The following is a 68274-nucleotide window of genomic DNA, read 5'->3' as shown; positions in this document are numbered from 1 at the left end:
CCGAAGCACAGTCTGAAGTACAGTCTGAAGCACAGTCTGAAACACAGTCTGAAGCACAGTCTGAAGCACAGTCTGAAACACAGTCTGAAGGACAGTCTGAAGGACAGTCTGAAGCACAGTCTGAAGTACAGTCTGAAGTACAGTCTGAAAAACAGTCTGAAACACAGTCTGAAGTACAGTCTGAAGGACAGTCTGAAGGACAGTCTGAAACACAGTCTGAAACACAGTCTGAAACACAGTCTGAAGGACAGTCTGAAACACAGTCTGAAACACAGTCTGAAGCACAGTCTGAAGCACAGTCTGAAGCACAGTCTGAAGCACAGTCTGAAGGACAGTCTGAAACACAGTCTGAAGCACAGTCTGAAACACAGTCTGAAGTACAGTCTGAAACACAGTCCGAAGCACAGTCCGAAGCACAGTCTGAAGCACAGTTTGAAGGACAGTCTGAAGCACAGTCTGAAACACAGTCTGAAGCACAGTCTGAAACACAGTCCGAAGCACAGTCTGAAGCACAGTTTGAAGGACAGTCTGAAGCACAGTCTGAAGGACAGTCTGAAGCACAGTCTGAAGGACAGTCTGAAGCACAGTCTGAAGCACAGTCTGAAGTACAGTCTGAAGGACAGTCTGAAGGACAGTCTGAAGCACAGTCTGAAGGACAGTCTGAAGGACAGTCTGAAGGACAGTCTGAAGCACAGTCTGAAGGACAGTCTGAAGCACAGTCTGAAGTACAGTCTGAAACACAGTCTGAAGGACAGTCTGAAGCACAGTCTGAAGTACAGTCTGAAACACAGTCTGAAGGACAGTCTGAAGGACAGTCTGAAGTACAGTCTGAAGTACAGTCTGAAGTACAGTCTGAAGTACAGTCTGAAACACAGTCTGAAGGACAGTCTGAAGTACAGTCTGAAGGACAGTCTGAAGCACAGTCTGAAGTACAGTCTGAAGTACAGTCTGAAGTACAGTCTGAAGGACAGTCTGAAGGACAGTCTGAAAGACAGTCTGAAACACAGTCTGAAACACAGTCTGAAGGACAGTCTGAAACACAGTCTGAAGCACAGTCTGAAACACAGTCTGAAACAGTCTGAAACACAGTCTGAAACACAGTCTGAAACACAGTCTGAAGGACAGTCTGAAGCACAGTCTGAAGCACAGTCTGAAGCACAGTCTGAAGCACAGTCTGAAACACAGTCTGAAGGACAGTCTGAAGGACAGTCTGAAACACAGTCTGAAACACAGTCTGAAACACAGTCTGAAGGACAGTCTGAAGCACAGTCTGAAACACAGTCTGAAACACAGTCTGAAACACAGTCTGAAGGACAGTCTGAAGGACAGTCTGAAACACAGTCTGAAGCACAGTCTGAAGTACAGTCTGAAGGACAGTCGGAAGGACAGTCTGAAACACAGTCTGAAACACAGTCTGAAGCACAGTCTGAAGCACAGTCTGAAACACAGTCTGAAACACAGTCTGAAACACAGTCTGAAACACAGTCTGAAGCACAGTCTGAAGCACAGTCTGAAACACAGTCTGAAACACAGTCTGAAACACAGTCTGAAGCACAGTCTGAAGCACAGTCTGAAGTACAGTCTGAAGCACAGTCTGAAACACAGTCTGAAGGACAGTCTGAAGCACAGTCTGAAGCACAGTCTGAAGCACAGTCTGAAACACAGTCTGAAACACAGTCTGAAACACAGTCTGAAGTACAGTCTGAAGTACAGTCTGAAACACAGTCTGAAACACAGTCTGAAGGACAGTCTGAAGCACAGTCTGAAGCACAGTCTGAAGCACAGTCTGAAGTACAGTCTGAAGCACAGTCTGAAACACAGTCTGAAACACAGTCTGAAACACAGTCTGAAGCACAGTCTGAAGCACAGTCTGAAGCACAGTCTGAAGCACAGTCTGAAACACAGTCTGAAGCACAGTCTGAAGCACAGTCTGAAGCACAGTCTGAAGCACAGTCTGAAGGACAGTCTGAAGCACAGTCTGAAACACAGTCTGAAGGACAGTCTGAAGGACAGTCTGAAACACAGTCTGAAACACAGTCTGAAACACAGTCTGAAACACAGTCTGAAGTACAGTCTGAAGTACAGTCTGAAACACAGTCTGAAACACAGTCTGAAGCACAGTCTGAAACACAGTCTGAAGCACAGTCTGAAACACAGTCTGAAGCACAGTCTGAAGGACAGTCTGAAGGACAGTCTGAAACACAGTCTGAAGCACAGTCTGAAGGACAGTCTGAAGGACAGTCTGAAGGACAGTCTGAAGGACAGTCTGAAACACAGCCTGAAGGACAGTCTGAAACACAGCCTGAAGGACAGTCTGAAGCACAGTCTGAAGGACAGTCTGAAACACAGTCTGAAGGACAGTCTGAAACACAGTCTGAAGGACAGTCTGAAGGACAGTCTGAAACACAGTCTGAAGTACAGTCTGAAACACAGTCTGAAGGACAGTCTGAAGGACAGTCTGAAACACAGTCTGAAGCACAGTCTGAAACACAGTCTGAAGGACAGTCTGAAGTACAGTCTGAAACACAGTCTGAAGGACAGTCTGAAACACAGTCTGAAGTACAGTCTGAAACACAGTCTGAAGGACAGTCTGAAGTACAGTCTGAAACACAGTCTGAAGCACAGTCTGAAACACAGTCTGAAGGACAGTCTGAAGTACAGTCTGAAACACAGTCTGAAGGACAGTCTGAAACACAGTCTGAAGGACAGTCTGAAGGACAGTCTGAAGCACAGTCTGAAGTACAGTCTGAAGTACAGTCTGAAAAACAGTCTGAAACACAGTCTGAAGTACAGTCTGAAGGACAGTCTGAAGGACAGTCTGAAACACAGTCTGAAGGACAGTCTGAAGGACAGTCTGAAGCACAGTCTGAAGGACAGTCTGAAACACAGTCTGAAGCACAGTCTGAAGCACAGTCTGAAACACAGTCGTGGGGAAAGAGATTTGACTTATTATTAAACTATATTTATATTTCTTATGAATTTAAACTGAAACGTTTGAGTTGCAAAAACAAAAAATCTGTTTCTTCCACAAAAGTGACAAAAAACCTGAGATTTTCTGATGTTTGAATAATAATTCAAATCTATGTTTAACGCTAATGAAATATATGTTGTTGTTATAGATTAAATATGTGGCAATAATTTACATTGTGATTGTTTTGAGTTTGATTTGTTGCTTTTTAATGGTTTATTTTTATTTCCGGAAATATGTTTTAAAAATGATAGTGACATGTTTTTATGTGTCTGATTAAAAAAACAATTCTAGATGTTTCTGTTCTCTGAGAGTAAAGCTGAGGAGGCTAGGGAAGGAGGCTAGGGAAGGAGGCTAGGGAAGGAGGCTAGAGAATGAGGTTAGAGAAGGAAGCTAGGGAAGGGGCCTAGGGAAGGCGGCTAGGGAAGGAGGCTAGAGAAGGAGGTTAGAGAAGGAAGCTAGGGAAGGGGCCTAGGGAAGGCGGCTAGGGAAGGAGGCTAGGGAAGGGGCTAGAGAAGGAGGCTAGGGAAGGAGGCTAGGGAAGGGGCCTAGGGAAGGCGGCTAGAGAAGGAGGTTAGAGAAGGCGGCTAGGGAAGGAGGCTAGGGAAGGGGCTAGAGAAGGAGGTTAGAGAAGGAGGCTAGGGAAGGAGGCTAGAGGCTAGGGAAGGAGGCTAGAGGCTAGGGAAGGAGGCTAGGATGCATGTTCACATTTTCCTCAAATATAAACTGTGTCTAATATTATCTCCATCTGAAGGAAACTTATACAAACTGTAATTCTACAGCTATAAACTACATTTCCCATGATGCATTTCACCCAGACTGACATCACCAGGTTTCAGTTTCTAAAGCAGGACTAAAGCAGGTCTAAACTAGGACTAAAGCAGGTCTAAACCAGGACTAAAGCAGGACTAAAGCAGGACTAAACCAGGACTAAAGCAGGACTAAAGCAGGACTAAAGCAGGACTAAAGCAGGACTAAACCAGGACTAAACCAGGACTAAAGGACTAAAGCAGGACTAAAGCAGGACTAAAGCAGGACTAAACCTGACTGACCTTTAGATTCAGACTGAACATGGCCACACCCTTTTCACCTGTGTTCTAAGCCCCGCCCTCCCCCGTTTCCATGGTGAACTGAATGTCTCTGATGTTTTAATAAAGCTCATGATCGACAAACTCAGACTCACTGTTTGTTAATGAGGCTTGGACTGTCCAGACCCCGGGGCCAGGGGCCAGGGGGCAGGGGCCGGGGCAGGGGGCAGGGGGCAGGGGCAGGGGGCAGGCGCCGGGGCAGGGGGCAGGGGGCAGGGGGCAGGGCCAGGGGGCAGGGGCCGGGGCAGGGGGCAGGGGGCAGGGGCCGGGGCAGGGGGCAGGGGGCAGGGGGCAGGGGCAGGGGGCAGGGGCCGGGGCAGGGGGCAGGGGGCAGGGGCCGGGGGCAGGGGCAGGGGGCAGGGGCCGGGGCAGGGGGCAGGGGCCGGGGCAGGGGCCGTGAACATTATTTGGAAGATATGCTTGGACCTGATCAGACCGTTTGTAGGGCCTGAAGTGGCCCGCAGGCCTGAAGTTGTATAGTCATAGACCTGGTCCTGGTCCTGGTCCTGGTCCTGGTCCTGGTCCTGGTCCTGGTCCTGGTCCTGGTCCTGGTCCTGGTCCCAGAGGACACTCCTCTCTGGGTGAAGGATCGTCATTTGTCCCACACAGTTTTCTGTAAACAACAAACTACAGGACAAAACACTCTCCTCTCCTCCTCCTCTATCCATCCTCCTCCTCTCCTCCTCTCCTCCTCTCCTCCTCCTCTATCCATCCTCCTCCTCTCCTCCTCTCCTCCTCCTCTATCCATCCTCCTCCTCTCCTCCTCTCCTCCTCCTCTATCCATCCTCCTCTCCTCCTCTCCTCCTCTCCTCCTCCTCTATCCATCCTCCTCCTCTCCTCCTCTCCTCCTCCTCTATCCATCCTCCTCCTCTCCTCCTCTCCTCCTCCTCTATCCATCCTCCTCCTCTCCTCCTCTCCTCCTCTCCTCCTCCTCTATCCATCCTCCTCCTCTCCTCCTCTCCTCCTCCTCTATCCATCCTCCTCCTCTCCTCCTCTCCTCCTCTATCCATCCTCCTCCTCTCCTCCTCTCCTCCTCTCCTCCTCCTCTATCCATCCTCCTCCTCTCCTCCTCTCCTCCTCTATCCATCCTCCTCCTCTCCTCCCTCCTCTCCTTCAGAGAGGCTTCTGCCCTGTGACGTTTCAGCCGGAGCTCAGAGAGGAGTGTCCTCTGGGACCAGGACCAGGACCAGGACCAGGACCAGGACCAGGACCAGGACCAGGACCAGCACCAGGACCAGGACCAGCACCAGGACCAGGACCAGGACCAGGACCAGCACCAGGACCAGGACCAGGACCAGGACCAGGACCAGGACCAGGACCAGAGCCAGGACCAAGACCAGGACCAGGACCAGGACCAGGACCAGGACCAGCACCAGCACCAGGACCAGCACCAGGACCAGGACCAGGACCAGGACCAGCACCAGGACCAGGACCAGGACCAGGACCAGGACCAGGACCAGGACCAGGACCAGCACCAGCACCAGGACCAGGACCAGCACCAGGACCAGGACCAGGACCAGGTGGTCGATTCAAACATGACTCTGCGGCGCCCTCTGGTGGTGGATTCAGTTTGAATTCAGGATCAAAGAATCTGTGAAATATTGAAAAGCTGAAGTTTGAATTCTATTTTGTGAAATGAGAAAAACATGAAAATGTGATTTAAAAATAGAAAAAAAAATGGAGGTTTTTCGGTCACATTCTGTGTAGAATCTTTCTTTTTATTTCTATTTATTGATTTGCACGAAATAAATGAATTAAAAAATGAAAATAAAATAATAATAATAATAATGATAATTAAAGCCGCAAGCGGCAATGATCGGCCCTCGCCACACCGCCGCCACGCCGCAAGAGGAGGGGGCGTGGCTAACGCGCCCCAATTGTCCTTTTATTACATCTGAATCTGTGACGCTGTCACATCTTCTCACTTTGTTTTACATCAAAAAGACATTTTATTTTGAATTCTTGGCAAAATGTGCGGCTCTGCCGCACAGACACCGTGACTCTTAGAATAAAAATGTGGATAACTTTTGATGGTCCTGAAGATGAGTCTCACCACATTTCAGGTTAATAGGGCTAAAGCCCTGGGAGCGCAAAGAGTTTAACAACTGATTCTAATTTGACACAATTTGGACTTTATCTGCGCAAACGGCAGAAATGTTAAATTTGGGAGATTTCTGAAATTCTTGCTACAGTTTGTGGCTTCACTGCTCAGAGACCGTTACAGGGTCAATGTCATTTAATAACTTTTGATGTCCCACTCCTCAGTAGCATTTTCACACAATTTCAGCTTTTTAAGGCCGACGCCCTGAGGGGGAGGAGTTTGTAAAAGTACAACATTTGGAAAAACTCCGAGCCATTTTTGAACCAATATGGCCGACATTTGGTTGGGCGGACGGCGTTGCCGTAGTAATATTTTTTACTTCTCTTGTCACCATCTACCTCTGCGCCAAATTTCATGATTCTACGATCAGATTTTTTTTGGGTCATTTCCCATCTCTCAATGCATTCTGGGAACATTTGGGGCTGACGAGCACATTCTTTTATTTTAGAAAAGGGAAATAGCCAAAATGTAGAGGCACGATTTTTAGAGGTGTGAACATTTTTGTGACTTTTCGTCAATGTCACTGGGTGAAAACTAGGGGGCGTGTCCCGAGAAGAAGAAGAAAGAAGAAGAAGAAGAAGAAGAAGAAGAAGAAGAAGAAGAAGAAGAAGAAGAAGGAGAAGGAGAAGAAGAAGAAGAAGAAGAAGAAGAAGAAGGAGAAGAAGGAGAAGAAGAAGAAGAAGAAGTCCACTTGGTGTCTTTAGTCCACTTGGTGTCTTTAGTCCACTTGGTGTCTTTAGTCCACTTGGTGTCTTTAGGCCACTTCCTGTCTTTAGTCCACTTCATGTCTTTAGTCCACTTCGTGTCTTTAGTCCACCCCGTGTGTTTAGTCCACTTCATGTCTTTAGTCCACTTCGTGTCTTTAGTCCACTTGGTGTCTTTAGTCCACTTCGTGTCTTTAGTCCACCCCGTGTGTTTAGTCCACTTCATGTCTTTAGTCCACTTCGTGTCTTTAGTCCACTTGGTGTCTTTAGTCCACTTGGTGTCTTTAGTCCACTTCCTGTCTTTAGTCCACTTCATGTCTTTAGTCCACTTCGTGTCTTTAGTCCACCCCGTGTGTTTAGTCCACTTCATGTCTTTAGTCCACTTGGTGTCTTTAGTCCACTTGGTGTCTTTAGTCCACCCCGTGTGTTTAGTCCACTTCATGTCTTTAGTCCACTTCGTGTCTTTAGTCCACTTCGTGTCTTTAGTCCACTTCCTGTCTTTAGTCCACTTCGTGTCTTTAGTCCACTTCATGTGTTTAGTCCACTTCGTGTCTTTAGTCCACTTCGTGTCTTTAGTCCACTTCATGTCTTTAGTCCACCCCATGTCTTTAGTCCACTTCATGTCTTTAATCCACTTCGTGTCTTTAGTCCACTTCGTGTCTTTAGTCCACTTGGTGTCTTTAGTCCACTTGGTGTCTTTAGTCCACTTGGTGTCTTTAGTCCACTTCGTGTCTTTAGTCCACTTCATGTCTTTAGTCCACTTCATGTCTTTAGTCCACTTGGTGTCTTTAGTCCACTTGGTGTCTTTAGTCCACTTCATGTCTTTAGTCCACTTCATGTCTTTAGTCCACTTCGTGTCTTTAGTCCACTTGGTGTCTTTAGTCCACTTGGTGTCTTTAGTCCACTTGGTGTCTTTAGTCCACCCCGTGTGTTTAGTCCACTTCATGTCTTTAGTCCACTTCGTGTCTTTAGTCCACTTCGTGTCTTTAGTCCACTTCCTGTCTTTAGTCCACTTCATGTCTTTAGTCCACTTCATGTGTTTAGTCCACTTTGTGTCTTTAGTCCACTTCGTGTCTTTAGTCCACCCCATGTCTTTAGTCCACTTCATGTCTTTAGTCCACTTCATGTCTTTAATCCACTTCATGTCTTTAGTCCACTTCATGTCTTTAGTCCACTTCATGTCTTTAGTCCACTTCATGTCTTTAGTCCACTTGGTGTCTTTAGTCCACTTGGTGTCTTTAGTCCACTTGGTGTCTTTAGTCCACTTTGTGTCTTTAGTCCACTTTGTGTCTTTAGTCCACTTGGTGTCTTTAGTCCACTTCGTGTCTTTAGTCCACTTCCTGTCTTTAGTCCACTTCATGTCTTTAGTCCACTTCATGTGTTTAGTCCACTTTGTGTCTTTAGTCCACTTTGTGTCTTTAGTCCACCCCATGTCTTTAGTCCACTTCATGTCTTTAGTCCACTTGGTGTCTTTAGTCCACTTGGTGTCTTTAGTCCACTTGGTGTCTTTAGTCCACTTTGTGTCTTTAGTCCACTTTGTGTCTTTAGTCCACTTTGTGTCTTTAGTCCACTTGGTGTCTTTAGTCCACTTCGTGTCTTTAGTCCACTTCATGTCTTTAGTCCACTTCATGTCTTTAGTCCACTTGGTGTCTTTAGTCCACTTGGTGTCTTTAGTCCACTTGGTGTCTTTAGTCCACCTCGTGTCTTTAGTCCACTTGGTGTCTTTAGTCCACTTGGTGTCTTTAGTCCACTTGGTGTCTTTAGTCCACCTCATGTCTTTAGTCGACTTGGTGTCTTTAGTCCACTTGGTGTCTTTAGTCCACTTGGTGTCTTTAGTCCACTTCATGTCTTTAGTCCACTTCGTGTCTTTAGTCCACTTCGTGTCTTTAGTCCACTTCGTGTCTTTAGTCCATTTCGTGTCTTTAGTCCACTTGGTGTCTTTAGTCCACTTGGTGTCTTTAGTCCACTTGGTGTCTTTAGTCCACTTCGTGTCTTTAGTCCACTTCATGTCTTTAGTCCACTTCATGTCTTTAGTCCACTTGGTGTCTTTAGTCGACTTTGTGTCTTTAGTCGACTTCGTGTCTTTAGTCCACTTGGTGTCTTTAGTCCACTTGGTGTCTTTAGTCCACTTCATGTCTTTAGTCCACTTCATGTCTTTAGTCCACTTCATGTCTTTAGTCCACTTCATGTCTTTAGTCCACTTGGTGTCTTTAGTCCACTTGGTGTCTTTAGTTCACTTTATGTCTTTAGTCCACTTCATGTCTTTAGTCCACTTGGTGTCTTTAGTTCACTTCATGTCTTTAGTCCACTTGGTGTCTTTAGTCCACTTGATGTCTTTAGTCCACTTGGTGTCTTTAGTCCACTTCATGTCTTTAGTCCACTTCGTGTCTTTAGTCCACTTCATGTCTTTAGTCCACTTGGTGTCTTTGGTCCACTTGGTGTCTTTAGTTCACTTCATGTCTTTAGTCCACTTCATGTCTTTAGTCCACTTGGTGTCTTTAGTTCACTTCATGTCTTTAGTCCACTTCATGTCTTTAGTCCACTTGGTGTCTTTAGTCTACTTTGTGTCTTTAGTCCACTTGGTGTCTTTAGTCCACTTGGTGTCTTTAGTCCACTTCATGTCTTTAGTCCACTTGGTGTCTTTAGTCCACTTGGTGTCTTTAGTCAACTTGGTGTCTTTAGTCCACTTTGTGTCTTTAGTCCATTTCATGTCTTTAGTCCACTTCATGTCTTTAGTCCACTTGGTGTCTTTAGTCCACTTGGTGTCTTTAGTCCACTTGGTGTCTTTAGTCCACTTCGTGTCTTTAGTCCACTTCGTGTCTTTAGTCCACTTGGTGTCTTTAGTCCACTTGGTATCTTTAGTCCACTTCATGTCTTTAGTCCACTTCATGTCTTTAGTCCACTTGGTGTCTTTAGTCCACTTGGTGTCTTTAGTCCACTAGGTGTCTTTAGTCCACTTGGTGTCTTTAGTCCACTTCGTGTCTTTAGTCCACTTCATGTCTTTAGTCCACTTGGTGTCTTTAGTCCACTTGGTGTCTTTAGTCCACTTGGTGTCTTTAGTCCACTTCGTGTCTTTAGTCCACTTCATGTCTTTAGTCCACTTCATGTTTTTAGTCCACTTGGTGTCTTTAGTCCACTTGGTGTCTTTAGTCCACTTTGTGTCTTTAGTCCACTTTGTGTCTTTAGTCCACTTGGTGTCTTTAGTCCACTTTGTGTCTTTAGTCCACTTTGTGTCTTTAGTCCACTTGGTGTCTTTAGTCCACTTGGTGTCTTTAGTCCACTTCATGTCTTTAGTCCACTTCGTGTCTTTAGTCCACTTTGTGTCTTTAGTCCACTTCGTGTCTTTTGTCCACTTCGTGTCTTTAGTCCACTTGGTGTCTTTAGTGCACTTGGTGTCTTTAGTCCAATTTGTGTCTTTAGTCCACTTCATGTCTTCAGTCCACTTCATGTCTTTAGTCCACTTTGTGTCTTTAGTCCACTTTGTGTCTTTAGTACACTTGGTGTCTTTAGTCCACTTGGTGTCTTTAGTCCACTTCGTGTCTTTAGTCCACTTTGTGTCTTTAGTCCACTTCGTGTCTTTAGTCCACTTTGTGTCTTTAGTCCACTTCGTGTCTTTTGTCCACTTGGTGTCTTTAGTCCACTTGGTGTCTTTAGTCCACTTGGTGTCTTTAGTCCAATTTGTGTCTTTAGTCCACTTCATGTCTTCAGTCCACTTCATGTCTTTAGTCCACTTCATGTCTTTAGTCCACTTGGTGTCTTTAGTCCACTTGGTGTCTTTAGTCCACTTCATGTCTTTAGTCCACTTCATGTCTTTAGTCCACTTCATGTATTTAGTCCACTTCGTGTCTTTAGTCCACTTTGTGTCTTTTGTCCACTTTGTGTCTTTAGTCCACTTGGTGTCTTTAGTCCACGTGGTGTCTTTAGTCCAATTTGTGTCTTTAGTCCACTTCATGTCTTTAGTCCACTTGGTGACTTTAGTCCACTTGGTGTCTTTAGTCCACTTCATGTCTTTAGTCCACTTCTTGTCTTTAGTCCACTTGGTGTCTTTAGTCCACTTGGTGTCTTTAGTCCACTTGGTGTCTTTAGTTCACTTCATGTCTTTTGTCCACTTCATGTCTTTAGTCCACTTCGTGTCTTTAGTCCACTTCATGTCTTTAGTCCACTTCATGTCTTTAGTCCACTTGGTGTCTTTAGTCCACTTCATGTCTTTAGTCCACTTGGTGTCTTTAGTCCACTTGGTGTCTTTAGTCCACTTCATGTCTTTAGTCCACTTGGTGTCTTTAGTCCACTTGGTGTCTTTAATCCACTTCATGCCTTTAGTCCACTTCATGTCTTTAGTCCACTTGGTGTCTTTAGTCCACTTGGTGTCTTTAGTCGACTTCGTGTCTTTAGTCCACTTGGTGTCTTTAGTCCACTTCATGTCTTTAGTCCACTTCATGTCTTTAGTCCACTTCATGTCTTTAGTCCACTTGGTGTCTTTAGTCCACTTGGTGTCTTTAGTCCACTTCATGTCTTTAGTCCACTTGGTGTCTTTAGTCCACTTCATGTCTTTAGTCCACTTCGTGTCTTTAGTCCACTTCATGTCTTTAGTCCACTTGGTGTCTTTGGTCCACTTGGTGTCTTTAGTTCACTTCATGTCTTTAGTCCACTTCATGTCTTTAGTCCACTTGGTGTCTTTAGTCCACTTGGTGTCTTTAGTTCACTTCATGTCTTTAGTCCACTTCATGTCTTTAGTCCACTTGGTGTCTTTAGTTCACTTCATGTCTTTAGTCCACTTGGTGTCTTTAGTCCACTTGATGTCTTTAGTCCACTTCGTGTCTTTAGTCCACTTCATGTCTTTAGTCCATTTCATGTCTTTAGTCCACTTCATGTCTTTAGTCCACTTGGTGTCTTTAGTCCACTTGGTGTCTTTAGTCCACTTTGTGTCTTTAGTCCACTTCGTGTCTTTAGTCCACTTGGTGTCTTTAGTCCACTTTGTGTCTTTAGTCCACTTCATGTCTTTAGTCCACTTGGTGTCTTTAGTCCACTTGGTGTCTTTAGTCCACTTCATGTCTTTAGTCCACTTGGTGACTTTAGTCCACTTGGTGTCTTTAGTCCACTTCATGTCTTTAGTCCACTTGGTGACTTTAGTCCACTTGGTGTCTTTAGTCCACTTCATGTCTTTAGTCCACTTGGTGTCTTTAGTCCACTTGGTGTCTTTAGTCCACTTGGTGTCTTTAGTCCACTTGGTGTCTTTAGTCCACTTCATGTCTTTTGTCCACTTCATGTCTTTAGTCCATTTCATGTCTTTAGTCCACTTCATGTCTTTAGTCCACTTGGTGTCTTTAGTCCACTTGGTGTCTTTAGTCCACTTTGTGTCTTTAGTCCACTTCGTGTCTTTAGTCCACTTGGTGTCTTTAGTCCACTTTGTGTCTTTAGTCCACTTCATGTCTTTAGTCCACTTCATGTCTTTAGTCCATTTCATGTCTTTAGTCCACTTCATGTCTTTAGTCCACTTGGTGTCTTTAGTCCACTTGGTGTCTTTAGTCCACTTTGTGTCTTTAGTCCACTTGGTGTCTTTAGTCCACTTGGTGTCTTTAGTCCACTTTGTGTCTTCAGTCCACTTCATGTCTTTAGTCCACTTGGTGTCTTTAGTCCACTTGGTGTCTTTAGTCCACTTCATGTCTTTAGTCCACTTGGTGACTTTAGTCCACTTGGTGTCTTTAGTCCACTTCATGTCTTTAGTCCACTTGGTGACTTTAGTCCACTTGGTGTCTTTAGTCCACTTCATGTCTTTAGTCCACTTGGTGTCTTTAGTCCACTTGGTGTCTTTAGTCCACTTGGTGTCTTTAGTCCACTTGGTGTCTTTAGTCCACTTCATGTCTTTTGTCCACTTCATGTCTTTAGTCCACTTCGTGTCTTTAGTCCACTTCATGTCTTTAGTCCACTTCATGTCTTTAGTCCACTTGGTGTCTTTAGTCCACTTCATGTCTTTAGTCCACTTGGTGTCTTTAGTCCACTTGGTGTCTTTAGTCCACTTCATGTCTTTAGTCCACTTGGTGTCTTTAGTCCACTTGGTGTCTTTAGTCCACTTCATGTCTTTAGTCCACTTGGTGTCTTTAGTCCACTTGGTGTCTTTAGTCCACTTCATGCCTTTAGTCCACTTCATGTCTTTAGTCCACTTGGTGTCTTTAGTCCACTTGGTGTCTTTAGTCGACTTCGTGTCTTTAGTCCACTTGGTGTCTTTAGTCCACTTGGTGTCTTTAGTCCACTTCATGTCTTTAGTCCACTTCATGTCTTTAGTCCACTTGGTGTCTTTAGTCCACTTGGTGTCTTTAGTCCACTTCATGTCTTTAGTCCACTTCGTGTCTTTAGTCCACTTCATGTCTTTAGTCCACTTCGTGTCTTTAGTCCACTTCATGTCTTTAGTCCACTTGGTGTCTTTGGTCCACTTGGTGTCTTTAGTTCACTTTATGTCTTTAGTCCACTTCATGTCTTTAGTCCACTTGGTGTCTTTAGTTCACTTCATGTCTTTAGTCCACTTGGTGTCTTTAGTCCACTTGATGTCTTTAGTCCACTTCGTGTCTTTAGTCCACTTGGTGTCTTTAGTTCACTTCATGTCTTTAGTCCACTTCATGTCTTTAGTCCACTTCATGTCTTTAGTTCACTTCATGTCTTTAGTCCACTTGGTGTCTTTAGTCCACTTGATGTCTTTAGTCCACTTCGTGTCTTTAGTCCACTTGGTGTCTTTAGTCCACTTGGTGTCTTTAGTCCACTTCATGTCTTTAGTCCATTTCATGTCTTTAGTCCACTTCATGTCTTTAGTCCACTTGGTGTCTTTAGTCCACTTTGTGTCTTTAGTCCACTTCATGTCTTTAGTCCACTTCGTGTCTTTAGTCCACTTGGTGTCTTTAGTCCACTTCATGTCTTTAGTCCACTTGGTGTCTTTAGTCCACTTGGTGTCTTTAGTCCACTTGGTGTCTTTAGTCCACTTCATGTCTTTAGTCCACTTCATGTTTTTAGTCCACTTGGTGTCTTTAGTCCACTTGGTGTCTTTAGTCCACTTGGTGTCTTTAGTCCACTTCATGTCTTTAGTCCACTTTGTGTCTTTAGTCCACTTCATGTCTTTAGTCCACTTCGTGTCTTTAGTCCACTTCATGTCTTTAGTCCACTTGGTGTCTTTAGTCCACTTGGTGTCTTTAGTCCACTTCATGTCTTTAGTCCACTTGGTGTCTTTAGTCCACTTCATGTCTTTAGTCCACTTTGTGTCTTTAGTCCACTTCATGTCTTTAGTCCACTTCGTGTCTTTAGTCCACTTCATGTCTTTAGTCCACTTGGTGTCTTTAGTCCACTTGGTGTCTTTAGTCCACTTCATGTCTTTAGTCCACTTGGTGTCTTAAGTCCACTTGGTGTCTTTAGTCCACTTGGTGTCTTTAGTCCACTTCATGTCTTTTGTCCACTTCATGTCTTTAGTCCACTTCGTGTCTTTAGTCCACTTCATGTCTTTAGTCCACTTCATGTCTTTAGTCCACTTGGTGTCTTTAGTCCACTTCATGTCTTTAGTCCACTTGGTGTCTTTAGTCCACTTGGTGTCTTTAGTCCACTTCATGTCTTTAGTCCACTTGGTGTCTTTAGTCCACTTGGTGTCTTTAGTCCACTTCATGCCTTTAGTCCACTTCATGTCTTTAGTCCACTTGGTGTCTTTAGTCCACTTGGTGTCTTTAGTCGACTTCGTGTCTTTAGTCCACTTGGTGTCTTTAGTCCACTTGGTGTCTTTAGTCCACTTCATGTCTTTAGTCCACTTCATGTCTTTAGTCCACTTCATGTCTTTAGTCCACTTGGTGTCTTTAGTCCACTTGGTGTCTTTAGTCCACTTCATGTCTTTAGTCCACTTGGTGTCTTTAGTCCACTTCATGTCTTTAGTCCACTTGGTGTCTTTAGTCCACTTCATGTCTTTAGTCCACTTCGTGTCTTTAGTCCACTTCATGTCTTTAGTCCACTTGGTGTCTTTGGTCCACTTGGTGTCTTTAGTTCACTTTATGTCTTTAGTCCACTTCATGTCTTTAGTCCACTTGGTGTCTTTAGTTCACTTCATGTCTTTAGTCCACTTGGTGTCTTTAGTCCACTTGATGTCTTTAGTCCACTTCGTGTCTTTAGTCCACTTGGTGTCTTTAGTTCACTTCATGTCTTTAGTCCACTTCATGTCTTTAGTCCACTTGGTGTCTTTAGTTCACTTCATGTCTTTAGTCCACTTGGTGTCTTTAGTCCACTTGATGTCTTTAGTCCACTTCGTGTCTTTAGTCCACTTGGTGTCTTTAGTCCACTTGGTGTCTTTAGTCCACTTCATGTCTTTAGTCCATTTCATGTCTTTAGTCCACTTCATGTCTTTAGTCCACTTGGTGTCTTTAGTCCACTTTGTGTCTTTAGTCCACTTCATGTCTTTAGTCCACTTCGTGTCTTTAGTCCACTTGGTGTCTTTAGTCCACTTCATGTCTTTAGTCCACTTGGTGTCTTTAGTCCACTTGGTGTCTTTAGTCCACTTGGTGTCTTTAGTCCACTTCATGTCTTTAGTCCACTTCATGTTTTTAGTCCACTTGGTGTCTTTAGTCCACTTGGTGTCTTTAGTCCACTTGGTGTCTTTAGTCCACTTCATGTCTTTAGTCCACTTTGTGTCTTTAGTCCACTTCATGTCTTTAGTCCACTTCGTGTCTTTAGTCCACTTCATGTCTTTAGTCCACTTGGTGTCTTTAGTCCACTTGGTGTCTTTAGTCCACTTCATGTCTTTAGTCCACTTGGTGTCTTTAGTCCACTTCATGTCTTTAGTCCACTTAATGTCTTTAGTCACCTTCATGTCTTTAGTCCACTTCATGTCTTTAGTCCACTTGGTGTCTTTAGTCCACTTGGTGTCTTTAGTCCACTTCATGTCTTTAGTCCACTTCGTGTCTTTAGTCCACTTCATGTCTTTAGTCCACTTGGTGACTTTAGTCCACTTGGTGTCTTTAGTCCACTTCATGTCTTTAGTCCACTTAATGTCTTTAGTCACCTTCATGTCTTTAGTCCACTTCATGTCTTTAGTCCACTTGGTGTCTTTAGTCCACTTGATGTCTTTAGTCCACTTCATGTCTTTAGTCCACTTGGTGTCTTTAGTCCACTTCATGTCTTTAGTCCACTTGGTGTCTTTAGTCCACTTGGTGTCTTTAGTCCACTTCATGTCTTTAGTCCACTTGGTGTCTTTAGTCCACTTGGTGTCTTTAGTCCACTTCATGCCTTTAGTCCACTTCATGTCTTTAGTCCACTTGGTGTCTTTAGTCCACTTGGTGTCTTTAGTCGACTTCGTGTCTTTAGTCCACTTGGTGTCTTTAGTCCACTTGGTGTCTTTAGTCCACTTCATGTCTTTAGTCCACTTCATGTCTTTAGTCCACTTCATGTCTTTAGTCCACTTGGTGTCTTTAGTCCACTTGGTGTCTTTAGTCCACTTCATGTCTTTAGTCCACTTGGTGTCTTTAGTCCACTTCATGTCTTTAGTCCACTTGGTGTCTTTAGTCCACTTCATGTCTTTAGTCCACTTCGTGTCTTTAGTCCACTTCATGTCTTTAGTCCACTTGGTGTCTTTGGTCCACTTGGTGTCTTTAGTTCACTTTATGTCTTTAGTCCACTTCATGTCTTTAGTCCACTTGGTGTCTTTAGTTCACTTCATGTCTTTAGTCCACTTGGTGTCTTTAGTCCACTTGATGTCTTTAGTCCACTTCGTGTCTTTAGTCCACTTGGTGTCTTTAGTCCACTTGGTGTCTTTAGTCCACTTCATGTCTTTAGTCCATTTCATGTCTTTAGTCCACTTCATGTCTTTAGTCCACTTGGTGTCTTTAGTCCACTTTGTGTCTTTAGTCCACTTCATGTCTTTAGTCCACTTCGTGTCTTTAGTCCACTTGGTGTCTTTAGTCCACTTCATGTCTTTAGTCCACTTGGTGTCTTTAGTCCACTTGGTGTCTTTAGTCCACTTGGTGTCTTTAGTCCACTTCATGTCTTTAGTCCACTTCATGTTTTTAGTCCACTTGGTGTCTTTAGTCCACTTGGTGTCTTTAGTCCACTTGGTGTCTTTAGTCCACTTCATGTCTTTAGTCCACTTTGTGTCTTTAGTCCACTTCATGTCTTTAGTCCACTTCGTGTCTTTAGTCCACTTCATGTCTTTAGTCCACTTGGTGTCTTTAGTCCACTTGGTGTCTTTAGTCCACTTCATGTCTTTAGTCCACTTGGTGTCTTTAGTCCACTTCATGTTTTTAGTCCACTTGGTGTCTTTAGTCCACTTGGTGTCTTTAGTCCACTTCATTTCTTTAGTCCACTTCATGTCTTTAGTCCACTTTGTGTCTTTAGTCCACTTCATGTCTTTAGTCCACTTCGTGTCTTTAGTCCACTTCATGTCTTTAGTCCACTTGGTGTCTTTAGTCCACTTCATGTCTTTAGTCCACTTAATGTCTTTAGTCACCTTCATGTCTTTAGTCCACTTCATGTCTTTAGTCCACTTGGTGTCTTTAGTCCACTTGGTGTCTTTAGTCCACTTGGTGTCTTTAGTCCACTTCATGTCTTTAGTCCACTTCATGTCTTTAGTCCACTTCATGTCTTTAGTCTTTAGTCTACTTCGTGTCTTTAGTCCACTTCGTGTCTTTAGTCCACTTCATGTCTTTAGTCCACTTCATGTCTTTAGTCCACTTCGTGTCTTTAGTCCACTTCATGTCTTTAGTCCACTTCGTGTCTTTAGTTCTGGTTCTGAAGCAGATCCTGTTCTTCAGGCTCAGGTCCTGCTCTAATTACATGTTTGTCGTAGTATTAAAGTATTAAAATGTAATAAAAGTATTATTTATGATTTCTAAACTCTTATATTTTGTGACTTTACATGTTTGTCGTAGTATTAAAGTATTAAAATGTAATAAAAGTATTATTTATGATTTCTAAACTCTTATATTTTGTGACTTTACATGTTTGTCGTAGTATTAAAGTATTAAAATGTAATAAAAGTATTATTTATGATTTCTAAACTCTTATATTTTGTGACTTTACATGTTTGTTTGTCCAACTTTATGATTTTACAGTGTCATTCCGGGAGGCGGGACTTGTCTGCGAGACGCTCTTCTGTGATTGGCCGCTGCGCACTGACCGACACGCGTTCCTGTCCAATCCCGCGCTGCCACACTCTGATTAGGAGCGGCCGCTGCTTCCGCGTTCTGTCGCCTCCCGCAGGGACAAAAGCGTGTCCTCCGCCGCCTCTTCCGCACCTCGGCTCCTCCGCTCGTCCACAGCCGGCTCCCAGGCTCCTCAGGCCCGCTGCAGACCCGCCGCTGACACCCCCGGAGCTCCGCAGACATGCTCCGGCTCACGCTGCTGCTCGTGGCCGCTCTCGGAGGCTTCTCTTCGGCCAGTGACGTGCTCGATCTGACCGACGATGACTTCGAGAGCCGCATCGGGGACCGGGACTTGGTCCTGGTGGAGTTCTTCGCCCCGTGGTCAGTATTATCCGTGTTTTCTGTCATTTCAGGGAGAAGATGAGCCAAACGAGCCGGTTTAGGCCACGAAACCTGCTGCAAAGCCCGAGTTTATCCACCGTTTCTTTCATTGAAGTGTTTTGTTTTCGGCGTCACGTGTCTCCTGAAGACGTGTCTCCTGAAGACGTGTCTCCTGAAGACGTGTCTCCTGAAGACGTGTCTCCTGAAGACGTGTCTCCTGAAGACGCGTCTGACGTGTTGAGTCTCACTCATGAAGTTAAAGTAAAACTCGTTGAAACGCGGTAAAAGGACAATTGCCACGATTATGCGGCCACAAAACTCTGCACAAAAACTGCTTTTATGCACGTATTAACTGAATTAACTGTTGCCTGGTAAAGGTAATAATTCTACTGTGGCGTGAATTGTACGTTTGTTACATTCTAATGTGAAATGTGGAGAAAAGCGCGTAAAAGTCCAGCTTGAGACGCGTTTAAACGAAAAGTACGCCAGAAAGACCAGGAAGTGCGGGGCGGGACTTGGCGTTGTTGTAACGCGCTGATTGGCTGAGGCAGGTTCGGTGTCCACTGTTGATTGGTCAGAGCAGTGATCCAGCGTTAGCGCCGGAGAAAACGTGAAATAAAAACAAAAGAATCAGAAAAGGTTTTTTATTATGAACATATTTCACAAACAGGAAGTTACTTTTATGATTCTGTGCCTCATAAAACCATCTAATATATAATAAAAATAAAAACAATTTAAATCTTCAGGATAAAATATAAAAATAGGCTCATTATTTTCACACAAATGACGTAAGTTTTGTCAACTTTTACATCTCTCTCCACATTCTTCTAGTTTTAAATCATGTTGTTTAATTTGACACTTTTACATCTAAAATGATCCGTTTACACATAAATCTAAACTGAAATACAAACACGTTTTTTCTGTGAAGTTAATGATGAACTCTGATGCGTTTGTTAAAGTTTAAATCTTTTTTTGTCTAAACAAAGAACAGAATGAAAAATGAAAGCAGAGCCGACTGCTTTTGGTTTCTCTTTGACTTCTCCCACATCTCGAACGGCTAAAACGAGGACAATTTGAGACGTCAGAATGAATCAAAGCTGTCGTTTGTCTTCATCTGGTGGTGTTTGTCCCACAGTCAAAGTGTCAACGTTTGAAGTGTTTTTAAGAAATGCAAAACTGAACATCGTCTCTAAAGAGTCATTTTAAACACTTAAGAAAAGAAATAAGTGTTTCAAACCGTCTTTAAAGTGTTTCTCGTGTCTCTCCTCTCCTCGTGTCTCTTCTCTCCTCGTGTCTCTTCTCGTGTCTCTTCTCTCCTCGTGTCTCTTCTCTCCTCGTGTCTCTTCTCTCCTCGTGTCTCTCCTCGTGTCTCTCCTCGTGTCTCTCCTCGTGTCTCTTCTCTCCTCGTGTCTCTTCTCTCCTCGTGTCTCTTCTCTCCTCGTGTCTCTTCTCTCCTCGTGTCTCTTCTCTCCTCGTGTCTCTTCTCTCCTCGTGTCTCTTCTCTCCTCGTGTCTCTTCTCTCCTCGTGTCTCTTCTCTCCTCGTGTCTCTTCTCTCCTCGTGTCTCTTCTCTCCTCGTGTCTCGTCTCTCCTCGTGTCTCGTCTCTCCTCGTGTCTCTTCTCTCCTCGTGTCTCTTCTCTCCTCGTGTCTCTTCTCTCCTCGTGTCTCGTGTCTCTTCTCTCCTCGTGTCTCTTCTCTCCTCGTGTCTCTCCTCGTGTCTCGTCTCTCCTCGTGTCTCGTCTCTCCTCGTGTCTCGTCTCTCCTCGTGTCTCTCCTCTCCTCGTGTCTCTTCTCTCTCCTCGTGTCTCTTCTCTCTCCTTGTGTCTCTTCTCTCTCCTTGTGTCTCTCTTCTCTCCTCGTGTCTCTTCTCTCCTCGTGTCTCTTCTCTCCTCGTGTCTCTTCTCTCCTCGTGTCTCTCCTCGTGTCTCTCCTCGTGTCTCTCCTCGTGTCTCTCCTCGTGTCTCTCCTCGTGTCTCTCCTCGTGTCTCGTCTCTCCTCGTGTCTCTCCTCGTGTCTCTCCTCGTGTCTCTCCTCTCCTCGTGTCTCTCCTCTCTCCTCGTGTCTCTCCTCTCTCCTCGTGTCTCTCCTCTCTCCTCGTGTCTCTCCTCTCTCCTCGTGTCTCTCCTCTCTCCTCGTGTCTCTCCTCTCTCCTCGTGTCTCTCCTCTCCTCGTGTCTCTCCTCTCCTCGTGTCTCTCCTCTCCTCGTGTCTCTCCTCTCCTCGTGTCTCTCCTCTCCTCGTGTCTCTCCTCTCCTCGTGTCTCTCCTCGTGTCTCTCCTCTCCTCGTGTCTCTCCTCGTGTCTCTCCTCTCTCCTCGTGTCTCTCCTCTCTCCTCGTGTCTCTCCTCTCTCCTCGTGTCTCTCCTCGTGTCTCTTCTCTCCTCGTGTCTCTCCTCGTGTCTCTCCTCGTGTCTCTCCTCGTGTCTCTCCTCGTGTCTCTCCTCGTGTCTCTTCTCTCCTCGTGTCTCTTCTCTCCTCGTGTCTCTTCTCTCCTCGTGTCTCTTCTCTCCTCGTGTCTCTTCTCTCCTCGTGTCTCTTCTCTCCTCGTGTCTCTTCTCTCCTCGTGTCTCTTCTCTCCTCGTGTCTCTTCTCTCCTCGTGTCTCTTCTCTCCTCGTGTCTCTTCTCTCCTCGTGTCTCTTCTCTCCTCGTGTCTCTTCTCTCCTCGTGTCTCTTCTCTCCTCGTGTCTCGTCTCTCCTCGTGTCTCGTCTCTCCTCGTGTCTCCTCTCCTCGTGTCTCTTCTCTCCTCGTGTCTCTTCTCTCCTCGTGTCTCTTCTCTCCTCGTGTCTCGTGTCTCTTCTCTCCTCGTGTCTCTTCTCTCCTCGTGTCTCGTCTCTCCTCGTGTCTCGTCTCTCCTCGTGTCTCGTCTCTCCTCGTGTCTCGTCTCTCCTCGTGTCTCGTCTCTCCTCGTGTCTCGTCTCTCCTCGTGTCTCTCCTCTCCTCGTGTCTCTTCTCTCTCCTCGTGTCTCTTCTCTCTCCTCGTGTCTCTTCTCTCTCCTCGTGTCTCTTCTCTCTCCTTGTGTCTCTCTTCTCTCCTCGTGTCTCTTCTCTCCTCGTGTCTCTCCTCGTGTCTCTCCTCGTGTCTCTCCTCGTGTCTCTCCTCGTGTCTCTCCTCGTGTCTCTCCTCGTGTCTCGTCTCTCCTCGTGTCTCTCCTCGTGTCTCTCCTCTCCTCGTGTCTCTCCTCTCCTCGTGTCTCTCCTCTCCTCGTGTCTCTCCTCGTGTCTCTCCTCTCTCCTCGTGTCTCTCCTCTCTCCTCGTGTCTCTCCTCTCTCCTCGTGTCTCTCCTCTCTCCTCGTGTCTCTCCTCTCTCCTCGTGTCTCTCCTCTCCTCGTGTCTCCTCTCCTCGTGTCTCTCCTCTCCTCGTGTCTCTCCTCTCCTCGTGTCTCTCCTCTCCTCGTGTCTCTCCTCGTGTCTCTCCTCGTGTCTCTCCTCTCCTCGTGTCTCTCCTCTCCTCGTGTCTCTCCTCTCCTCGTGTCTCTCCTCTCCTCGTGTCTCTCCTCTCCTCGTGTCTCTCCTCTCCTCGTGTCTCTCCTCTCCTCGTGTCTCTCCTCTCCTCGTGTCTCTCCTCGTGTCTCTCCTCTCCTCGTGTCTCTCCTCGTGTCTCTCCTCGTGTCTCTCCTCTCTCCTCGTGTCTCTCCTCTCTCCTCTCTCCTCGTGTCTCTCCTCTCTCCTCGTGTCTCTCCTCTCTCCTTGTGTCTCCTCTCCTTGTGTCTCTCCTCTTCTCTCTCCTCTCCTCGTGTCTCTCCTCTCCTCGTGTCTCTCCTCTCCTCGTGTCTCTCCTCTCCTCGTGTCTCTCCTCTCCTCGTGTCTCTTCTCTCCTCGTTTCTCTCCTCGTGTCTCTTCTCTCCTCGTGTCTCTTCTCTCCTCGTGTCTCTCCTCTCCTCGTGTCTCTCCTCTCCTCGTGTCTCTCCTCTCCTCGTGTCTCTCCTCTCCTCGTGTCTCTCCTCTCCTCGTGTCTCTCCTCGTGTCTCTCCTCTCCTCGTGTCTCTCCTCTCTCCTCGTGTCTCTCCTCTCTCCTCGTGTCTCTCCTCTCTCCTCGTGTCTCTCCTCTCTCCTCGTGTCTCTCCTCTCTCCTCGTGTCTCTCCTCTCTCCTCGTGTCTCTCCTCTCCTCGTGTCTCTCCTCTCCTCGTGTCTCTCTTCTCTCCTCGTGTCTCTCTTCTCTCCTCGTGTCTCTCTTCTCTCCTCGTGTCTCTCTTCTCTCCTCGTGTCCCTCGTGTCTCCTCGTGTCCCTCGTGTCTCCTCTCTCCTCGTGTCTCCTCTCTCCTCGTGTCTCCTCTCTCCTCGTGTCTCTTCTCTCCTCGTGTCTCTTCTCTCCTCGTTTCTCTCCTCGTTTCTCTCCTCGTTTCTCTCCTCGTGTCTCTCTTCTCTCCTCGTGTCTCTCTTCTCTCCTCGTGTCTCTCTTCTCTCCTCGTGTCTCTCTTCTCTCCTCGTGTCCGTGTCTCTTCTCTCCTCGTGTCTCTCTTCTCTCCTCGTGTCCGTGTCTCTTCTCTCCTCGTGTCTCTCCTCGTGTCTCTCTTCTCTCCTCGTGTCCGTGTCTCTTCTCTCCTCGTGTCTCTTCTCTCCTCGTGTCTCTTCTCTCCTCGTGTCTCTTCTCTCCTCGTGTCTCTCTTCTCTCCTCGTGTCTCTCCTCGTGTCTCTCCTCGTCTCTCTCCTCTCCTCGTGTCTCTTCTCTCCTCGTGTCTCTTCTCTCCTCGTGTCTCTTCTCTCCTCGTGTCTCTTCTCTCCTCGTGTCTCTCCTCTCTCCTCGTGTCTCTCTTCTCTCCTCGTGTCTCTCTTCTCTCCTCGTGTCTCTCCTCTCTCCTCGTGTCTCTCCTCGTGTCTCTCCTCTCTCCTCGTGTCTCTCCTCTCTCCTCGTGTCTCTCCTCTCTCCTCGTGTCTCTCCTCTCTCCTCGTGTCTCTCCTCTCTCCTCGTGTCTCTCCTCTCTCCTCGTGTCTCTCCTCGTGTCTCTCCTCGTCTCTCCTCTCTCCTCGTCTCTCTCCTCTCCTCGTGTCTCTTCTCTCTCCTCGTGTCTCTCCTCGTGTCTCTCCTCTCTCCTCGTTTCTCTCCTCGTGTCTCTCCTCGTGTCTCTCCTCTCTCCTCGTGTCTCTCCTCTCTCCTCGTGTCTCTCCTCTCTCCTCGTGTCTCTCCTCTCTCCTCGTGTCTCTCCTCTCTCCTCGTGTCTCTCCTCTCTCCTCGTGTCTCTCCTCTCTCCTCGTGTCTCTCCTCTCTCCTCGTGTCTCTCCTCTCTCCTCGTGTCTCTCCTCTCTCCTCGTGTCTCTCCTCTCCTCGTGTCTCTCCTCTCTCCTCGTGTCTCTCCTCTCCTCGTGTCTCTCCTCTCCTCGTGTCTCTCCTCTCTCCTCGTGTCTCTTCTCTCCTCGTGTCTCTTCTCTCCTCGTGTCTCTTCTCTCCTCGTGTCTCTTCTCTCCTCGTGTCTCTTCTCTCCTCGTGTCTCTTCTCTCCTCGTGTCTCTTCTCTCCTCGTGTCTCTTCTCCTCGTGTCTCTTCTCTCCTCGTGTCTCTTCTCTCCTCGTGTCTCTTCTCTCCTCGTGTCTCTTCTCTCCTCGTGTCTCTTCTCTCCTCGTGTCTCTCCTCTCTCCTCGTGTCTCTCTTCTCTCCTCGTGTCTCTCTCCTCTCCTCGTGTCTCTCTCCTCTCCTCGTGTCTCTCTTCTCTCCTCGTGTCTCTCTTCTCTCCTCGTGTCTCTCTTCTCTCCTCGTGTCTCTCTTCTCTCCTCGTGTCTCTCTTCTCTCCTCGTGTCTCTTCTCTCTCCTCGTGTCTCTCCTCTCTCCTCGTGTCTCTCCTCTCTCCTCGTGTCTCTCCTCTCTCCTCGTGTCTCTCTTCTCTCCTCGTGTCTCTCCTCGTGTCTCTCCTCGTGTCTCTCCTCTCTCCTCGTGTCTCTCCTCTCTCCTCGTGTCTCTCCTCTCTCCTCGTGTCTCTCCTCTCTCCTCGTGTCTCTCCTCGTCTCTCCTCTCTCCTCGTCTCTCTCCTCTCCTCGTGTCTCTTCTCTCCTCGTGTCTCTCCTCGTGTCTCTCCTCGTGTCTCTCCTCTCTCCTCGTTTCTCTCCTCGTTTCTCTCCTCGTGTCTCTCCTCGTGTCTCTCCTCTCTCCTCGTGTCTCTCCTCTCTCCTCGTGTCTCTCCTCTCTCCTCGTGTCTCTCCTCTCTCCTCGTGTCTCTCCTCTCTCCTCGTGTCTCTCCTCTCTCCTCGTGTCTCTCCTCTCTCCTCGTGTCTCTCCTCTCTCCTCGTGTCTCTCCTCTCTCCTCGTGTCTCTCCTCTCTCCTCGTGTCTCTCCTCTCTCCTCGTGTCTCTCCTCTCTCCTCGTGTCTCTCCTCTCTCCTCGTGTCTCTCCTCTCCTCGTGTCTCTCCTCTCCTCGTGTCTCTCCTCTCCTCGTGTCTCTCCTCTCCTCGTGTCTCTCCTCTCTCCTCGTGTCTCTCCTCTCTCCTCGTGTCTCCTCTCTCCTCGTGTCTCTTCTCTCCTCGTGTCTCTTCTCTCCTCGTGTCTCTTCTCTCCTCGTGTCTCTTCTCTCCTCGTGTCTCTCCTCTCTCCTCGTGTCTCTCCTCTCTCCTCGTGTCTCTCTTCTCTCTCCTCGTGTCTCTCTTCTCTCTCCTCGTGTCTCTCTCCTCGTGTCTCTCTTCTCTCTCCTCGTGTCTCTCTTCTCTCTCCTCGTGTCTCTTCTCTCTCCTCGTGTCTCTTCTCTCTCCTCGTGTCTCTCCTCTCTCCTCGTGTCTCTCTTCTCTCCTCGTGTCTCTCTTCTCTCCTCGTGTCTCTCTCCTCTCCTCGTGTCTCTCTCCTCTCCTCGTGTCTCTCTCCTCTCCTCGTGTCTCTCTCCTCTCCTCGTGTCTCTCTCCTCTCCTCGTGTCTCTCTCCTCTCCTCGTGTCTCTCTCCTCTCCTCGTGTCTCTCTCCTCTCCTCGTGTCTCTCTCCTCTCCTCGTGTCTCTCTCCTCTCCTCGTGTCTCTCTTCTCTCCTCGTGTCTCTCTTCTCTCCTCGTGTCTCTCTCCTCTCCGTGTCTCTCCTCGTGTCGTGTCTCTCCTCTCCTCGTGTCTCTCCTCTCCTCTCCTCGTGTCTCTCCTCTCCTCTCCTCGTGTCTCTCCTCTCCTCTCCTCGTGTCTCTCCTCTCCTCTCCTCGTGTCTCTCCTCTCCTCGTGTCTCTCCTCTCCTCGTGTCTCTCCTCTCCTCTCCTCGTGTCTCTCCTCTCCTCTCCTCGTGTCTCTCCTCTCCTCGTGTCTCTTCTCTCCTCGTTTCTCTCCTCGTGTCTCTTCTCTCCTCGTGTCTCCTCTCTCCTCGTGTCTCCTCTCTCCTCGTGTCTCCTCTCTCCTCGTGTCTCTTCTCTCCTCGTGTCTCTCCTCTCCTCGTGTCTCTCCTCTCCTCGTGTCTCTCCTCTCCTCGTGTCTCTCCTCTCCTCGTGTCTCTCCTCTCCTCGTGTCTCTCCTCTCTCCTCGTGTCTCTCTTCTCTCCTCGTGTCTCTCTTCTCTCCTCGTGTCCCTCGTGTCTCCTCGTGTCCCTCGTGTCTCTTCTCTCCTCGTGTCTCTCTTCTCTCCTCGTGTCTCTCCTCGTGTCTCTCTTCTCTCCTCGTGTCCCTCGTGTCTCCTCGTGTCCCTCGTGTCTCCTCTCTCCTCGTTTCTCTCCTCGTGTCTCTCTTCTCTCCTCGTGTCTCTTCTCTCCTCGTGTCTCTCTTCTCTCCTCGTGTCTCTCCTCGTGTCTCTCTTCTCTCCTCGTGTCCGTGTCTCTCCTCGTGTCCGTGTCTCTTCTCTCCTCGTGTCTCTTCTCTCCTCGTGTCTCTTCTCTCCTTGTGTCTCTCTTCTCTCCTCGTGTCTCTCCTCGTGTCTCTCCTCGTGTCTCTCCTCGTCTCTCCTCCCTCCTCGTCTCTCTTCTCTCCTCGTGTCTCTCCTCTCTCCTCGTGTCTCTCCTCTCTCCTCGTGTCTCTCCTCTCTCCTCGTGTCTCTCCTCTCTCCTCGTGTCTCTCCTCGTGTCTCTCCTCGTGTCTCTCCTCTCTCCTCGTGTCTCTCCTCGTGTCTCTCCTCGTGTCTCTCCTCGTGTCTCTCCTCTCCTCGTGTCTCCTCTCCTCGTGTCTCTTCTCTCCTCGTGTCTCTTCTCTCCTCGTGTCTCGTCTCTCGTCTCTTCTCTCCTCGTGTCTCGTCTCTCCTCGTGTCTCTTCTCGTGTCTCGTCTCTCCTCGTGTCTCTTCTCGTGTCTCGTCTCTCCTCGTGTCTCTTCTCGTGTCTCGTGTCTCGTCTCTCCTCGTGTCTCGTCTCTCCTCGTGTCTCTCCTCGTGTCTCGTCTCTCCTCGTGTCTCGTCTCTCCTCGTGTCTCTCGTGTCTCTCCTCTCCTCGTGTCTCTCCTCTCCTCGTGTCTCTCCTCTCCTCGTGTCTCTCTTCTCCTCGTGTCTCTCTTCTCCTCGTGTCTCTCCTCGTGTCTCTTCTCTCCTCGTGTCTCTTCTCTCCTCGTGTCTCTCCTCGTGTCTCTCCTCTTCTCGTGTCTCTCCTCTTCTCGTGTCTCTCCTCTTCTCGTGTCTCTCCTCTCCTCGTGTCTCTCCTCTCCTCGTGTCTCTCCTCTCCTCGTGTCTCTCCTCTCCTCGTGTCTCTCCTCTCCTCGTGTCTCTCTCCTCTCCTCGTGTCTCTCTCCTCTCCTCGTGTCTCTCCTCTCTCCGTGTCTCTTCTCTCCTCGTGTCTCTCCTCTTCTCGTGTCTCTCCTCTTCTCGTGTCTCTCCTCTCCTCGTGTCTCTCCTCTCCTCGTGTCTCTCCTCTCCTCGTGTCTCTCCTCTCCTCGTGTCTCTCTCCTCTCCTCGTGTCTCTCTCCTCTCCTCGTGTCTCTCTCCTCGTGTCTCTTCTCTCCTCGTGTCTCTTCTCTCCTCGTGTCTCTTCTCTCCTCGTGTCTCTCTTCTCTCCTCGTGTCTCTCTCCTCTCCTCGTGTCTCTCTCCTCTCCTCGTGTCTCTCTCCTCTCCTCGTGTCTCTTCTCTCCTCGTGTCTCTTCTCTCCTCGTGTCTCTTCTCTCCTCTCCTCGTTTCTCTCCTCGTGTTTAACGTCTGTCCCGTGTGTCCTCAGGTGCGGTCACTGCAAACGTTTGGCCCCTGAGTACGAAGCGGCCGCCACTCGACTGAAAGGCGTTGTGTCCCTGGCAAAGGTCAGTTCAAAGTTCAAACCAGTGCGAAAGACAAACCACAACGAGCTCCGTGACTCTTGATCGTTCCATGTCCTGTTTCCATTTGGATGATTGTCCCACAGTTTGACTTCTAGAGTAAATGACACAAATAAAGACCAAGGCTGTCGAACAAAGTATTTCTTCTGCATCAGAGCGAGCTCCGCCCTCCGTGATGTCACATCCTTCTCCTTTAGAGCCGAGGACGTGTTCCTCTGCAGCTCCTTCAGCCTCGTCCTGTGGAGCTGTTCCACACGTGGAGCGGGTCCCGGGGTCGGGTCCATTATACGTGTGTGTGTTTAAGGTGGACTGGCTCATTATACGTGTGTGTTTTAAGGTGGACTGCACAGCCAACAGTAACGTCTGTGGGAAATACGGAGTGAACGGTTATCCCACTTTAAAGATCTTCAGAGATGGAGAAGAGACGGGACCTTACGACGGGCCCAGGACCGCAGGTTTGGAAACGCTAAACTATTATTTCTGTGATGAAGGTGCAAACGAGGAAACAGGAAACACGGAAAACAAATACAAAACGTTACAGAAGGATAAGGTAGAACAGTCAGTTTGTTTAGAGCCGGATCAGATCCTCCTTTAAAACAAACACTCACGACCTGTTCTGCGCACTGTGCTTTACACTGTGCTTTACACTGTGCTTTACACTGTGCTTTACACTGTGCTTTACACTGTGCTTTACACTGTGCTTTACACTGTGCTTTACACTGTGCTTTGCACTGTGCTTTACACTGTGCTTTACACTGTGCACTGTGCTTTACACTGTGCACTGTGCTTTGCACTGTGCTTTGCACTGTGCTTTGCACTGTGCTTTACACTGTGCTTTGCACTGTGCTTTGCACTGTGCTTTGCACTGTGCTTTGCACTGTGCTTTGCACTGTGCTTTGCACTGTGCACTGTGCTTTACACTGTGCTTTACACTGTGCTTTACACTGCGCACTGTGCTGTACCCAGGACCATCTTGCTGTGAGGCGAGGGCACTAACCACTGCGTTGCCTGCAGCATAAATGCATGATAATATTTAATGTTAGTTTTGTTACACATTTCAATATTTGTCTTTTGTTAATTTTGTGAATGAAACGGTACAATAAAAGTACAAACTTTTGTCTGGTTTGAAAAAATATTCAGTTTTTTCATTTGAGAAAAATGTTTTGTGATTTTGTGTTTTTAATTATTAGAAATCTAGAAATTATTAGAAAGTTACAGCAAAATAAACGTTGCAGTAACTTTTTAAGTGACTTTAAACTGAATCAAACGATTCTTTAGATTGTTGCGTTCGGCAAATCATCACGAGCCAAAGTTTTCATTTCATGTTGGATAAAAAAAACAGATTTGGAGGAAACTCCTGTTTATGAAGCACCTTTAGATTGAAAGGAGTAAATCCTGACTTGATGTGTTTGTCTCAGACGGGATCGTGAGCTTCCTGAAGAAACAGGCGGGTCCTGCGTCCGTGGAGCTGCCGTCTGAGGACCAACTGGACAAGTACATCTCTGACCAGGACGCCAGTGTCATCGGTGCGTCTGACCCGGCCACGCCCCTGTCTGACCCGGCCACGCCCCTGTCTGACCCGGCCACGCCCCTGTCTGACCCGGCCACGCCCCTGTCTGACCCGGCCACGCCCCTGTCTGACCCGGACACGCCCCTGTCTGACCCGGACACGCCCCTGTCTGACCCGGCCACGCCCCTGTCTGACCCGACCACGCCCCTGTCTGACCCGGCCACGCCCCTGTCTGACCCGACCACGCCCCTGTCTGACCCGACCACGCCCTGTTCCCGGTCAGATTGTCTTTAAACTCTGTCTCTGTTTGTCCAGGATTCTTCTCCGACTCGTCGTCCTCGGCTCAGACGGAGTTTCTGAAAGCAGCGAGCGCGCTCAGGGAGAGTTATCGCTTCGCTCACACCAACAACGAGGCTCTGGTCACTGCCAACGGAGAGTAAGTGTGGTTAAAAACACTAAAAACACTAAAACACAGGGTCCAGGGAGAGAAAATGTGGTAAAAACAGATGGACAGAAGAGTAAGTGTTTAAATGTTGTGTTTTTAGGGGTGTGGTGCAGTAATAGTGTGTAAATGTTGTGTTTTTAGGGGTGTGGTGCAGTAATAGTGTTTAAATGTTGTGTTTTTAGGGGTGTGGTGCAGTAATAGTGTGTAAATGTTGTGTTTTTAGGGGTGTGGTGCAGTAATAGTGTGTAAATGTTGTGTTTTTAGGGGTGTGGTGCAGTAATAGTGTGTAAATGTTGTGTTTTTAGGGGTGTGGTGCAGTAATAGTGTGTAAATGTTGTGTTTTTAGGGGTGTGGTGCAGTAATAGTGTGTAAATGTTGTGTTTTTAGGGGTGTGGTGCAGTAATAGTGTGTAAATGTTGTGTTTTTAGGGGTGTGGTGCAGTAATAGTGTGTAAATGTTGTGTTTTTAGGGGTGTGGTGCAGTAATAGTGTGTAAATGTTGTGTTTTTAGGGGTGTGGTGCAGTAATAGTGTTTAAATGTTGTGTTTTTAGGGGTGTGGTGCAGTAATAGTGTGTAAATGTTGTGTTTTTAGGGGTGTGGTGCAGTAATAGTGTGTAAATGTTGTGTTTTTAGGGGTGTGGTGCAGTAATAGTGTGTATGTTGTGTTTTTAGGGGTGTGGTGCAGTAATAGTGTGTAAATGTTGTGTTTTTAGGGGTGTGGTGCAGTAATAGTGTGTAAATGTTGTGTTTTTAGGGGTGTGGTGCAGTAATAGTGTGTAAATGTTGTGTTTTTAGGGGTGTGGTGCAGTAATAGTGTGTAAATGTTGTGTTTTTAGGGGTGTGGTGCAGTAATAGTGTGTAAATGTTGTGTTTTTAGGGGTGTGGTGCAGTAATAGTGTGTAAATGTTGTGTTTTTAGGGGTGTGGTGCAGTAATAGTGTGTAAATGTTGTGTTTTTAGGGGTGTGGTGCAGTAATAGTGTGTAAATGTTGTGTTTTTAGGGGTGTGGTGCAGTAATAGTGTGTAAATGTTGTGTTTTTAGGGGTGTGGTGCAGTAATAGTGTGTAAATGTTGTGTTTTTAGGGGTGTGGTGCAGTAATAGTGTGTAAATGTTGTGTTTTTAGGGGTGTGGTGCAGTAATAGTGTGTAAATGTTGTGTTTTTAGGGGTGTGGTGCAGTAATAGTGTGTAAATGTTGTGTTTTTAGGGGTGTGGTGCTTTTCCGGCCAAAGAAACTCCAGAACAAGTTTGAAGAATCCACAGTGACATTTAGTGAAGAAAAGTTCACCAGCAACAAACTGAAGAAGTTCATCCAGGACAATATGTGAGTACTGCACGTACCGCTGCAAATACTGCACGTACTGCTGCTGCATGTAGTAGTAGTAGTGCTGCATGTAGTAGTAGTAGTGCTGCATGTAGTAGTAGTAGTAGTGCTGCATGTAGTAGTAGTAGTGCTGCATGTAGTAGTAGTAGTAGTAGTGCTGCATGTAGTAGTAGTGCTGCATGTAGTAGTAGTGCTGCATGTAGTAGTAGTGCTGCATGTAGTAGTAGTGCTGCATGTAGTAGTAGTGCTGCATGTAGTAGTAGTGCTGCATGTAGTAGTAGTGCTGCATGTAGTAGTAGTAGTAGTGCTGCATGTAGTAGTAGTAGTAGTAGTGCTGCATGTAGTAGTAGTAGTAGTAGTAGTGCTGCATGTAGTAGTAGTAGTAGTAGTAGTGCTGCATGTAGTAGTAGTAGTAGTAGTAGTGCTGCATGTAGTAGTAGTGCTGCATGTAGTAGTAGTAGTAGTAGTAGTAGTGCTGCATGTAGTAGTAGTAGTAGTAGTAGTGCTGCATGTAGTAGTAGTAGTAGTGTTGTTGAAGTTCATTTTGTTTCAGTTTTGGGGCGTGTCCTCACATGACGGACGATAACAAGGACCAGCTGAAGGGGCGGGACTTGTGTGTGGCTTATTTTGATGTCGATTACGCCAAGAACCCCAAAGGCTCCAACTACTGGAGGAACAGGTGAACTGCACCCACACCAGGGGCGTGTCCCATGTCCCCGTCCCAGTGTCTTTAACATGTCTTTAAGTGCAGGGCTTGTACTCGGTACATATTTATGTGGTACTTTTACTTCCATAACAAAGTATTTCACACAGAGGGTCACAGGGTCAGATGTTCCCTTTAGACACGATGTCATAAAGGTCACGATGTCACAAAGGTCACGATGTCACAAAGGTCACGATCTCGTCACGATCTCGTCACGATGTCACAAAGGTCAGAAGGACGAGCTTTGACTCAAAGTAACAGGTTGAAACGGCTTTAGAACTCTACTTCCTGTAAAAACAAACTGAATATTTGCTTGTTTAAATAAAACTCCTTTGAACTGACCTTTGACCCTCAGAGTGATGAAAGTGGCCAAGAGTTTCCTGGACCAGGGGCGGAGCCTAAGTTTCGCCGTGGCCAATAAGAACGCCTTCATGCACGAGCTGTCGGAGTTTGGACTGGACGCCGGCGCCGGAGAGCTCCCCCTGGTGGCCATCAGGACTGCGCGCGGCGACAAATACGCGATGAGCGAAGAGTTCACGTGAGTGCGGCGCGGTCAGCAGACCTTTGACCTTTGACCCGTCAGCGTCTGTAACGTGTGGCGTGTGTTGCAGGCGCGACGGCAAAGCACTGGAGACTTTCCTCCAGGATTATTTCGATGGGAAACTGAAGCGTTACCTGAAGTCTGAGGCCGTCCCCGAGGACAACGACGGTCCAGTGAAGGTCAGGGGCGTGGTCAGGGGCGTGGTCAGGGGCGTGGTCAGGGGCGGTCACCTTCTGCTCTCGGCCTCAGCTCTTTGTCTTCTCTTTGTTCTCCAGGTTTTAGTGGCAGAAAACTTCGACTCGATCGTGAACGACGACTCCAAAGACGTTCTGATCGAGTTCTACGCCCCCTGGTGCGGTCACTGCAAGACCCTGGAGCCCAAGTACAAGGAGCTCGGAGAGAAGGTGTGTCCACACGCACCGGTCACTCCTGAATGACCTCGTGTGCTCAGGTCCTCCACACGCACCGGTCACTCCTGAATGACCTCGTGTGCTCAGGTCCTCCACACGCACCGGTCACTCCAGAATGACCTCGTGTGCTCAGGTCCTCCACACGCACCGGTCACTCCTGAATGACCTCGTGTGCTCAGGTCCTCCACACGCACCGGTCACTCCTGAATGACCTCGTGTGCTCAGGTCCTCCACACGCACCGGTCACTCCAGAATGACCTCGTGTGCTCAGGTCCTCCACACGCACCGGTCACTCCAGAATGACCTCGTGTGCTCAGGTCCTCCACACGCACCGGTCACTCCAGAATGACCTCGTGTGCTCAGGTCCTCCACACGCACCGGTCACTCCTGAATGACCTCGTGTGCTCAGGTCCTCCACACGCACCGGTCACTCCTGAATGACCTCGTGTGCTCAGGTCCTCCACACGCACCGGTCACTCCTGAATGACCTCGTGTGCTCAGGTCCTCCACACGCACCGGTCACTCCTGAATGACCTCGTGTGCTCAGGTCAGACTTTAAAGTGCGTCTTGTGTTTTCAGTTGTCTTCAAATCCAAACGTGGTCATCGCTAAAATGGACGCCACGGCCAACGACGTGCCCACGCCGTACGAAGTCAGCGGGTCAGTGACCACACGCGGTGACCACACGCGGTGACCACACGCGGTGACCACACGCGGTGACCACACGCGGTGACCACACGCGGTGACAGGAAATGCTGTTGTTTTAAATCTTTTAATGTTTGTATTTGCAGTTTCCCCACGATCTATTTCTCTCCAGCCGGACAAAAGAGCAGCCCCAAGAAATACAACGTGCGTATGATTATTATCATTGTCATTATCATTAAAGTCAATTAGACTCATGTCATAATTGTTATGTCGTTGCCGTAGCGATGACATAAACCTCATGTTATTCCAATGGGGAAATCACCAGAACATGTTTACACTTTCACAGGCTCCTCCCCCTCAGGGCGTTTACTCCTCCCCCTCAGGGCGTTTACTCCTCCCCCTCAGGGCGTTTACAGGGCATTTACTCCTCCCCCTCAGGGCGTTGACTCCTCCCCCTCAGGGCGTCGACTCCTCCCCCTCAGGGCCTTATGAACCCGACATGTGACAGACTCGTCTTCAGATCATTAAAAATGATCCACATTTTTATTCAAGAGATTTTTATTCTTTGTTTTCAAAAAGCAATTTTATTTAGAAATTGGAATTTATTTGGAAGAAGTGACGGCGTCACAGATTCAGCTGTAGATGTAATAAAAGGACAATTGGGGCGTGTCAGCCCCGCCCCCTCTTGCGGCGTGGCGAGGGCCGATCATCGCCGCTTGCGGCTATATTTATGATTATCATTATTCAGAAGTGAAAAGACGGATAAATCCCCAAAACACAAATTATATGTTTGATTCAGTCACTTTGGACCAATTAATCGACTTAACGGTTTTACGTTTAAAATTCAATTACATTTAACAATATTTTATCTTGAATTAGACGTTAATATTTATCTTAAGTACAATTACTTTAGTTTAAGGATTAAAGGTTTTATTACTTTGGCAAATGTGACTGAATGAGTCGAAATGAGGAGCGGCCGCGTGGGTTAGCATGTTAGCATGTTAGCATTAGTGTGTTAGCGCCACCGTGTTTGCATTAGCATGTTAGCGTGTTTGTTGTGACTTCAGGGCGGGCGAGAGGTGAGCGACTTCGTCTCGTTCCTGAAACGTGAAGCGTCCAATCCGCTGGTTCTGCCCGACGAACCAAAGAAGAAGAAGAAGAAGGCGGAGCTATAAAAACCACAACATCTGGAAAAAAACCTCCAAAACCCAACGACTTCCTGATCCAAAGCCCCGCCCACACACGACAAAAGGGGCGGGACACAAACTGAAACCATCCACTAAGAAAACGCTCTGAAGACGACCTGCTCCAATCAGAACTGAGCCCAAACCAGACCCGGCAACCGCCCGGCAACCACAGGAAGTAACGCTTTTTTAAACTAATGGGGCGGGCCTTAGCAGAAGAGATTAGCTCTGATTGGTCGGTGGCACTGAGTTCACTGGGATTCTTTTGTTTTGTAAAATGTTTTTTTTGTTTTTGTACATTTTGAAAATTGTGAAATAAAAAGGCCCCAAAACCAAACGTGTGCAGCGTTTATGGGACGGGGGGACGGGGGGACGGGGGGTCGGGTTTATTGCCGTGGTCGGTGAATAATGATAAAGGTGTTTACACATGTTCAAAAAGTTTAGACCAAAATCACCATAAAATCAGTCATTTATTTAAAAATAAGGGTCAGACACGAGGGTGATTAAATGTTCAGGGTCTGGACTTTTCTCAGGACGAGACGTTTCAGTTCTGACGCTGCAGCTCAGGGTCAAACGTCTGCGGGAGAAAGAGCAGCGGTCACTACAGCGAGCGGTCACTACAGCGGTCACGGAAGCAAAGCATCATGGTCTTACGTACCTGAAGGAGAGCTTCAGGAGGAGTCCAAACGGCAGAAGGACGAGTCGGATCAGAACCAGGACCAGATCCAGGACTAGACCCAGGACCACAGAGAGCAGAGGCGGGGCTGAGAAGTGCTCGGGTGTACGAGGATCTGACTCGTAACAGGCAGAAACCAGCACTGAGCAAACAGAAGAAACAGCTGAACAGAAGAAACATCTGAACAGAAGAGTTTTTCTTCTGAAACGTGAGGTGGATCTGGACAAACCTCGTCTGATCTCTGGAGGCAGGATCTGGCTCTCCTCGGTTCCTCTGCAGATGTTCCTCTCCTCGGTTCCTCTGCAGATGTTCCTCTCCTCGGTTCCTCTGCAGATGTTCCTCTCCTCGGTTCCTCTGCAGATGTTCCTCTCCTCGGTTCCTCTGCAGATGTTCCTCTTCCAGGAGCTTCTCCGAGCGGCACCTGCAGCAGATCTCATGTTTGTGTCTCCAGACACTGACCTCTGCTGGACGATGGAGGAATTACACCAACATGAGCCTGAAGCTTGTTCTGACCTGAGCGTGAGATGAAGCGCAGAGCGTCTGTGTAACCGCCCACACAGGTGTGCAGCAGCACCTGCACAGGTCACATGGTGCAAGTCACATGGTGCAAGTCACATGGTACAAGTCACATGGTGCAAGTCACATGGTGCAAGTCACATGGTGTCACATGAAGTCACATGGTGCAAGTCACATGGTGCAAGTCACATGGTACAAGTGACATGGTGCAAGTCACATGGTGTCATGGTGTCACATGGTGCAAGTCACATGGTGTCACATGGTGCAAGTGACATGGTGTCATCGTGTCACATGGTGCAAGTCACATGGTGCAAGTCACATGGTGCAAGTCACATGGTGCAAGTCACATGAAGTCACATGGTGCAAGTCACATGTGTATTTATTGTTTTGTTGACATGATTCAACAGTAAAGATCATGAATGTTTTATTAGTAGTACTAGTTCTGCAGTAGTATTAGTATTGGTAGTAGTAGTAGTATATTGATGGTGGTAGTAGTACTACTGCAGTAGTATTGGTAGTACTAGTACTGCAGTAGTATTGGTAGTACTAGTATTGCAGTAGTACTAGTATTGCAGTAGTATTGGTAGTACTAATACGTATTTCTAGTACTGCAGTAGTAGTGGTAGTGGCAGTGGCAGTGGTAGTGGCGGCAATACTAGTACTGCAGTAGTAGTAGTACTGCAGTAGTAGTGGCAATACTAGTACTGCAGTAGTAGTAGTGGCAATACTAGTACTGTAGTAGTAGTACTGCAGTAGTAGTGGCAATACTAGTACTGCAGTAGTAGTAGTAGTAGTGGCAATACTAGTACTGCAGTAGTAGTAGTGGCAATACTAGTACTGTAGTAGTAGTACTGCAGTAGTAGTGGCAATACTAGTACTGCAGTAGTAGTAGTAGTAGTGGCAATACTAGTACTGCAGTAGTAGTAGTAGTGGCAATACTAGTACTGTAGTAGTAGTAGTAGTGGCAATACTAGTACTGTAGTAGTAGTAGTAGTGGCAATACTAGTACTGCAGTAGTAGTAGTGGCAATACTAGTACTGCAGTAGTAGTAGTAGTAGTGGCAATACTAGTACTGCAGTAGTAGTAGTAGTAGTGGCAATACTAGTACTGCAGTAGTAGTAGAAGTGGCAATACTAGTACTGCAGTAGTAGTGGCAATACTAGTACTGCAGTAGTAGTAGTAGTAGTGGCAATACTAGCACTGCAGTAGTATTGGTAGTACTAGCTCTGCAGTAGTATTGGTATTGGCAGTACTAGTACTGCAGTAGTATTAGTATTGGTAGTACTAGCACTGCAGTATTAGTATTGGTAGTAGTAGTAGTAGTAGTATATTGATGGTGGTGGTAGTAGTACTACTGCAGTAGTATTGGTAGTACTAGTACTGCAGTAGTATTGGTAGTACTAGTACTGCAGTAGTATTGGTAGTACTAGTACTGCAGTAGTATTGGTAGTACTAGTATTGCAGTAGTATTGGTAGTACTAGTATTGCAGTAGTACTAGTTCTGCAGTAGTATTGGTAGTACTAATACGTATTTCTAGTACTGCAGTAGTAGTGGCAGTGGTAGTGGCGGCAATACTAGTACTGCAGTAGTAGTAGTACTGCAGTAGTAGTGGCAATACTAGTACTGCAGTAGTAGTAGTGGCAATACTAGTACTGTAGTAGTAGTACTGCAGTAGTAGTGGCAATACTAGTACTGCAGTAGTAGTAGTAGTAGTGGCAATACTAGTACTGCAGTAGTAGTAGTAGTGGCAATACTAGTACTGTAGTAGTAGTAGTAGTGGCAATACTAGTACTGCAGTAGTAGTAGTGGCAATACTAGTACTGCAGTAGTAGTAGTAGTAGTGGCAATACTAGTACTGCAGTAGTAGTAGTAGTAGTGGCAATACTAGTACTGCAGTAGTAGTAGTAGTAGTGGCAATACTAGTACTGCAGTAGTAGTGGCAATACTAGTACTGCAGTAGTAGTAGTAGTAGTGGCAATACTAGCACTGCAGTAGTATTGGTAGTACTAGCTCTGCAGTAGTATTGGTATTGGCAGTACTAGTACTGCAGTAGTATTAGTATTGGCAGTACTAGTACTGTATTAGTATTGGCAGTACTAGTACTGCAGTAGTATTGGTTTTCTGAAATAATTGGAAGCTGCAGTAACAACTCGCGTGTCCTGTTGCCACAGTAACAGATTAACAAACCCTCCAGCTCAGCTGCCGTTAGAACTCATTTCCACATCCAAGTGTAATGAGTTTGCATTATTCTTTAATGACAAAGTTCAGGGCATTAAAAATGCTATAAATCCCACAATGCAAAAAATTACCCTAAAACCACCAAGACACTTAGAGCTAACTCACTTTGCACCAGTAACTGATAAAACTGTCCATGAGATCATCACCAGTCTGAGTTCATCTACATGCTGCCTTGATGTGTTACCCACCAGATTTCTAAAGTCTGTGCTGAACAGTTTGTTAGCACCACTCACTCACATAGTTAACATGTCGCTTCAATCTGGAACATTCCCAATGTCTTTGAAAACTGCGGTCATAAAGCCTCTCCTAAAGAAGAGCAGTCTTGATGCCGCAGTACTGAGTCATTACCGGCCCATCTCTAATCTGCCATTTTGGGGCAAAGTCCTTGAAAAGGTTGTTTACCAACAGCTCACAGATTTCCTCTTAATAAACAACTCATTTGATGTTTTTCAGTCAGGTTTTAGACCTCATCACAGCACTGAGACTGCTCTTGTCAAGGTGACAAATGACATCCGCCTGAACACTGACACGGGCAAAGCCTCAGTCTTAATTCTGTTAGATCTGAGTGCTACTTTTGACACTGTCGATCATGGGATCCTCTTACAGAGACTAGAGGACTGGGTGGGCATCACTGGCACTGCCCTAAACTGGTTAAGGTCCTATCTGGAAGACAGGAAGTACTTTGTGTCTCAGACCACATGACCCTGACCTGTGGAGTGCCCCAAGGGTCAGTCCTGGGTCCCCTTCTGTTCAACCTCTACATGCTGCCGTTAGGTCAGTTGATACGCAGTGAAAATGTGTCCTATCACAATTATGCAGACGACACTCAGATCTATGTTTCACTGTCGGCAGGTGAATATGGACCAGTAGATTCACTCTGTCACTGCATCCAACAGATCAGTTTGTGGAGGCAAAACAACTCTCTCCAGCTGAACTCAGACAAGACTGAAATAATCGTTTTTGGCCCACAGAAACAAAGAGAAAGTGTTAGCGGTCACCTCCAGAGTCTCGCTCTAAAACCTACAAACCAAATTAGAAATCTGGGGGTAATAATGGACTCAGACTTGAACTTTAACAGCCACGTCAAATCAATAACATCAGCAGCTTTTTACCATCTAAAAAACATTGCCAAAATCAAAAATATAGTGTCAAAACCAGATTTAGAGAGACTTATCCACACGTTTGTCTCCAGTAGATTAGACTACTGTAACGGCCTGCTCACTGGTCTCTCCAAACGAGCTGTAAAACAGCTGCAGTACATCCAGAACGCTGCTGCTCGGGTCCTGACTAGAACCAGGAAGTACCATCACATTAGTCCTGACTAGAACCAGGAAGTATGATCACAGTCCTGTTCTCAGGTCTCTGCACTGCCCCCTGTGGCTCAGAGAATAGACTTTAAAGCAGCTCTGCTTGTGTACAAGTCTCTCCATGGCCTAGCACCAAAGTACATCTTGGATATGTTAGTGCCATATGAACCATCTCGGACTCTGAGGACCTCAGGGACCGGCCTCCTGCTGGTGCCAGAGTCAGGACTAAACATGGACCAGCCTCCTGCTGGTGCCAGAGTCAGGACTAAACATGGAGCGGCCTCCTGCTGGTGCCAGAGTCAGGACTAAACATGGACCGGCCTCCTGCTGGTGCCAGAGTCAGGACTAAACATGGAGCGGCCTCCTGCTGGTGCCAGAGTCAGGACTAAACATGGACCGGCCTCCTGCTGGTGCCAGAGTCAGGACTAAACATGGAGCGGCCTCCTGCTGGTGCCAGAGTCAGGACTAAACATGGACCGGCCTCCTGCTGGTGCCAGAGTCAGGACTAAACATGGAGCGGCCTCCTGCTGGTGCCAGAGTCAGGACTAAACATGGACCGGCCTCCTGCTGGTGCCAGAGTCAGGACTAAACATGGACCGGCCTCCTGCTGGTGCCAGAGTCAGGACTAAACATGGAGCGGCCTCCTGCTGGTGCCAGAGTCAGGACTAAACATGGAGCGGCCTCCTGCTGGTGCCAGAGTCAGGACTAAACATGGACCGGCCTCCTGCGGGTGCCCAGAGTCAGGACTAAACATGGGGAATCTGCGTTTCAGTTTTATGCAGCTAAAATCTGGAACAGTCTTCCTGAAGATGTGAGACAGGTTCTGCTCTGACAATGTTCAAATCTAAGCTAAAAACAGTTTTGTTTAGCTGCGCATATGACTGAAAGGATTTTTTCTTTGCACTCTTCTCTTTTGTTTGTGATTTTATTAGTTTAGAAAATCAGTTGGATTGATAATTTTTAATTTAGTTAATTTTATTGTATTTCTGTTTCTGTAATTTCTTTGTGATTTGAATGCATTTTTCCTGCTGTGAAGCACTTTGAATTGCCTTGTGTATGAAATGTGCTCTACAAATAAACTTGCCTTGCCTTGGTAGTATTAGTAGTACTAGTACTGCAGTAGTATTGGTAGTACTAGTACTGCAGTAGTATTGGTAGTACTAGTACTGCAGTAGTATTGGTAGTACTAGTACATTGGTAGTACTAGTACTGCAGTAGTATTGGTAGTACTAGTACTGCAGTAGTATTGGTAGTACTAGTACTGCAGTAGTATTGGTAGTACTAGTACTGCAGTAGTATTAGTAGTACTAGTACAGCAGTAGTATTGGTAGTACTAGTACTGCAGTAGTATTAGTAGTACTAGTACAGCAGTAGTATTGGTAGTACTAGTACTGCAGTAGTACTAGTACTGCAGTAGTATTGGTAGTACTAGTACTGCAGTAGTATTGGTAGTACTAGTACTGCAGTAGTATTGGTAGTACTAGTACAGCAGTAGTATTGGTAGCACTAGTACTGCAGTAGTATTGGTAGTACTAGTACTGCAGTAGTATTGGTAGTACTAGTACTGCAGTAGTATTGGTAGCACTAGTACTGCAGTAGTATTGGTAGTACTAGTACTGCAGTAGTATTGGTAGTACTAGTACTGCAGTAGTATTGGTAGTACTAGTACTGCAGTAGTATTAGTAGTACTAGTACTGCAGTAGTATTGGTAGTACTAGTACAGCAGTAGTATTGGTAGTACTAGTACTGCAGTAGTATTAGTAGTACTAGTACAGCAGTAGTATTGGTAGTACTAGTACTGCAGTAGTATTAGTAGTACTAGTACAGCAGTAGTATTGGTAGTACTAGTACTGCAGTAGTACTAGTACTGCAGTAGTATTGGTAGTACTAGTACTGCAGTAGTATTGGTAGTACTAGTACTGCAGTAGTATTGGTAGTACTGGTACAGCAGTAGTATTGGTAGCACTAGTACTGCAGTAGTATTGGTAGTACTAGTACTGCAGTAGTATTGGTAGTACTAGTACTGCAGTAGTATTGGTAGTACTAGTACTGCAGTAGTATTGGTAGTACTAGTACTGCAGTAGTATTAGTAGTACTAGTACTGCAGTAGTATTGGTAGTACTAGTACAGCAGTAGTATTGGTAGTACTAGTACTGCAGTAGTATTGGTAGTACTAGTACAGCAGTAGTATTGGTAGTACTAGTACTGCAGTAGTATTGGTAGTACTAGTACAGCAGTAGTATTGGTAGTACTTGTACTGCAGTAGTATTGGTAGTACTAGTACTGCAGTAGTATTGGTAGTACTAGTACTGCAGTAGTATTGGTAGTACTAGTACAGCAGTAGTATTGGTAGCACTAGTACTGCAGTAGTATTGGTAGCACTAGTACTGCAGTAGTATTGGTAGCACTAGTACTGCAGTAGTATTGGTAGTACTAGTACTGCAGTAGTATTGGTAGTACTAGTACATTGGTAGTACTAGTACTGCAGTAGTATTAGTAGTACTAGTACTGCAGTAGTATTGGTAGTACTAGTACTGCAGTAGTATTGGTAGTACTAGTACTGCAGTAGTATTGGTAGTACTAGTACTGCAGTAGTATTAGTAGTACTAGTACAGCAGTAGTATTGGTAGTACTAGTACTGCAGTAGTATTGGTAGTACTAGTACTGCAGTAGTATTAGTAGTACTAGTACAGCAGTAGTATTGGTAGTACTAGTACTGCAGTAGTATTAGTAGTACTAGTACAGCAGTAGTATTGGTAGTACTAGTACTGCAGTAGTATTGGTAGTACTAGTACTGCAGTAGTATTAGTAGTACTAGTACAGCAGTAGTATTGGTAGTACTAGTACTGCAGTAGTATTAGTAGTACTAGTACAGCAGTAGTATTGGTAGTACTAGTACTGCAGTAGTACTAGTACTGCAGTAGTATTGGTAGTACTAGTACTGCAGTAGTATTGGTAGTACTAGTACTGCAGTAGTATTGGTAGTACTAGTACAGCAGTAGTATTGGTAGCACTAGTACTGCAGTAGTATTGGTAGTACTAGTACTGCAGTAGTATTGGTAGTACTAGTACTGCAGTAGTATTGGTAGTACTAGTACTGCAGTAGTATTAGTAGTACTAGTACTGCAGTAGTATTGGTAGTACTAGTACAGCAGTAGTATTGGTAGTACTAGTACTGCAGTAGTATTGGTAGTACTAGTACAGCAGTAGTATTGGTAGTACTAGTACTGCAGTAGTATTGGTAGTACTAGTACAGCAGTAGTATTGGTAGTACTTGTACTGCAGTAGTATTGGTAGTACTAGTACTGCAGTAGTATTGGTAGTACTAGTACTGCAGTAGTATTGGTAGTACTAGTACTGCAGTAGTATTGGTAGTACTAGTACTGCAGTAGTATTGGTAGTACTAGTACTGCAGTAGTATTGGTAGTACTAGTACAGCAGTAGTATTGGTAGCACTAGTACTGCAGTAGTATTGGTAGCACTAGTACTGCAGTAGTATTGGTAGCACTAGTACTGCAGTAGTATTGGTAGTACTAGTACTGCAGTAGTATTGGTAGTACTAGTACTGCAGTAGTATTGGTAGTACTAGTACTGCAGTAGTATTGGTAGTACTAGTACATTGGTAGTACTAGTACTGCAGTAGTATTGGTAGTACTAGTACTGCAGTAGTATTGGTAGTACTAGTACTGCAGTAGTATTGGTAGTACTAGTACTGCAGTAGTATTGGTAGTACTAGTACTGCAGTAGTATTAGTAGTACTAGTACAGCAGTAGTATTGGTAGTACTAGTACTGCAGTAGTATTGGTAGTACTAGTACTGCAGTAGTATTAGTAGTACTAGTACAGCAGTAGTATTGGTAGTACTAGTACTGCAGTAGTATTAGTAGTACTAGTACAGCAGTAGTATTGGTAGTACTAGTACTGCAGTAGTACTAGTACTGCAGTAGTATTGGTAGTACTAGTACTGCAGTAGTATTGGTAGTACTAGTACTGCAGTAGTATTGGTAGTACTAGTACTGCAGTAGTATTGGTAGTACTAGTACAGCAGTAGTATTGGTAGCACTAGTACTGCAGTAGTATTGGTAGTACTAGTACTGCAGTAGTATTGGTAGTACTAGTACTGCAGTAGTATTGGTAGCACTAGTACTGCAGTAGTATTGGTAGCACTAGTACTGCAGTAGTATTGGTAGTACTAGTACTGCAGTAGTATTGGTAGTACTAGTACTGCAGTAGTATTAGTAGTACTAGTACTGCAGTAGTATTGGTAGTACTAGTACAGCAGTAGTATTGGTAGTACTAGTACTGCAGTAGTATTGGTAGTACTAGTACAGCAGTAGTATTGGTAGTACTAGTACTGCAGTAGTATTGGTAGTACTAGTACAGCAGTAGTATTGGTAGTACTTGTACTGCAGTAGTATTGGTAGTACTAGTACTGCAGTAGTATTGGTAGTACTAGTACTGCAGTAGTATTGGTAGTACTAGTACAGCAGTAGTATTGGTAGCACTAGTACTGCAGTAGTATTGGTAGCACTAGTACTGCAGTAGTATTGGTAGCACTAGTACTGCAGTAGTATTGGTAGTACTAGTACTGCAGTAGTATTGGTAGTACTAGTACTGCAGTAGTATTGGTAGTACTAGTACTGCAGTAGTATTGGTAGTACTAGTACTGCAGTAGTATTGGTAGTACTAGTACATTGGTAGTACTAGTACTGCAGTAGTATTAGTAGTACTAGTACTGCAGTAGTATTGGTAGTACTAGTACTGCAGTAGTATTGGTAGTACTAGTACTGCAGTAGTATTGGTAGTACTAGTACTGCAGTAGTATTAGTAGTACTAGTACAGCAGTAGTATTGGTAGTACTAGTACTGCAGTAGTATTGGTAGTACTAGTACTGCAGTAGTATTAGTAGTACTAGTACAGCAGTAGTATTGGTAGTACTAGTACTGCAGTAGTATTAGTAGTACTAGTACAGCAGTAGTATTGGTAGTACTAGTACTGCAGTAGTATTGGTAGTACTAGTACTGCAGTAGTATTAGTAGTACTAGTACAGCAGTAGTATTGGTAGTACTAGTACTGCAGTAGTATTAGTAGTACTAGTACAGCAGTAGTATTGGTAGTACTAGTACTGCAGTAGTACTAGTACTGCAGTAGTATTGGTAGTACTAGTACTGCAGTAGTATTGGTAGTACTAGTACTGCAGTAGTATTGGTAGTACTAGTACTGCAGTAGTATTGGTAGTACTAGTACTGCAGTAGTATTGGTAGTACTAGTACTGCAGTAGTATTAGTAGTACTAGTACTGCAGTAGTATTGGTAGTACTAGTACAGCAGTAGTATTGGTAGTACTAGTACTGCAGTAGTATTGGTAGTACTAGTACAGCAGTAGTATTGGTAGTACTAGTACTGCAGTAGTATTGGTAGTACTAGTACTGCAGTAGTATTGGTAGTACTTGTACTGCAGTAGTATTGGTAGTACTTGTACTGCAGTAGTATTGGTAGTACTAGTACTGCAGTAGTATTGGTAGTACTAGTACTGCAGTAGTATTGGTAGTACTAGTACTGCAGTAGTATTGGTAGTACTAGTACTGCAGTAGTATTGGTAGTACTAGTACTGCAGTAGTATTGGTAGTACTAGTACTGCAGTAGTATTGGTAGCACTAGTACAGCAGTAGTATTGGTAGCACTAGTACTGCAGTAGTATTGGTAGCACTAGTACTGCAGTAGTATTGGTAGTACTAGTACTGCAGTAGTATTGGTAGTACTAGTACTGCAGTAGTATTGGTAGTACTAGTACTGCAGTAGTATTGGTAGTACTAGTACATTGGTAGTACTAGTACTGCAGTAGTATTGGTAGTACTAGTACTGCAGTAGTATTGGTAGTACTAGTACTGCAGTAGTATTGGTAGTACTAGTACTGCAGTAGTATTGGTAGTACTAGTACTGCAGTAGTATTAGTAGTACTAGTACAGCAGTAGTATTGGTAGTACTAGTACTGCAGTAGTATTGGTAGTACTAGTACTGCAGTAGTATTAGTAGTACTAGTACAGCAGTAGTATTGGTAGTACTAGTACTGCAGTAGTATTAGTAGTACTAGTACAGCAGTAGTATTGGTAGTACTAGTACTGCAGTATTATTAGTAGTACTAGTACAGCAGTAGTATTGGTAGTACTAGTACTGCAGTAGTACTAGTACTGCAGTAGTATTGGTAGTACTAGTACTGCAGTAGTATTGGTAGTACTAGTACTGCAGTAGTATTGGTAGTACTAGTACTGCAGTAGTATTGGTAGTACTAGTACAGCAGTAGTATTGGTAGCACTAGTACTGCAGTAGTATTGGTAGTACTAGTACTGCAGTAGTATTGGTAGTACTAGTACTGCAGTAGTATTGGTAGTACTAGTACTGCAGTAGTATTGGTAGTACTAGTACTGCAGTAGTATTGGTAGTACTAGTACAGCAGTAGTATTGGTAGTACTAGTACTGCAGTAGTATTGGTAGTACTAGTACTGCAGTAGTATTGGTAGTACTAGTACTGCAGTAGTATTGGTAGTACTAGTACATTGGTAGTACTAGTACTGCAGTAGTATTGGTAGTACTAGTACTGCAGTAGTATTGGTAGTACTAGTACATTGGTAGTACTAGTACTGCAGTAGTATTAGTAGTACTAGTACTGCAGTAGTATTGGTAGTACTAGTACTGCAGTAGTATTGGTAGTACTAGTACATTGGTAGTACTAGTACTGCAGTAGTATTAGTAGTACTAGTACTGCAGTAGTATTGGTAGTACTAGTACTGCAGTAGTATTGGTAGTACTAGTACTGCAGTAGTATTGGTAGTACTATTACTGCAGTAGTATTAGTAGTACTAGTACTGCAGTAGTATTGGTAGTACTAGTACTGCAGTAGTATTGGTAGTACTAGTACTGCAGTAGTATTGGTAGTACTAGTACATTGGTAGTACTAGTACTGCAGTAGTATTGGTAGTACTAGTACTGCAGTAGTATTGGTAGTACTAGTACTGCAGTAGTATTGGTAGTACTAGTACTGCAGTAGTATTGGTAGTACTAGTACATTGGTAGTACTAGTACTGCAGTAGTATTAGTAGTACTAGTACTGCAGTAGTATTGGTAGTACTAGTACTGCAGTAGTATTGGTAGTACTAGTACTGCAGTAGTATTGGTAGTACTAGTACTGCAGTAGTATTGGTAGTACTATTACTGCAGTAGTATTGGTAGTACTAGTACTGCAGTAGTATTAGTAGTACAAGTACAGCAGTAGTATTGGTAGTACTAGTACTGCAGTAGTATTGGTAGTACTAGTACTGCAGTAGTATTGGTAGTACTAGTACAGCAGTAGTATTGGTAGTACTAGTACTGCAGTAGTATTGGTAGTACTAGTACTGCAGTAGTATTGGTAGTACTAGTACAGCAGTAGTATTGGTAGTACTAGTACTGCAGTAGTATTGGTAGTACTAGTACTGCAGTAGTATTGGTAGTACTAGTACTGCAGTAGTATTGGTAGTACTAGTACATTGGTAGTACTAGTACTGCAGTAGTATTGGTAGTACTAGTACTGCAGTAGTATTGGTAGTACTAGTACTGCAGTAGTATTGGTAGTACTAGTACTGCAGTAGTATTGGTAGTACTAGTACTGCAGTAGTATTAGTAGTACTAGTACAGCAGTAGTATTGGTAGTACTAGTACTGCAGTAGTATTGGTAGTACTAGTACTGCAGTAGTATTAGTAGTACTAGTACAGCAGTAGTATTGGTAGTACTAGTACTGCAGTAGTATTGGTAGTACTAGTACAGCAGTAGTATTGGTAGTACTTGTACTGCAGTAGTATTGGTAGTACTAGTACTGCAGTAGTATTGGTAGTACTAGTACTGCAGTAGTATTGGTAGTACTAGTACTGCAGTAGTATTGGTAGTACTAGTACTGCAGTAGTATTGGTAGTACTAGTACATTGGTAGTACTAGTACTGCAGTAGTATTGGTAGTACTAGTACTGCAGTAGTATTGGTAGTACTAGTACATTGGTAGTACTAGTACTGCAGTAGTATTAGTAGTACTAGTACTGCAGTAGTATTGGTAGTACTAGTACTGCAGTAGTATTGGTAGTACTAGTACTGCAGTAGTATTGGTAGTACTAGTACTGCAGTAGTATTGGTAGTACTAGTACAGCAGTAGTATTGGTAGTACTAGTACTGCAGTAGTATTGGTAGTACTAGTACTGCAGTAGTATTAGTAGTACTAGTACTGCAGTAGTATTAGTAGTACTAGTACTGCAGTAGTATTAGTAGTACTAGTACTGCAGTAGTATTGGTAGTACTAGTACTGCAGTAGTATTAGTAGTACTAGTACTGCAGTAGTATTAGTAGTACTAGTACTGCAGTAGTATTAGTAGTACTAGTACTGCAGTAGTATTAGTAGTACTAGTACCTCAGGACTCTGGGGCAGGAACGAGGTCCAAACTCGATAAACATTTCCAGTGTTGACTTCGATCGACACGTTTCCAAAACAAACCTGAAAAACACTCTAAAACTCAGACTTAAACTCTAAACCTTAGACTTAAACTCTAAATCTTAGACTTAAACTCTAAATCTTAGAGTTAAACTCTAAATCTTAGAGTTAAACTCTAAATCTTAGAGTTAAACTCTAAACTCACCTGGATGGGGGAGAATCCCGTCTCTTTGGGGCAAATGTCAGATTCTCCAGAAAAGGGTGAAAAGCTCAGAGTCTGAAGCTCAGACAGAGGCTGGTTATCGCTGAGGGCCCCGTCCATGAAGCTCTGAGGACATAGTAGTAGTAGTAGTAGTAGTAGTAGTAGTAGTAGCAGCAGCAGCAGCAGCAGCAGCAGCAGCAGCAGCAGCAGCAGCAGCAGCAGCAGCAGCAGCAGCAGCAGCAGCAGCAGCAGCAGCAGCAGTAGTAGTAGTAGTAGTAGTAGTAGTAGTAGTACCTCTCCTTTGTAAGTTGGAGGGATGAATCCACAATAAACTGGGAAGAAACAGCTGCACAATAAAACCTGCAAACACAAAGAGGATGCAGAGGATGTGGATGATGCAGAGGATGTGGATGATGCAGTGGATGTGGATGATGCAGAGGATGTGGATGATGCAGAGGATGTGGATGATGCAGAGGATGTGTGGATGATGCAGAGGATATGTGGATGATGCAGAGGATGTGGATGATGCAGAGGATGTGTGGATGATGCAGAGGATGTGTGGATGATGCAGAGGATGTGTGGATGATGCAGAGGATGTGGATGATGCAGAGGATATGTGGATGATGCAGAGGATGTGGATGATGCAGAGGATGTGGATGATGCAGAGGATGTGTGGATGATGCAGAGGATATGTGGATGATGCAGAGGATGTGGATGATGCAGAGGATGTGGATGATGCAGAGGATGTGGATGATGCAGAGGATGTGGATGATGCAGAGGATGTGGATGATGCAGAGGATGTGTGGATGATGCAGAGGATGTGTGGATGATGCAGAGGATGTGGATGATGCAGAGGATGTGGATGATGCAGAGGATGTGTGGATGATGCAGAGGATGTGTGGATGATGCAGAGGATGTGGATGATGCAGAGGATGTGGATGATGCAGAGGATGTGGATGATGCAGAGGATGTGTGGATGATGCAGAGGATGTGTGGATGATGCAGAGGATGTGGATGATGCAGAGGATGTGGATGATGCAGAGGATGTGGATGATGCAGAGGATGTGTGGATGATGCAGAGGATGTGGATGATGCAGAGGATGTGTGGATGATGCAGAGGATGTGGATGATGCAGAGGATGTGGATGATGCAGAGGATGTGGATGATGCAGAGGATGTGGATGATGCAGAGGATGACCTGCACGAGCTCCTCTCGGCTCCTGAAGTGCGTCACCCTCAGGTTTTTCCCATCATGCACTCTGGTGAGGGAGACACAGAGGCGGCGGGAGGCGTGTTCATGAGCATCCAGGGGGAGGAGCTTGAGCAGAGAGTCACGTGTTCGTCGCAGCAGACTGAAGGACGGATGGAACACGCCCACCGAGAGAAGCCGCGCCTCCATCGCTATGGAAACCAGCTCAGAGGCCAACAAACCTGAAGAAACCAAGACCAGGACTAAACCAGGTTCAGACCTCTGCTGCTCTGACCTCTGCTGCTCTGACCTCTGCTCCTCTGACCTCTGCTCCTCTGACCTCTGCTGCTCTGACCTCTGCTCCTCTGACCTCTGCTGCTCTGACCTCTGCTCCTCTGACCTCTGCTCCTCTGACCTCTGCTCCTCTGACCTCTGCTGCTCTGCTCCTCTGACCTCTGCTCCTCTGACCTCTGCTCCTCTGACCTCTGCTCCTCTGACCTCTGCTGCTCTGACCTCTGCTCCTCTGACCTCTGCTCCTCTGACCTCTGCTCCTCTGACCTCTGCTGCTCTGCTCCTCTGACCTCTGCTCCTCTGACCTCTGCTCCTCTGACCTCTGCTGCTCTGACCTCTGCTCCTCTGACCTCTGCTGCTCTGACCTCTGCTCCTCTGACCTCTGCTGCTCTGACCTCTGCTCCTCTGACCTCTGCTGCTCTGCTCCTCTGACCTCTGCTGCTCTGACCTCTGCTCCTCTGACCTCTGCTGCTCTGACCTCTGCTCCTCTGACCTCTGCTGCTCTGACCTCTGCTCCTCTGACCTCTGCTGCTCTGACCTCTGCTCCTCTGACCTCTGCTCCTCTGACCTCTGCTGCTCTGCTCCTCTGACCTCTGCTCCTCTGACCTCTGCTGCTCTGCTCCTCTGACCTCTGCTGCTCTGACCTCTGCTCCTCTGACCTCTGCTGCTCTGACCTCTGCTCCTCTGACCTCTGCTCCTCTGACCTCTGCTGCTCTGACCTCTGCTGCTCTGACCTCTGCTCCTCTGACCTCTGCTCCTCTGACCTCTGCTGCTCTGCTCCTCTGACCTCTGCTCCTCTGACCTCTGCTCCTCTGACCTCTGCTGCTCTGCTCCTCTGACCTCTGCTCCTCTGACCTCTGCTCCTCTGACCTCTGCTGCTCTGACCTCTGCTCCTCTGACCTCTGCTGCTCTGACCTCTGCTCCTCTGACCTCTGCTGCTCTGACCTCTGCTCCTCTGACCTCTGCTGCTCTGACCTCTGCTCCTCTGACCTCTGCTGCTCTGACCTCTGCTCCTCTGACCTCTGCTCCTCTGACCTCTGCTGCTCTGACCTCTGCTCCTCTGACCTCTGCTGCTCTGACCTCTGCTCCTCTGACCTCTGCTCCTCTGACCTCTGCTGCTCTGCTCCTCTGACCTCTGCTCCTCTGACCTCTGCTGCTCTGCTCCTCTGACCTCTGCTGCTCTGACCTCTGCTCCTCTGACCTCTGCTGCTCTGACCTCTGCTCCTCTGACCTCTGCTCCTCTGACCTCTGCTGCTCTGACCTCTGCTGCTCTGACCTCTGCTCCTCTGACCTCTGCTCCTCTGACCTCTGCTGCTCTGCTCCTCTGACCTCTGCTCCTCTGACCTCTGCTCCTCTGACCCTCTGCTGCTCTGCTCCTCTGACCTCTGACCTCTCAGGAGCCTCACTCACTGAGCGGGACGTTCACGGCGAGTGCTGCTGCCACCAAACTGCCAGAGGAGGCGCCGCTGAAGCGAGCGGCTCTGAGCACCAGCTCAGGCTCGTGCTCCAGGAGACAACTGAGGGCCCCGAGGTGGTAGAGGGCCCTGAAGCCACAGCCCGCCAACGACAGGTTCCACCCAAGCTCCGGGAGGAGGCGGGGCTCCGGGAGGCGACGGCTGGGGCCAGGCGAGGGCCAGGGGGCACAGCAGGGGTCCGAGGCTCCTCCTTTGGGCAGAGGCGGGGCCCGGGGCCCATCCATCTCTGAAACACAGAATATTCCTCCTTTACTTTGGACCATAATAATGTTCTAGCACCCTGAGACTGTACACTAGCACCCTGAGACTGGACACTAGCACCCTGAGACTGGACACTAGCACCCTGAGACTGGACACTAGCACCCTGAGACCGGACACTAGCACCCTGAGACTGGACACTAGCACCCTGAGACTGGACACTAGCACCCTGAGACTGGACACTAGCACCCTGAGACTGGACACTAGCACCCTGAGACCGGACACTAGCACCCTGAGACTGGACACTAGCACCCTGAGACTGGACACTAGCACCCTGAGACTGGACACTAGCACCCTGAGACTGGACACTAGCACCCTGAGACTGTACACTAGCACCCTGAGACCGGACACTAGCACCCTGAGACCGGACACTAGCACCCTGAGACTGGACACTAGCACCCTGAGACCGGACACTAGCACCCTGAGACTGGACACTAGCACCCTGAGACTGGACACTAGCACCCTGAGACCGGACACTAGCACCCTGAGACTGTACACTAGCACCCTGAGACCGGACACTAGCACCCTGAGACTGGACACTAGCACCCTGAGACTGGACACTAGCACCCTGAGACTGGACACTAGCACCCTGAGACTGTACACTAGCACCCTGAGACTGGACACTGGCACCCTGAGACTGTACACTAGCACCCTGAGACTGTACACTAGCACCCTGAGACCGGACACTAGCACCCTGAGACTGTACACTAGCACCCTGAGACCGGACACTAGCACCCTGAGACCGGACACTAGCACCCTGAGACTGGACACTAGCACCCTGAGACCGGACACTAGCACCCTGAGACCGGACACTAGCACCCTGAGACTGTACACTAGCACCCTGAGACCGGACACTAGCACCCTGAGACCGGACACTAGCACCCTGAGACTGTACACTAGCACCCTGAGACTGTACACTAGCACCCTGAGACTGTACACTAGCACCCTGAGACTGTACACTAGCACCCTGAGACCGGACACTAGCACCCTGAGACCGGACACTAGCACCCTGAGACCGGACACTAGCACCCTGAGACTGTACACTAGCACCCTGAGACCGGACACTAGCACCTTGAGACCGGACACTAGCACCCTGAGACCGGACACTAGCACCCTGAGACCGGACACTAGCACCCTGAGACCGGACACTAGCACCCTGAGACCGGACACTAGCACCCTGAGACCGGACACTAGCACCCTGAGACCGGACACTAGCACCCTGAGACCGGACACTAGCACCCTGAGACTGGACACTAGCACCCTGAGACCATACACTAGCACCCTGAGACCGGACACTAGCCCCCTGAGACCGGACACTAGCACCCTGAGACCATACACTAGCACCCTGAGACCGGACACTAGCACCCTGAGACCATACACTAGCACCCTGAGACCGGACACTAGCACCCTGAGACCGGACACTAGCACCCTGAGACTGGACACTAGCACCCTGAGACCGGACACTAGCACCCTGAGACCGGACACTAGCACCCTGAGACCGGACACTAGCACCCTGAGACTGGACACTAGCACCCTGAGACACTGGACACTAGCACCCTGAGACACTGGACACTAGCACCCTGAGACACTGGACACTAGCACCCTGAGACTGGACACTAGCACCCTGAGACGGGACACTAGCACCCTGAGACTGTACACTAGCACCCTGAGACTGTACACTAGCACCCTGAGACTGGACACTAGCACCCTGAGACTGGACACTAGCACCCTGAGACTGGACACTAGCACCATGAGACTGTACACTAGCACCATGAGACTGTACACTAGCACCCTGAGACTGGACACTAGCACCCTGAGACTGGACACTAGCACCCTGAGACTGTACACTAGCACCCTGAGACTGGACACTAGCACCATGAGACTGGACACTAGCACCCTGAGACTGGACACTAGCATCCTGAGACTGGACACTAGCATCCTGAGACTGTACACTAGCACCCTGAGACTGGACACTAGCACCATGAGACTGTACACTAGCACCATGAGACTGTACACTAGCACCCTGAGACTGGACACTAGCACCATGAGACTGGACACTAGCACCCTGAGACTGGACACTAGCATCCTGAGACTGGACACTAGCACCATGAGACTGGACACTAGCACCATGAGACTGGACACTAGCACCCTGAGACTGTACACTAGCACCCTGAGACTGTACACTAGCACCCTGAGACTGGACACTAGCACCCTGAGACTGTAATGAGGAACAGAGGATGATGAGGACACGCCCCTATATGGGAAGACACGCCCAAGTGGCTGATATCACGTTAGAAAGAGCCGGTTAGAAGGACAGAGGCCCTGATCTATCACACCAGACAAGACCCAAGGTGTAGGCTGTGCAAAGGGGCCCTGAGACAAGACCCAAGGTGCCCCCTCGGTCCAGAAAAGTGCAGGAATAGCAAAGATACCAAAGAACCCTCAAGCTCCCAGGGGCCTCTGGAGGGGACCCCAGCTAGAAGGGGGAGGAAGAGAGAGAGACCACCATTAGTGGCGCTAATAAAATAGGTTGGGGCCCACCTGCTCCGCGCTCCCGGCTCCTCCTCACACTGTCCCCCGGCTCTGGCTCTGGTCCCCGGGGCCTCGTGTCCTCGTGTCCTCGTGTCCTCATGTCCTCATGTCCTCGTGTCCTCGTGTCCTCAGGCTCAGGTTCATTCTGGTGTAAACGTTCAGAGTCGCGTGTTGCACAACCTCAAATACGTCACATGTTTTTATGGTACAGAGTGAGTCACGTGACCATGGGGCCCTAACAACTAAACCAGGACTAAACCAGGTCTAAACCAGGACTAAACCAGGACTAAACCAGGTCTAAACCAGGACTAAACCAGGTCTAAACCAGGACTAAACCAGGACTAAACCAGGTCTAAACCAGGACTAAACCAGGTCTAAACCAGGACTAAACCAGGACTAAACCAGGACTAAACCAGGTCTAAACCAGGACTAAACCAGGACTAAACCAGAACTAAACCAGGACTAAACCAGGACTAAACCAGGACTAAACCAGGACTAAACCAGGACTAAACCAGGTCTAAACCAGGACTAAACCAGGACTAAACCAGGACTAAACCAGGTCTAAACCAGGTCTAAACCAGGTCTAAACCAGGTCTAAACCAGGACTAAACCAGGTCTAAACCAGGACTAAACCAGGTCTAAACCAGGACTAAACCAGGTCTAAACCAGGACTAAACCAGGTCTAAACAAGGTCTAAACCAGGACTAAACCAGGTCTAAACCAGGTCTAAACCAGGACTAAACCAGGTTTAAACCAGGACTAAACCAGGTCTAAACAAGGTCTAAACCAGGACTAAACCAGGTCTAAACCAGGTCTAAACCAGGACTAAACCAGGTCTAAACCAGCTCTAAACCAGAACTAAACCAGGACTAAACCAGGTCTAAACCAGGACTAAACCAGGACTAAACCAGGACTAAACCAGGACTAAACCAGGTCTAAACCAGGACTAAACCAGGTCTAAACCAGGACTAAACCAGGACTAAACCAGGACTAAACCAGGTCTAAACCAGGACTAAACCAGGACTAAACCAGAACTAAACCAGGACTAAACCAGGACTAAACCAGGACTAAACCAGGACTAAACCAGGACTAAACCAGGTCTAAACCAGGACTAAACCAGGACTAAACCAGGACTAAACCAGGTCTAAACCAGGTCTAAACCAGGTCTAAACCAGGTCTAAACCAGGACTAAACCAGGTCTAAACCAGGACTAAACCAGGTCTAAACCAGGACTAAACCAGGTCTAAACCAGGACTAAACCAGGTCTAAACAAGGTCTAAACCAGGACTAAACCAGGTCTAAACCAGGTCTAAACCAGGACTAAACCAGGTTTAAACCAGGACTAAACCAGGTCTAAACAAGGTCTAAACCAGGTCTAAACCAGCTCTAAACCAGAACTAAACCAGGACTAAACCAGGTCTAAACCAGGACTAAACCAGGACTAAACCAGGACTAAACCAGGACTAAACCAGGTCTAAACCAGGACTAAACCAGGTCTAAACCAGGACTAAACCAGGTCTAAACCAGGACTAAACCAGACTAAACCAGGGCTAAACCAGCCATCTTGAAGTTATCTCAGGTACAGTTCAAAGGTCAAAGGTGAGTCTTCTATTGTTGGATTTCATTTTGTCATTTTAAAATATAAATACATTTCCCATGATTCAGTTTTTTGATATAAAACCTCAAACGAAGCGTTTTCATTTGATAAAGTTTATGTTTTTGTCCTGATCAAATAAAGACCAAAAGTGCAGTAAAAGTACAAATAAGTACAGCAGCATACGAAGTACTACAAACACAGCTCTCTCTTTTCTGACTTGTTTCATGCTTTCTATTGGTCAGAGCAGTCACATGCTCTCCGGGGGCGTGTCTTTGGTGTTTCTGCAGACGCTTCACTTTCCACAGGACTCTGACTACGTTAAACCTGTAAAGCAGGAGCAGGAGCAGGAGCAGGAGCAGGAGCAGGAGCAGGAGCAGGAGCAGGAGCAGGAGCAGGAGCAGGAGCAGGTGCAGGTCCAAACATGAGCGTGATCCCGGTGGTGGACTTCAGCTCGCACAGTCTGGAGCAGGAGGACGTGTCTCAGGCCGAGCAGGAGCTCGTGAGCGCTGAGCTGCACGAGGCGTTCACACGCGTGGGCTTTGTGTTCCTGCAGAACACGGGAATCACACCCACAGAGGTGAGGACGCGCATGCGAGGAGGTGTCTGTGCAGATGGAGGACGCATAGGGAGGTGAGGACGCGCATGTGCAGAGGGAGGACGCATAGGGAGGTGAGGACGCGCATGTGCAGAGGGAGGACGCATAGGGAGGTGAGGACGCGCATGCGAGGAGGTGTCTGTGCAGAGGGAGGACGCAGAGGGAGGTGAGGACGCGCATGTGCAGAGGGAGGACGCATAGGGAGGTGAGGACGCGCATGTGCAGAGGGAGGACGCATAGGGAGGTGAGGACGCGCATGTGCAGAGGGAGGACGCATAGGGAGGTGAGGACGCGCATGTGCAGAGGGAGGACGCAGAGGGAGGTGAGGACGCGCATGTGCAGAGGGAGGACGCATAGGGAGGTGAGGACGCGCATGTGCAGAGGGAGGACGCATAGGGAGGTGAGGACGCGCATGTGCAGAGGGAGGACGCATAGGGAGGTGAGGACGCGCATGTGCAGAGGGAGGACGCATAGGGAGGTGAGGACGCGCATGTGCAGAGGGAGGACGCATAGGGAGGTGAGGACGCGCATGTGCAGAGGGAGGACGCATAGGGAGGTGAGGACGCGCATGTGCAGAGGGAGGACGCATAGGGAGGTGAGGACGCGCATGTGCAGATGGAGGACGCATAGGGAGGTGAGGACGCGCATGTGCAGAGGGAGGACGCATAGGGAGGTGAGGACGCGCATGTGCAGAGGGAGGACGCATAGGGAGGTGAGGACGCGCATGTGCAGAGGGAGGACGCATAGGGAGGTGAGGACGCGCATGTGCAGATGGAGGACGCATAGGGAGGTGAGGACGCGCATGTGCAGAGGGAGGACGCATAGGGAGGTGAGGACGCGCATGTGCAGATGGAGGACGCATAGGGAGGTGAGGACGCGCATGTGCAGAGGGAGGACGCATAGGGAGGTGAGGACGCGCATGTGCAGAGGGAGGACGCATAGGGAGGTGAGGACGCGCATGTGCAGAGGGAGGACGCATAGGGAGGTGAGGACGCGCATGTGCAGAGGGAGGACGCATAGGGAGGTGAGGACGCGCATGTGCAGAGGGAGGACGCATAGGGAGGTGAGGACGCGCATGTGCAGATGGAGGACGCATAGGGAGGTGAGGACGCGCATGTGCAGAGGGAGGACGCATAGGGAGGTGAGGACGCGCATGTGCAGAGGGAGGACGCATAGGGAGGTGAGGACGCGCATGTGCAGAGGGAGGACGCATAGGGAGGTGAGGACGCGCATGTGCAGATGGAGGACGCATAGGGAGGTGAGGACGCGCATGTGCAGAGGGAGGACGCATAGGGAGGTGAGGACGCGCATGTGCAGATGGAGGACGCATAGGGAGGTGAGGACGCGCATGTGCAGAGGGAGGACGCATAGGGAGGTGAGGACGCGCATGTGCAGATGGAGGACGCATAGGGAGGTGAGGACGCGCATGTGCAGATGGAGGACGCATAGGGAGGTGAGGACGCGCATGTGCAGAGGGAGGACGCATAGGGAGGTGAGGACGCGCATGTGCAGAGGGAGGACGCATAGGGAGGTGAGGACGCGCATGTGCAGAGGGAGGACGCATAGGGAGGTGAGGACGCGCATGTGCAGAGGGAGGACGCATAGGGAGGTGAGGACGCGCATCCAAAGACGCGTCTGTGGGAACGAACCGTCTGGATCACAGGTCTGGACCAGGACCAGGTCTGGACCAGGTCTGGACCAGGACCAGGTCTGGACCAGGTCTGGACCAGGACCAGGTCTGAACAGAGTGTGTTGCAGGTGGAGCGTGTGATGGACGTGTCTCGTCACTTCTTCTCTCAGTCTGAGGAGCAGAAGAGTTTGTACAGCAGGGGGCGCTACAAGGAGAACAGCAACCACGGCTGGGTCTCACTGCAGTCTGAGCGGTAACTGCTAATGCCAATGCTAATGCCAATGCTAATGCTAATGCCAATGCTCATGCCAATGCTCATGCTAATGCTAATGCTAATGCTAATGCTAATGCTAATGATACTTGTATGCCGCAAAATACTAAGTCTGGTCTAACTCTGGTCTCAGGCTGAACCCTGGTCGTCCTGGCGACCTGAAAGAATGTTTCAACATCACTGCTCTGTCTCCTCACATTGTAAGAGCGCCACCTACTGACCCTTTACACACATCACACTGCATCGCACCAGGCCGGCTGTTCAGGAGGCGCGGCCTGAGTTCAGGAGGCGGGGCCTGAGTTCAGGAGGCGGGGCCTGAGTTCAGGAGGCGCGGCCTGAGTTCAGGAGGCGGGGCCTGAGTTCAGGAGGCGCGGCCTGAGTTCAGGAGGCGCGGCCTGAGTTCAGGAGGCGCGGCCTGAGTTCAGGAGGCGCGGCCTGAGTTCAGGAGGCGCGGCCTGAGTTCAGGAGGCGCGGCCTGGTGGAATCAAAGGCTTTATGATGTGACTGTCTGTGTCTAGCTGTGGCCAGCAGGAGGCGCAGCAGGAGGCGCTCTCACCACACTTCCAGCAGATCATGACATCATTTTTCCATCGTTGCTCCGCCCTTCAGCCTCAGGATGCTCCGCCTCCTGGCCCTGAGCCTCAAACTGGAGCCAGAGACGTTTGTGAAGCAGCACAGCAAGATCGGAGGCAAGAGCCGCTCCTGTCTGCTCCTGTCTGCTCCTGTCTGCTCCTGTCTGCTCTGTCTGCTCCTCTCCTCCTCTCCTCTTCTTCTTTCTCATCCTCCTCCCTTCTCTCTCCTCTCTCCTCTTCTCTTCCTCCTCCTCCTCTCCTCCTCTTCTCTTCCTCCTCCTCCTCTCCTCCTGCTCTCCTCCTCCTCTCTTCCTCCTCCTCTCCTCCTCCTCCTCTCCTCCTACTCTCCTCCTCCTCTCTTCCTCCTCCTCTCTTCCTCCTCCTCTCCTCCTCCTCCTCTCCTCCTCACCCTCTCCTCCTCCTCCTCCTCCTCCTCCTCCTCGCCTCCTCCTCCTCTCCTCCTCCTCTCTCCTCCTCCTCCTCCTCCACCTCTCCTCCTCTTCCTCCTCCTCTCCTTCTCCTCCTCTCCTCTCTTCCTCTTCATCCTCCTCTCCTCCTCCTCTCTCCTCTCCTCCTCCTCCTCCTCCTACTCTCCTCCTCCTCTCTTCCTCCTCCTCTCCTCCTCCTCCTCTCCTCCTCCTCCTCCTCCTCCTCCTCCTCTCCTCCTCTCCTCCTCCTCCTCTCCTCCTCCTCCTCTCCTCCTCTTCCTCCTCCTCTCCTTCTCCTCCACCTCCTCTCCTCCTCCACTCCACTCTTCCTCTTCATCCTCCTCTCCTCCTCCTCTCTCCTCTCCTCCTCTCTTCTTCCTCCTCTCTTCCTCCTCCTCTCCTCCTCCTCTCCTCCTCCTCTTCCTCCTTCTCACCTCGTCCTCTTCCTCCTCCTCTCCTCGCTCCTCTTCCTCCTTCTCTTCCTCGTCCTCTTCCTCCTTCTCTCCTCCTCCTCTCCTCCTCTTCCTCCTTCTCTCCTCCTCCTCTTCTCTTCCTCCTCCTCCTCCTCTCCTCCTGCTCTCCTCCTCCTCTCTTCCTCCTCCTCTCCTCCTTCTCCTCTCCTCCTACTCTCCTCCTCCTCTCTTCCTCTCCTCTCTTCCTCCTCCTCTCCTCCTCCTCCTCCTCCTCCTCTCCTCCTCCTCCTCCTCCTCCTCTTCCTCCTCCTCCTCCTCCTTCTCTCCTCTTCTCTTCCTCCTCCTCCTCTCTTCCTCCTCCTCTCTTCCTCCTCCTCTCCTCCTCCTCCTCCTCCTCTCCCTCCTCCTCTCCTCCTCCTCCACCTCCTCCTCCTCCTCTCCTCCTCCTCCCCCTCTCCTCCTCCTCTCCTCCTCTCCTCCTCCTCCTCTCCTCCTCCTCCTCCTCCTCCTCCTCTCCTCCTCCTCCTCCTCCTCCTTCTCTCTCTCTCCTCTCTTCCTCCTCCTCCTCTCTCTTCCTCCTCCTCCTCTCCTCCTCCTCTCCTCCTCCTCCTCCTCTCCTCCTCCTCCTCCTCCTCCTCCTCCTCCTCCTCCTCCTCCTCCTCCTTCTCCTCCTCTCCTCTCCTCCTCCTTCTCTCCTCTTCTCTTCCTCCTCCTCCTCTCTTCCTCCCCCTCTCCTCCTCCTCCTCCTCACCTCCTCCTCTCCTCCTCCTCATCCTCCTCCTCCACCTCCTCCTCTCCTCCTCCTCTCCTCTCCTCCTCCCCCTCTCCTCCTCCTCTCCTCCCCCTCTCCTCCTCCTCTCCTCCTCCTCTCCTCCTCCTCCTCCTCTCCTCCTCCTCTCCTCCTCCTCCTCCTCTCCTCCTCATGCTCTGGTGTCTTTCAGATGATGGAAACAGCTCTACTCTTCGCTCTCTCTTTTATCCTCGTGTTGATTCGACTCGATCTGAACCAGGTCAGTTCAGATGTGGAGAACATTCTGACTATGGAAGCATCAGCCTCGTGTTCCAGAGCAGTCCAGGGATCCAGGTCTGAACCAGGACTAAACCAGGACTAAACCAGGACTAAACCAGGTCTAAACCAGGTCTAAACCAGGACTAAACCAGGTCTAAACCAGGACTAAACCAGGTCTGAACCAGGTCTAAACCAGGACTAAACCAGGACTAAACCAGGACTAAACCAGGACTAAACCAGGACTAAACCAGGACTAAACCAGGTCTAAACCAGGACTAAACCAGGTCCAAACCAGGACTAAACCAGGACTAAACCAGGACTAAACCAGGACTAAACCAGGACTAAACCAGGACTAAACCAGGACTAAACCAGGTCTCTCTTTCAGGTTCGTAGTGTGTCGGGACAGTTCCTCTCAGTTCCTTGTGTTCCTGGTGCTGTTCTGGTGAACATCGCAGACTTGATGCAGAGATGGACCAGCGACACCTTCATCTCTGCTGTACGTCACTCACACAGGACCGAGACCGGGACCGGGACCGGGACCAGGACCGGGACCGGGACCGAGACCAATAAGCTTGTTTTGGCCTTGAAGAGACTCGAGTGGTCGTCGGGTAAAAGCTCCTGATTAAGTTTAAAGATGAAAAAAGTTTCATTTTAATGTAATCTTTAAGTTTAATCTTTAAGTTTAATCTTTAAATTTAATCTTTAAATTTAATCTTAATCTTTAAATTTAATCTTTAAATTTAATCTTTAGGTTTAATCTTTAGGTTTAATCTTTAGGTTTAATCTTTAAGTTTAATCTTTAAATTTAATCTTTAAATTTAATCCTTAACGGTCCAGATGGAATAAAGGCGTGTCCTCTGGTTGGTCAGGTGCACCGCGTGCTGCTGCCCCCTCCTGGTGACGCCTCAGAGCGACAGTCTCTGGCCTTCTTCGTCCAGCCTGACGACAGCGCTCTGATTCGCTGCTGCGACGGCTCCAACAAATATCCTCCAATCAGATCGGATCAGTATCTGCGCCAGCGCTTCCAGGACTCGTACAGCAGCAAGTGAGAAGCAGGAAGTGAGGTCATCCAGGAAGTGCGGTCATCCAGGAAGTGCGATCATCCAGGAAGTGCGATCATCCAGGAAGTGCGGTCATCCAGGAAGTGCGATCATCCAGGAAGTGCGGTCATCCAGGAAGTGCGGTCATCCAGGAAGTGCGATCATCCAGGAAGTGCGATCATCCAGGAAGTGCGATCATCCAGGAAGTGCAGTCATCCAGGAAGTGCGATCATCCAGGAAGTGCGATCATCCAGGAAGTGCGATCATCCAGGAAGTGCGATCATCCAGGAAGTGCAGTCATCCAGGAAGTGCGATCATCCAGGAAGTGCGATCATCCAGGAAGTGCAGTCATCCAGGAAGTGAGGTCATCCAGGAAGTGCAGTCATCCAGGAAGTGCGATCATCCAGGAAGTGCGGTCACATAAATAAACAAATAAACAGTTGTCATTGAGTTTTGTTGTTGTTGAAATGATGTCATTAATGTTTAAAATATATGAGTCACATAAAGGAGTTCATCAAACACATGAGGAGAAACTGCTGAGTCATGCTGGTGTGGGCCCCTCATGGTGTGGGCCCCTCATGGTGTGGGCCCCTCATGGTGTGGGCCCCTCATGGTGTGGGCCCCTCATGGTGTGATGGTGTGGCCCCCTCATGGTGCGGGCCCCTCATGGTGCGGGCCCCTCATGGTGCGGGCCCCTCATAGTGAGGGCCCCTGGTCACTGACGATACTTTCATTCATTTTGAGTGTTTATGTCTCTAAACAGTCAAAATGTTACATTTGTGGAACATGTTTATGAGTCACAACACGCCAAGAACAAGAACACGCCAAGAACAAGAACACGCCAAGAACAAGAACACGCCAAGAACAAGAACACGCCAGGAACGAGAACACGCCAGGAACGAGAACACGCCAAGAACGAGAACACGCCAAGAACAAGAACACGCCAGGAACGAGAACACGCCAGGAACGAGAACACGCCAAGAACAAGAACACGCCAGGAACGAGAACACGCCAGGAACGAGAACACGCCAAGAACGAGAACACGCCAAGAACAAGAACACGCCAGGAACGAGAACACGCCAGGAACGAGAACACGCCAAGAACGAGAACACGCCAGGAACGAGAACACGCCAGGAACGAGAACACGCCAAGAACGAGAACACGCCAGGAACGAGAACACGCCAGGAACGAGAACACGCCAGGAACGAGAACACGCCAAGAACGAGAACACGCCAGGAACGAGAACACTCCAGGAACGAGAACACGCCAGGAACGAGAACACGCCAGGAACGAGAACACGCCAGGAACGAGAACACGCCAAGAACGAGAACACGCCAGGAACGAGAACACGCCAGGAACGAGAACACTCCAGGAACGAGAACACGCCAGGAACGAGAACACGCCAGGAACGAGAACACGCCAAGAACGAGAACACGCCAGTAACGAGAACACGCCAGGAACGAGAACACGCCAGGAACGAGAACACGCCAGGAACGAGAACACTCCAGGAACGAGAACACGCCTGGAACGAGAACACGCCAGGAACGAGAACACGCCAAGAACGAGAACACGCCAGGAACGAGAACACGCCAGGAACGAGAACACGCCAAGAACGAGAACACGCCAGGAACGAGAACACGCCAGGAACGAGAACACTCCAGGAACGAGAACACGCCAGGAACGAGAACACGCCAAGAACGAGAACACGCCAGGAACGAGAACACGCCAGGAACGAGAACACGCCAGGAACGAGAACACGCCAGGAACGAGAACACGCCAGGAACGAGAACACGCCAGGAACGAGAACACGCCAGGAACGAGAACACGCCAGGAACGAGAACACGCCAGGAACGAGAACACGCCAGGAACGAGAACACGCCAGGAACGAGAACACGCCAAGAACGAGAACACGCCAGGAACGAGAACACGCCAGGAACAAGAACTGCCACGTGTCAATCATAAAACGCACCTGTCGCTCACCTGCAGCCTCGTGCGGTTCGTCCTCACGTTTCCGCGTGTCTAAGCGCATGGATCTATCAGAATATAGTTCCCTCAGTGTACGGGGCAAAATGAAGACAGAGAAAGACAGTTCGAGCTGACGCAGAAGTGGACAGAAATCTACGGGAGACGAGAGATGTGATGTGATCCGTCGTGCTAATAAACAAACGCACGTGTGTGTTGTATCAGTCCACATGGGGGAGTGGCATGTGCACGGGGGAGTGGCATGTGCACGGGGGAGGGGCATGTGCACGGGGGAGTGGCATGTGCACGGGGGAGGGGCATGTGCACGGGGGAGTGGCATGTGCACGGGGGAGTGGCATGTGCACGGGGGAGTGGCATGAGCACGGGGGAGTGGCATGTGCACGGGGGAGTGGCATGTGCACGGGGGAGTGGCATGTGCACGGGGGAGTGGCATGTGCACGGGGGAGTGGCATGTGCACGGGGGAGTGGCATGTGCACGGGGGAGTGGCATGTGCACGGGGGCGTGGCATGAGCACGGGGGAGTGGCATGTGCACGGGGGAGTGGCATGAGCACGGGGGAGTGGCATGAGCACGGGGGAGTGGCATGAGCACGGGGGAGTGGCATGTGCACGGGGGCGTGGCATGAGCACGGGGGAGTGGCATGTGCACGGGGGAGTGGCATGAGCACGGGGGAGTGGCATGTGCACGGGGGAGTGGCATGTGCACGGGGGAGTGGCATGTGCACGGGGGAGTGGCATGTGCACGGGGGCGTGGCATGAGCACGGGGGCGTGGCATGAGCACGGGGGAGTGGCATGTGCACGGGGGAGTGGCATGAGCACGGGGGAGTGGCATGTGCACGGGGGAGTGGCATGTGCACGGGGGAGTGGCATGTGCACGGGGGAGTGGCATGAGCACGGGGGAGTGGCATGTGCACGGGGGAGTGGCATGTGCACGGGGGAGTGGCATGTGCACGGGGGAGTGGCATGTGCACGGGGGCGTGGCATGAGCACGGGGGCGTGGCATGAGCACGGGGGAGTGGCATGTGCACGGGGGAGTGGCATGTGCACGGGGGAGTGGCATGTGCACGGGGGAGTGGCATGTGCACGGGGGCGTGGCATGAGCACGGGGGCGTGGCATGAGCACGGGGGAGTGGCATGTGCACGGGGGAGTGGCATGAGCACGGGGGAGTGGCATGTGCACGGGGGAGTGGCATGTGCACGGGGGAGTGGCATGTGCACGGGGGAGTGGCATGAGCACGGGGGAGTGGCATGTGCACGGGGGAGTGGCATGTGCACGGGGGAGTGGCATGAGCACGGGGGAGTGGCATGTGCACGGGGGAGTGGCATGTGCACGGGGGAGTGGCATGAGCACGGGGGCGTGGCATGAGCACGGGGGCGTGGCATGAGCACGGGGGAGTGGCATGAGCACGGGGGAGTGGCATGAGCACGGGGGAGTGGCATGTGCACGGGGGAGTGGCATGAGCACGGGGGAGTGGCATGTGCACTTCCACCTGAGTTCTCAAATTGCTGAAAAATCGTCCATACCGTCTTTAATATTAAACTTAAAGTTCATAAAGGAAAATTCAGAATAAAAACAAGTCGACTTTAAGAAGTTACGTCACAATTTGTTCAAATCTTTAGGAAATAATGAAGAATTAAAACACAACAAATGTTTCAAGTCTTTTAATGAGCAGAGAAAGAACAGAAATATAATGAAATAAATTAAATGTGTTTTGAGTTCGTTTGTTACAGTTTATGACAGAAATCTTAAAAATATATATATTTGGGACTTTATTTTGAAAAGTAATGAAATATTACTCTTTGGCTGTGTTACATTATTTTATCCTAATAATCCAAATGTGGATCTGGTTTAGTCCTGGTTTAGATCTGGTTTAGTCCTGGTTTAGACCTGGTTTAGTCCTGGTTTAGACCTGGTTTAGACCTGGTTTAGACCTGGTTTAGACCTGGTTTAGACCTGGTTTAGTCCTGTTTAGTCCTGGTTTAGACCTGGTTTAGTCCTGGTTTAGTCCTGGTTTAGTCCTGGTTTAGACCTGGTTTAGTCCTGGTTTAGTCCTGGTTTAGACCTGGTTTAGACCTGGTTTAGACCTGGTTTAGACCTGGTTTAGTCCTGGTTTAGACCTGGTTTAGTCCTGGTTTAGACCTGGTTTAGACCTGGTTTAGACCTGGTTTAGACCTGGTTTAGACCTGGTTTAGTCCTGTTTAGTCCTGGTTTAGACCTGGTTTAGTCCTGGTTTAGTCCTGGTTTAGTCCTGGTTTAGACCTGGTTTAGTCCTGTTTAGTCCTGGTTTAGACCTGGTTTAGTCCTGGTTTAGTCCTGGTTTAGACCTGGTTTAGTCCTGGTTTAGTCCTGGTTTAGTCCTGGTTTAGTCCTGGTTTAGACCTGGACTTCCTCTTCTTCATGATCTGTGACAGAATCAGTTTTACATTAAATTAATATTTATTGTTGTCAAAATGTCACAGTCTGTGATGTTTCTGTGGTGTTTCTGTGGTGTTTCTGTGGTGTTTCTGTGGTGTTTCTGTGATGTTTCTGTGGTGTTTCTGTGGTGTTTCTGTGGTGTTTCTGTGATGTTTCTGTGGTGTTTCTGTGGTATTTCTGTGGTGTTTCTGTGGTGTTTCTGTGATGTTTCTGTGGTGTTTCTGTGGTGTTTCTGTGGTGTTTCTGTGGTGTTTCTGTGGTATTTCTGTGGTGTTTCTGTGGTGTTTCTGTGATGTTTCTGTGGTGTTTCTGTGGTGTTTATGTGGTGTTTATGTGGTGTTTATGTGGTGTTTCTGTGGTGTTTCTGTGGTGTTTCTGTGATGTTTCTGTGGTGTTTCTGTGATGTTTCTGTGGTGTTTCTGTGGTGTTTCTGTGGTGTTTCTGTGGTGTTTCTGTGGTGTTTATGTGGTGTTTCTGTGGTGTTTCTGTGGTGTTTCTGTGATGTTTCTGTGATGTTTCTGTGATGTTTCTGTGGTGTTTCTGTGGTGTTTCTGTGGTGTTTCTGTGATGTTTCTGTGGTGTTTCTGTGGTGTTTCTGTGATGTTTCTGTGGTGTTTCTGTGGTGTTTCTGTGGTGTTTCTGTGGTGTTTCTGTGGTGTTTCTGTGGTGTTTCTGTGGTGTTTCTGTGGTGTTTCTGTGATGTTTCTGTGGTGTTTCTGTGGTGTTTCTGTGGTGTTTCTGTGATGTTTCTGTGGTGTTTCTGTGGTATTTCTGTGGTGTTTCTGTGGTGTTTCTGTGATGTTTCTGTGGTGTTTCTGTGGTGTTTCTGTGATGTTTCTGTGGTGTTTCTGTGGTGTTTCTGTGGTGTTTCTGTGGTGTTTCTGTGGTATTTCTGTGGTGTTTCTGTGGTGTTTCTGTGATGTTTCTGTGGTGTTTCTGTGGTGTTTCTGTGGTGTTTCTGTGATGTTTCTGTGGTGTTTCTGTGGTGTTTCTGTGGTGTTTCTGTGGTGTTTCTGTGGTGTTTCTGTGGTGTTTCTGTGGTGTTTCTGTGGTGTTTCTGTGGTGTTTCTGTGGTGTTTATGTGGTGTTTCTGTGGTGTTTCTGTGGTGTTTCTGTGGTGTTTCTGTGGTGTTTCTGTGGTGTTTCTGTGATGTTTCTGTGGTGTTTCTGTGGTGTTTCTGTGGTGTTTCTGTGGTGTTTCTGTGGTGTTTATGTGGTGTTTCTGTGGTGTTTCTGTGGTGTGTCTGTGATGTTTCTGTGGTGTTTCTGTGGTGTTTCTGTGATGTTTCTGTGGTGTTTATGTGGTGTTTCTGTGGTGTTTCTGTGGTGTTTCTGTGATGTTTCTGTGGTGTTTCTGTGGTGTTTCTGTGGTGTTTCTGTGATGTTTCTGTGGTGTTTCTGTGGTGTTTCTGTGGTGTTTCTGTGGTGTTTATGTGGTGTTTCTGTGGTGTTTCTGTGGTGTTTCTGTGATGTTTCTGTGGTGTTTCTGTGGTGTTTCTGTGGTGTTTCTGTGGTGTTTCTGTGGTGTTTCTGTGGTGTTTCTGTGATGTTTCTGTGGTGTTTCTGTGGTGTTTCTGTGGTGTTTCTGTGATGTTTCTGTGATGTTTCTGTGATGTTTCTGTGGTGTTTCTGTGGTATTTCTGTGGTATTTCTGTGGTGTTTCTGTGATGTTTCTGTGGTGTTTCTGTGATGTTTCTGTGGTGTTTCTGTGGTGTTTCTGTGGTGTTTCTGTGGTGTTTCTGTGGTGTTTCTGTGGTGTTTCTGTGGTGTTTCTGTGGTGTTTCTGTGGTGTTTCTGTGGTGTTTCTGTGGTGTTTATGTGGTGTTTCTGTGGTGTTTCTGTGGTGTTTCTGTGATGTTTCTGTGGTGTTTCTGTGGTGTTTCTGTGGTGTTTCTGTGGTGTTTCTGTGGTGTTTCTGTGGTGTTTCTGTGGTGTTTCTGTGGTGTTTCTGTGGTGTTTCTGTGGTGTTTCTGTGATGTTTCTGTGATGTTTCTGTGGTGTTTCTGTGGTGTTTCTGTGGTGTTTCTGTGGTGTTTCTGTGGTGTTTATGTGGTGTTTATGTGGTGTTTCTGTGGTGTGTCTGTGATGTTTCTGTGGTGTTTCTGTGGTGTTTCTGTGATGTTTCTGTGGTGTTTATGTGGTGTTTCTGTGGTGTTTCTGTGGTGTTTCTGTGATGTTTCTGTGGTGTTTCTGTGGTGTTTCTGTGGTGTTTCTGTGATGTTTCTGTGGTGTTTCTGTGGTGTTTCTGTGGTGTTTCTGTGGTGTTTATGTGGTGTTTCTGTGGTGTTTCTGTGGTGTTTCTGTGGTGTTTCTGTGATGTTTCTGTGGTGTTTCTGTGGTGTTTCTGTGGTGTTTCTGTGGTGTTTCTGTGGTGTTTCTGTGGTGTTTCTGTGGTGTTTCTGTGGTGTTTCTGTGGTGTTTCTGTGGTGTTTCTGTGATGTTTCTGTGGTGTTTCTGTGGTGTTTCTGTGGTGTTTCTGTGGTGTTTCTGTGGTGTTTCTGTGGTGTTTCTGTGGTGTTTCTGTGGTGTTTCTGTGGTGTTTCTGTGGTGTTTCTGTGGTGTTTATGTGGTGTTTCTGTGGTGTTTCTGTGGTGTTTCTGTGATGTTTATGTGGTGTTTCTGTGGTGTTTCTGTGGTGTTTCTGTGGTGTTTCTGTGGTGTTTCTGTGGTGTTTCTGTGGTGTTTCTGTGGTGTTTCTGTGGTGTTTCTGTGGTGTTTCTGTGGTGTTTCTGTGGTGTTTCTGTGATGTTTATGTGGTGTTTCTGTGATGTTTCTGTGGTGTTTATGTGGTGTTTATGTGGTGTTTCTGTGGTGTTTCTGTGGTGTTTCTGTGGTGTTTATGTGGTGTTTCTGTGATGTTTATGTGGTGTTTCTGTGGTGTTTCTGTGGTGTTTCTGTGGTGTTTCTGTGGTGTTTCTGTGGTGTTTATGTGATGTTTCTGTGATGTTTCTGTGGTGTTTCTGTGGTGTTTATG

At 48.1% G+C, this 68274-nt stretch overlaps 3 protein-coding genes across 4 annotated transcripts; 2 read left to right on the top strand and 1 right to left on the bottom strand.

The window, feature by feature from the left end:
- The first annotated feature begins 18063 nt into the window (after positions 1-18063).
- Positions 18064-34546, top strand: pdia3 (protein disulfide isomerase family A, member 3). The gene is made up of 13 exons (XM_072434767.1): positions 18064-18338; positions 27357-27435; positions 27788-27905; positions 28869-28976; positions 29276-29396; positions 30611-30727; positions 31281-31406; positions 31786-31968; positions 32042-32150; positions 32247-32375; positions 32961-33040; positions 33172-33229; positions 34093-34546. Exons 1-13 carry the CDS (start codon positions 18199-18201, stop codon positions 34198-34200), a joined length of 1476 nt encoding a protein of 491 aa, XP_072290868.1. The 5' UTR covers positions 18064-18198; the 3' UTR covers positions 34201-34546.
- A 120-nt stretch (positions 34547-34666) lies between these two features.
- Positions 34667-53527, bottom strand: LOC140349537 (patatin-like phospholipase domain-containing protein 4). 2 transcript variants are annotated; one of them, XM_072435914.1, is made up of 10 exons: positions 53356-53527; positions 50492-50782; positions 48800-49032; positions 47897-47962; positions 47606-47728; positions 47380-47463; positions 35399-35459; positions 35115-35306; positions 34868-35027; positions 34667-34786 (listed from the first exon to the last, which is right to left on the bottom strand). In XM_072435914.1, exons 1-10 carry the CDS (start codon positions 53444-53446, stop codon positions 34684-34686), a joined length of 1404 nt encoding a protein of 467 aa, XP_072292015.1. In that variant the 5' UTR covers positions 53447-53527; the 3' UTR covers positions 34667-34683. The 2 variants fall into 2 exon arrangements, with proteins under 2 accessions (XP_072292015.1, XP_072292016.1); XM_072435915.1 differs by lacking the exons at positions 47380-47463; positions 47606-47728.
- Positions 53528-55240: 1713 nt separating this feature from the next.
- Positions 55241-61333, top strand: LOC140348953 (uncharacterized). Its single transcript, XM_072435128.1, is given in 9 exon segments — positions 55241-55520; positions 57297-57421; positions 57573-57639; positions 57958-57996; positions 57998-58045; positions 58047-58128; positions 59794-59936; positions 60247-60357; positions 60731-61333. Coding segments are annotated over 9 exon segments (951 nt in total). The 5' UTR covers positions 55241-55364; the 3' UTR covers positions 60911-61333.
- The last annotated feature ends 6941 nt before the right edge of the window (positions 61334-68274 follow it).

The sequence above is a fragment of the Eucyclogobius newberryi genome, unplaced genomic scaffold (genome assembly GCF_026437365.1).
Source record: "Eucyclogobius newberryi isolate DKJ021-1_F unplaced genomic scaffold, fEucNew1.0.hap1 SCAF_7, whole genome shotgun sequence".
In the NCBI taxonomy this organism is placed as follows: Eukaryota; Metazoa; Chordata; class Actinopteri; order Gobiiformes; family Gobiidae; genus Eucyclogobius; species Eucyclogobius newberryi.
This window is presented reverse-complemented; position numbering and strand designations above follow the sequence as displayed.

What these genes read in the sequence shown, in the direction of transcription:
- LOC140349537 (XM_072435914.1), bottom strand. Translation starts at nt 53,446, where the DNA reads ATGAGGACACGAGGACACGAGGACACGAGGCCCCGGGGACCAGAGCCA. An exon ending in GAGCCGGGAGCGCGGAGCAG is followed by an intron (nt 50,783 to 53,355) that starts GTGGGCCCCAAC and finishes TCTGTGTTTCAG; the next exon opens with AGATGGATGGGCCCCGGGCC. An exon ending in CTCCAACTTACAAAGGAGAG is followed by an intron (nt 47,729 to 47,896) that starts GTACTACTACTA and finishes CTATGTCCTCAG; the next exon opens with AGCTTCATGGACGGGGCCCT.
- pdia3 (XM_072434767.1), top strand. Translation starts at nt 18,199, where the DNA reads ATGCTCCGGCTCACGCTGCTGCTCGTGGCCGCTCTCGGAGGCTTCTCT. An exon ending in AAGTTCATCCAGGACAATAT is followed by an intron (nt 30,728 to 31,280) that starts GTGAGTACTGCA and finishes ATTTTGTTTCAG; the next exon opens with TTTTGGGGCGTGTCCTCACA. An exon ending in ACGCCGTACGAAGTCAGCGG is followed by an intron (nt 33,041 to 33,171) that starts GTCAGTGACCAC and finishes TTGTATTTGCAG; the next exon opens with TTTCCCCACGATCTATTTCT.